Below are 72,089 nucleotides of genomic sequence, written 5' to 3'. Positions count from 1 at the left end.
ATGATTGCACTGTCACACACAGTCTTCTGATCTTTCAAAAAGCAAAAAAAAAAGATGTTTGCAAATGTTACCTTCATGTTGCACTGCTCTGTTGAAGTGTCCCTTAAGATGTTTTTGAACTTTGGACAACTTTGTGGGTTTGAAATATATGGGGGCACAGAATGGGCAGTGAAAATCACTGCAGCAATTATGACATTTCTGGATTTCTGGAAGTGAATTCCCTCTTTGAATTGTTATATCCATCTTTAAAAAAAAGAGAGAGTCAAACTCAAATTCAGATTTTAAGACAGTGCCCATAACAGTCACATTTCAGTCAATACAAATTAAAACAAGGAACCCAAACAAAAGGCCAAATGACACATTCTAGCTCACATGTTAATACCATAGACTGGTTAATACATAGAGAAGGCATAGTACATTTGATTATTAGGCAATTGTATGAGTTGTAAATTGCTGGCAACAACTTCATATCACAGTTAAATTAATTTTGATTCATTTTAATACTTACGTTTTATAAGAACTAATTTAAGTAGTCATAAATTATATAAAGTAAAATAATTACTCCGGCATTAATTAATTCCATTTATAGTTTTAGGAGAAAAGGTCCGGTAATTAAAAAAAGGTCAAATGGTAAATCTGATTAAATAATTAATGATGACATTCTTTGATATTAACACATTTAATGTATTTAATTGGTCTAGTTTAATGTCAACCAATTTTAATCAAATTTTTACAATGGCTTGTCTACAAAAAGTCTAAGGTTAAAGGCTAACGTTAGCTATCAAAATATTTTCGGGGAAAAAAGGCGAAAAAACATACATTAACGGCTCAAATTTTGTTACAAACTATCTTTACAAATATTAAATGGACTATTCATATGTTGGTGTATCAATGAGCTATAAAGTAGTTTGATTATTGGTATGATTCGCTAAATAAAATTGACGATACTCACGTTTTGGCTTAAGTTCTTCACGTTTATCCGATCCAATTTGATAGGAGGCGCTGTCTCGAAAAACAAGGGGTCTGAGAATGCGGGACTCTGGGTGCGGGACTGTAGCTGCAGGCTTCATACTACTCGCTATATAAATAAAGATGACTGTCTTGACTTTTAAAACGAAGCAAATGTGGCTGTGATGACTTGATGACTTCTTTCCAGTCTTCAGTCTCTCATGTTCTTGCTCAGACGTGGACAGGCTCTGAGTTTCTGTCAGGTTGGTGTTGGACTTCAGGCTTCGGGTCAAGTCTCGAGCTCAGAGCTCTCAGCAAGTCTGTTATTTCCTATCCAATACAAAGATGATATGAACAAGTCAACTCATGAATGATTTCTTAGAGCTAGAACAGAACTGAATTCTGCTTGGTTCACTGATTCTGTTATTTTCCTGTTTACTACAGTGAAGCTGCTTTAAAACAATCTGTAAAGTATCAAGCGCTATATAAATGAAGGTCACTTGACTATAACAAACATTACAATGAACACAAATTTATAAATCTCACTACAAATAATCCAGAATTTAAGACGACAGATAATAATCCTACTCTGCCTGTTACACTTCCTCACACCTGAAACTGATCGAGTGAATCTCCTGAACTTCTCCAATCTACTGTAGACCCTTAATAATCCATGGATCTTGTAACATCTGCTCTAACGTCGGGCGTTTAGTTGGATCCCGGGCTAGACACTGGCTAATCAGATCCCTGCATTCTGTACACAGTTTAATAAGGAGAGAGCTGGTTAGGCATGACCATGTGACCTGGCATTTTTGAAAACAGCATCTAAAACATGATTAATATACAGTAAAATGTTCCTTATCTTTAGTTTAAAAGTGAAGTATGTCGTTTCTGCGACACTAGTGGCAGCGAGTGGAATAAATTACAAAATAAAGCATATTTTCAAAAAAGCTTGCAAAGGCCCTTTCTTCCCTTCATCGCGTCTCCCCGACTCAAACATCACAAGCGCAGCTCTTTCTGGTTCATGTGAAGGCATGTTTCAGGTCCAACATATTAGTAATAATTTCAGCTGTGTTGCGTTTGTCTTTATGCAATGCTCTGTTCACTTTGACGTGTTCATGAGCTGTTTAATCTTTGAAGGTATACAGTAAATGCAGTGAATTTTGGCTTTCACTTCTGTAACTAAAGCTGCATTTCTTTTCCCATGGCTCTCGCGCCAAACTCTCGGTATACACTGAGCTATATACTGTATAAAACATCTTACATACTTCACCTTTAACTCTTTCTGTACAAAACATTTGCTTTATGTGTGTGTTTATCAATGTTATCAATATTATTCACTCACTTTTGGATAAGCTGATGTTCTGAAATGTAACTTTGGCTTGTGTGATTTCCGTTCTATTGCGAAAAGGATGACATCCGTTCACCATCTTGTACAGCAACACTCCTAGAGACCAGACGTTTGCTGGGACGGCGTGGAATCGAGGTTCAGTCAAGACTTCAGGTGGGCAGTAATCCGCAACTCCTGGAAGAAAGACATTTGCACATTGTTGAGCTTTTTTATTTAAAGCATCAAGTAATTAGTAAGTCACTACACTCCCAGAATGCTCACCAATGTATATTTTGCTCTCGTAGCCATCGCTACTAAACAGCTGCCCGCAGCCGAAGTCGATCAGCTTGAGCTGTACCGGGGCTCTCTTCAACAGGAAGTTCTGCGGCTGAATGTCATTATGAAAAACACCACGATGGACGCAGTGTTGCACTGCCAGCACAGCCTGTCTCATGATGACCCGTGCTGTTGGTTCAAACACTTGATGATTACGATTGATGAAGTCCAGCAAGCTCTCGCAGGGTTCGGGATACTCCATAACCAGAGTGAAATCTCTAGGATCTTCAAACCACTCGTATAGTTGTATGACGAAGGGGCTTATGGGTTCCTGCCTCATCATCATCAGCAGCGCCACTTCTGTAACGAGAGGCTTGGGATTCCCAGGCTAGAGAGAAGTAGCAGACCGAAGGTTAGCTGGGTAAAAATCATCATTTTGAAATGTACTTTTCTTTGATCTTTTTGGATGCGTTTAAAAGAGCCTCAAAGTTATTTGGTGCCTCTAGGCTTTGTTGATCACATTTACACCTAACGCTTCCTACGGGTGTACTAACTACAGTAATCTGCACTTAAACGACTCAATACACATTCAGCTTTTGGACAACTTACAATATTAAGATAACGATCGTTGTGAATCTTGCGCATCTGCTTGATGGCAACCTGCAAAAAAAAACATCCCAGTTTCAATAACAGTAACAGTTTTCAAGCGCCTGTCCTTGCACTAAGGATTAAACATCTGTAAATTGTTTTAAATGTGTTTTGCAAGAGCAAAATGTTTGTACAATTAAGTAAGATCTACCATTTTGCCATCAAATCTGCGTGTTCCCAGGTACACCCGGCCAAATCCTCCGGCTCCAATCATCTTTTCCACGTAATAGAGAGACTCAAAGGACTCTGAAAAACAAACAGAAAAATATGAGACAATTATTATTAGCTTGCTAGATCCAGTGCTGGCTGAGAAAATAATATTATAATGGGGGAAATAATATTAATATTCTCTAAAAACAAGCCTTATTTTGAGTGGAAAACAAGATAATACTGTTGAAAATAATGTTGGAGAAATAATGATTGACCATTATTTGGCTTGACGCCGGAGTGATCTGGAGCGGCTGATGATGGGTCAGGATCTGCTGGAGGAACGAAAGCCTCCACAACATCCACAGCACTGCAGGAACAGCAGAACACACACTTCAACGCCTTCCAGAGCCGGAGGAGACAACCAGGTATCTTCCTCTTCCTGCGTTCTGGAGCTTTTTCTGAAATGAAGAAAAAACAATTGAAAACAACTATTAGCAACTTCTCTGACGTCAAATTAAGCAATGATATAATAACTTTTTACTGTTAAATTCTTATCTGTAATGTTACAAATCTAAATAATGGGATTTTTCACACTATCCCCCTGACTTCTGCTTAATGCCTGCAGAAATGTCCCAATATCATATTTCACAATATTAATAGTCTTTTTATTTCACAATAATCACAATTACGAGGGCGGAGCTGGTGATTCCCGAGTCAACGATAAAGTTAATTTTCTTATTTTATCTGATCTTTTATTAAAAAGAAAACATAGCCTACATTTCCAGGCTTCATTTGGCCAACTCTGGCACATGTGGCTCAGTTCTGGTAATGGCAAAGATCATATGGGCCATATCTTAAAATATATTTATATTATATTAAACATTGACTTTATTAAATGCATAGCAATGTCTTATTTATGACATATCCGACTCTGTAATGCTCGGCACGACAGCCATTTTGACAATTCAAGAGCAATAAGTGGCGAAATATAATTATTTTCTGGATCGTATGCTGTCTGAGAAGCGGCTTTCTGTGCGTGTGTTTCTGGTGTGTGTCAGACAGCGCAAGTGACATTGAGTTCATGCCTTATTGAGAACGCTTTGCTAACATTCCCATTAAATTAATGTTCAAAACGTCCAGTTTTTTCAACGTTTCAAAAATGTTCTATCTTGGTAAAAGGAACATTCTATTTTATAATTTTGCATTATGGGAACGTTACTTTTGAATGTTCTCGGAATTTTTTGAAAATGTTAGATGAATGTCCAATTAAAAAAAAAAAAAAAAAGATTTCCCTTAACTGTCAATGCTCTAATGAGAGTTAGTTGACATGTAGCTGCAAAGTTATAGTCGACAGAATGTTCAAAAGGGACCATCAAAATAAAGTGTTACCGTTTCTTTAGTTGGTTCAACTTTCTATTTTCAATAACAAATCAGCCATTGAAAATAGAAATAGAAACTAAGCCATCACTTCTTTATTAAAAGTGTTAGTTAAACTTTTAATAAAGTGTTACCAAAAAATAAAATACAATAAAAATCAGAAAGAAAATTTCAGCGAAATTCTGCTGAGCAACAGTAAATGTGACCAGACATTAACATATTAAAAATGAGTTATGCATGAAATAGCAAAATCTCTGTCTGTAGACTTTACACTGCCCAGCCTTATTCCAGTCTCACCTGTTGAGCTCTTGTTCACCGGAGAAGCCTCCACGGCCCCCTGAGCAGTTCGGCCATCTGAAGCCTCTGTTGGCTCGACAGGGACTTGACCGGGCAGCGGAGGACACAGAAACCCTTCGAGGCTGTCGGACCTGGACAAACCCTGTTGGTTTGGGCTCTCCAATCCATCGCCACTCCACTTCCACTCGACGCTGTACGAGCCTCGGCTGCTCAGACTCAACGACTCTCTACACCTCCTCTCTACATGGACCTTTTGGGGATATTTTGGGAATATTTAATTTAATTTTATAAATCAATAAATTTCACTAGAAACAAACCTTGTGGAATATTTTAATTTAATACTGTGAAGCTGCTTTGATACAATCTGTATTATGAAAAGCGCTATACAAATATAAATATACCTCAGAGAGGAACGAACGCGAGGAGGACGTGATGTCCGGAGAAGACTCTGTGGAGGCAGTTCTCCAGGATCTGGAGCGGCCTGAGGATGGAACATTTCAGACATCAAAAACTGTTTTTGTTTTATATATTTTTTATAATATTAAAGGAGAACTTGGTAACTTTTTTAACTTAATAAAACTGTCTAGAAATCATTTGGATGGTTAAACAACCTGTTCTGGTGATATTGGTGACTTTCCCCTTTCCCCCTTGTGTTCCCAGGCGGAAAACCAACCTTGCAACTTGGGGACTACAGATTGGAAGTCTCGTGAGAAACGAGAACGAGCGCGAAACACGAATTGCTTTATGGCAATTCGACATAAACACACACGCATGTATGATGTATTACCAGATTACCTCGGTAGACATAGCTCCACACTACAGTTGGCTTGCTCCGATCATAAGACACGCACATGAGCAGCGGTAGAGAGGGGGAGGAGGACGCCGCAAGTGAGGTTTTTACGACCGTGTTGTGAAATATACGCCCCCCACAGCTGTAGGGGGAGCTCGTGGGGAAAACATGCGACAACAAAAGGGAAAATCAGCGAAGAAGTGACTAGAGTTAGCTAGAGTTGCCGAGTTCTCCTTTAATAATCAATGTCAGTGGTCACATCAAATTGTTACTTTGGTTTCACTTTATTTTGGTCCCTTTAAGATATTCAGTTGTCTATAAGTAACATTGCACTTACATGTCTACTAACTCTCATTAGAGTATTAGTAGAGTACTAGTAGAGTATTAGTAGAGTATTGGTAGAGTATTGGTAGAATATTGGTAGAGTATTAGTAGAGTATTGGTAGAGTATTGGTAGAGTATTAGTAGAGTATTGGTAGAGTATTGGTAGAGTATTAGTAGAGTATTGGTAGAGTATTGGTAGAGTATTGGTAGAGTATTAGTAGAGTATTGGTAGAGTATTGGTAGAGTATTAGTAGAGTATTGGTAGAGTATTAGTAGAGTATTGGTAGAGTATTGGTAGAGTATTAGTAGAGTATTGGTAGAGTATTGGTAGACTGGTAGGCAGGGATGGGCAGTATTTCATATACATGTATTTAAAATACGTATTTGAAATACAAAATACTATTTTGTATTTTAAAGCCTTTGGAAAAAATCTAATGTAATTTGTATTTAAATACATTTAAGATGAGTATTTTTGTATTTTCAAAATACATAAAATACTTTTTGCCAGTCAACCTCTTTATCAGGTTATTGATTTTGTACATCAACTAGTTGAGACATTCACTAGCTCAGCATTGGATCAATTTATTTATTTATTTTTTGGAATAAGGTGAGAATGTCACGATCAATTCTACTTGTTGATTAAAGTTAAAATAGTGCATTATTCACTTTAGTTAACATGAAAGAATAAAAGAGCACAGACAAGTGGGATAACAGCGTTAGCCAATCAGTCTTGGCCGGTTGTTGATTTTTATCAACTAGCTTGTCAAATGTTTTTTAAAGCATCACTGCATGTTAGGGCTGGGTGATATGACACTACAAATCATAGCGATGATATAAAGTTTGAATTGATGGAACTTTTTCTAAATCGTTTACATAGACGGGCCTATTTGTGGGGTAAGCAAATTTATCCGTGCAGCTTTTAGTGGGCAGGAATTACTGGAACGTTGGAGTGGAAAAAGAAGCACTGATGAAAGATACTCCACAAACATCTTCAGCTTTTAGTTTTATTGTAAATAAAAAATAATAATTAAAAAGGGGTAAATGGTGTCAAATGAATCTAAATTAATTCTAATTTTAAATTTTAGATACACTTTCTAATTTTAATAAACTTTAAGAAACAAATAAACTTTACATAAAATAAAGATAAAATTACTTAAAAAGCATTGGACTACCAGCAAAAAAAAAAATTCAGTTTATGCCAAGGAATCAAAACTGATATTGAGAATTGTGAAACCATGATATTGTTACTGTGAAGTAAAATTGAGATTTTGGTCATATCGCCCATCCATATTCTTTGCTAGATAGCAGAAAAGGTTCCCACAGTTTTACATACAGTATGAATTTTTTTAATAGTGTTCGCCACAAGTAATAGACTACATTGTAACCTGAAATAAGTATATAAATGGCTGCTATTATGCATAAGTTTATTTTTAATTGCCAGAAAGAAAGAAAGAAAGAAAGAAAGAAAGAAAGAAAGAAAGAAAGAAAGAAAGAAAGAAAGAAAGAAAGAAAGAAATGAATGTAAAGTCAGTAGGCCTGTGTAGTTTCTTCATTCACTGTGACCTATCCCTGCACTGGATGGCCAATTTCACAAGTATTTTGTGTATTTTCAAAATACAAAATACTGTATTTGTATTTAAATACATTTTTCCACACAGTATTTTGTATTTGTATTTAAATACATTTTTCCACACAGTATTTTGTATTTGTATTTAAATACATTTTTCCACATTGTTGGAGGAGCATCACAATAAAGAGTTTGCAGATATTAAGCAGAGAGTCTACTAATACTCTAATGAGAGTTGGTTGACATGTAGTTGCAAAGTTACTGATAGTCGACAGAATGTTCAAAAGAGACCATCAAAATAAAGTGTTACCGTTACTTTAGTTGGTTCAACTTTCTATTTTCAATGACAAATCAGCCATTGAAAATAGAAGTAGAAACTAAGCCATCACTTCTTTATTAAAAGCCTATTCTGACCTCTGCGAGAGTGTTCAGACGAAGTGGACGGACGTCCATCATCTGGGTTCTGCTTCGCCCTCGTCCAAACCTCCTGACCAGCCGTCTGAGAGAAAGCAGCTCTCCTGGATCTGGAGTGGTCTGAGGAGGGAATATTTCACACATCACATAATTAGTAACGTTTTAATAATAATAATCAATGTCTGTGGTCAATTACTAATTTTTACTTCAGTTACTCAAATTCAAAAGTTTATTTCACATGCAAGGAATCAAATAAATGTGATCAAATGGGTTCTTCACATTAATGTAGTCAGTCATTGTACAACATCATACCATAAACCATAAATGAAAAATTAAAGCACTCACCTCCTCTTTCACCCATCATGCGAGCCGTCGACATCCTCCTGCAAACTGTAATAAAAACACTACAAAATACAATACAATACAAATCTCCTCAGAAATACTGCTCTAAAAATAAATAATAAAACAAAAAATTAAATAAACTCCTTCTAAAATAAGAAAAGAACAATCAAATAAAAGTATTCGGTAAAATGATCTGTATAAAATGATATGACGCTTTCAAAAAATATAACTCTATAAAAAGGATATATAGGTTAGGTTAGGTTATCCTCCGATGTCCTTCTAGAATAAAAGTCTTCTCTCAGGAATCCAGAAAACAGCTTCAAAGTCTCAAGATTTGCACAGAAAATTCTCTGCAAAAAGTCTGTCTATTCACCTCGTCTCTCAATCCACAGACTGCGATCGGTTCAAGTGTAAATATACATGCAGATTGCAGAAATTCATAACACGCGTCGCTATAGCAACTACAATTCAAATCACTCATATACTCGCACAGATAGCGATCGGTTCAAGTGTAAATATCGGCAGAATTCATAACGCGTCGCTATAGCAACTACATGTATACGCGTGCACGCGCACATCGAATCTGATTTATTAAATAGTTACACATTTAATGTTGACGTTTTCTTTAATATGAGATTATTTTTTTCAGACCAGTTTTATTATTAAAATCCGTAGAAAATGCGCACAAAAGACAAGAGAGAATAAATCGGACATCATCAATTAAATTTGCCCGTTTCCGCATATATAACCACCAAGGCCAATCAGCTTTCAGCATCACTAATGCGTCATCAAACCAGTTAGTAGTAGTGGTGAAGAAATCCAAATTATTGTTGAATTCTCTATTAAAATTGTTCACAATTGCTAGTACCCAGTTAACTATGAACTTGCTAAATTTGCTCTGTAAGTGAAGCTCGTCTTGTGCCATGATCTCACAGAGCCACAAAACCACTTCCGCGGACCTTCACCTGGCCTGATCCTGCTGGAGGAACGATCTAACTCAGTCAGAGCTGAGAGGCCGAGGCCATTCTCAACAAACGGCTGAAGACACATCTTCTCCAGCAACACTTGATCCATTAATTCTATATCTATTTATATAAAATAAATAAAAAAAGTAGCTACATGTACTGCGTTAGATTAAACCGGCAAGGGTCACAGCACATCAGTGGCGATTTCTTTAAGACTGCAAGGGAAGCTCGGCTTCCCTTATAATGTCAAAAAATGAATGGTCAAATATGTACTATTGTATTAACATATTATTGACTAAAATGCGTTAGAAAACGTTCGTCTCAAAGACGAGTTCGTTCAGAATCAGTTACAGGTCGGCTGACTCGATTTCCTTCTCATACATTCCCGTAGCGTCACAGTGCATTTCCCTGTTGAAGCCCAGCTTCCATTGACTTCTATGGGGCTGCTTCGAACAGTTTTTTTCAGCGCTTCGAAACTAGACGGTCATTGGATAAATGCTGCGATTATGTCCCGCCCATGGAAGCTCAGCTTCTCTGGGGGTGAACGGGGAGTGGGCTGGCCTGGACTCCGGGCTTCCTTCCATCATGATGATTGGAGGGTCTGTCGAAAGGCTGCGTCTCCTTTTGATTGACAGCGATTTCATACAATAAAAAGTCGCTGATGTTGAAGCTGTTCGAGCTCAGTCCCATCGCGGATTTTTCAAAGATAAACTGCTCAAATCTATTTCTTGGTATTTGCTTGTCGAAATTGCTAGCCAATTTTTATAATACATTTCACACAATTATACATTTACACCTTTATTATATTATTACTTATTATATTTTTTATATTATTATTATTAGTAATAATTCAAAAATAATTATTTAAATAATAAAAAATATATATTATTATTAGTAACATTATTATTATACTTTATTATATTATTATTTATACCTTTATTATATGATTACATTCATTTTTCACAGAGCATTTTCTTGAAAAGGAACATAGAATTTACGTATAAATAAATTAATAATTTTTATGATGTAGGCCGAAAATGAGCTTCCCCTCTTTGAAAGACCAGCAGCCGCCACTGCAGCACATGCATATTGTTGTCCTATTGTTAGTTTCACTGCTTCTGTTGTTCTTTGGATAAAAGCGTCTGCTAAATGAATAAATGTAAGAGACAATGTTTGAAGAGACAATCATGTGTTTTGGGACTGTGTGAATTGCAAAGTATTTTGGGTTGACTTTTCAAACTTTGTTAAAAGGTATCTATCTTCAAACTTCTGTATAAGTAAATATTTGTAATTAATTTACTATTTTTTGCCAAATTTTATATTCACAAATGTACATTTTCTGAGAAAAATCCTTCTTTTTTTATGTTTAAGAAAGAGTTTGAGGACATCTAAAACGACTGTAAGACTGTCATGTGTAAAACATTTAAGCTGATTTAATATTCTTTGTGGTTTTGTCTTGTAACCCTCATTATTGTCTATTATTGTTTGTTACTGTTTTGTCTTGTTTTTGTATTTGTTATTGTTGCATAATAATAAATCCATATTAATAATACAAAAAATAAATCCAAATTAATAAAGGATCCCAAAACAAGACCAAACAAAAAAGCCCATTTACTATTTTTTAAACGTTTATTAAAAATATACATGCACCATTTTGAAATGTTTCACATATAATGCTCTAAAGAATTCCATAGCATCATTAATAACATTTTTAACATCAGGTATTGTTTATGATGAACGTGAGGATAACATTCATATCAAATATATTAAAGAAAAATAACTTTTATTTAGCAAGGACGCATTACATTGATCAAACGATTCTATTTCAAATAAATGCTGTTCTTCTGATATTTCTATTCATCAAAGGATCCTGGCAAAAAATGTATCAGGGTTTCATAAAAAAAAAAAAAATTAAGCATGCATGCAAAAAATGGTTTTCAACATTGATAAAAATAAGAACCATAATTGAGCACCAATAATGATTGATAACAGAACACAAAATCAGCATGTTGTATGATTTCTGAAGGATCATGTGTACATTTTAAATAATATTAAAACAGAAAACAGCTATTTTTAAGTGTAAGAATATTTCACAATAAAAAAAGCCAACTTACTGAAAGTTCTCCAAATAAACATAAAACAGTCAAATGAACTGAGATATTTTTATTGGAAGTGTTCATGCATCATACTAAGTTGGTTATTAATTACAAATTAACAACAAATTAATTACTTAAATGATGAAAACGTACAATGTTTTGTTCAAACTAAATCGTTTTAGTTTTCATTGAAGTTCGCGTATTTTGTAAGCGCGTGCGCGGTTTGAGACTTCAGCTCCTCGGCGGTCACGTGTCTGTCTGCTGCTGGGGAGATGTCGGTAACGTTAGCGGATTCAGCGTTTCTGCAGAATCACTGGTGTGTATATTAATCATTTTTATAATCGACTGTATGTTATTTGTCATATATGATGTATATTGTGCTCTTCCCAAACTGATGGCTTGATCTAATTCACCAGTGCTGCCGATTTCGCACACTTTTGGGTGCTTTTGCCAATGCTGATGTTAACTAGCGGTGTCCTGCCAATTCAATCCAGCGTTTCTAAAGAGTCACTGGTGTGTATTAACGACACACTGACGGGAATATTGTTCTTTGTGTTGTTCACTGTATGTATCCCAGGGGTTTGTTCCCGCCGGCGCTCTCTGGAAGACTACATTACCCATCACCGCCTAGAACTACAGCAAACTACGGCAACTCAAATAGCTCATAATACACAGCACGTTTAGTTTTTTAGTTTTTCCCGTGGTCACTCTCCCTGCATTCCAAATGGCATAATGTTATGTATTTTAAAAATAATATTTTTTTTTATTGTGAATACATTTTTTATTTTAAATTCATTCATTAATGATTTAAATTTTAAGTAATAACTTATGTGCTATATTAGACATTTTTGAAGTTGAAATCCGTTTCGAAAGTTCAAAACACTTAATTACAATAACTAGGTTAGCTGAAAGAAATATTGTTTAAAAAAAAAGGTACAAAGACTTGACTTGGACTTTAGGGACTTGTGAACAGGTCTGGTATTTATAATTTTTATAATCAACTGTATGTTTTGTCATATCAAATGAGATGTTTGCTCATGATGTATTTATTCTAGTTGAGGAGTTCAGAGAGAGATGGCCTGCCACCTGCAAGGATGAGGTAAACCATTTAATAGCAACTGTCAATATTAATAATTAGTCTAATTATTATTTCTAAACATTTAGAACATTTTAGTAATACTTATAGTAGTAAAACTTTGTGGTGATTCCTGACTTTTCTCCACAGATCTCCATGGAGTTTTAGTGTATCTGTAACGTCGACCTCCTGTGGAAGTTCAACATATCTCTTGAAAAGTACACAATACCTCTCCTAAAACTCTACAGGAAGAACGAATGCATTTAGAGAAGAAATTAGGACTCTTTTGGACAAGCTGGATGAACAGAGACTCTTCTAAGATCCTTTGATATATTCAAAACACTGCAGTATTAACAGCTTTCTGAAGAAAACCATGAATGCAAGTTTGCATATTTTTTCTATATAATTATATTTGTTGTAAATTTAATGTTATTGTGTTGCAAGATTAATCACATTGAAAATATCACTTTAAGAAAACTCATTACTCTTCTGTCATTTCTGACCGAAAAATTTTCTGTTTTGAATTTCTAAAAATTGGTGACTTTTCTGGCATTAGGTATGTGAAGTTGTGAACGCACACAAAAATTGAGGTCATGATCCGAGCCTGCTAAGCATCTGGGGAAAATGGGTGGAGAGACTGCCTCTGATGTTCAATCCTGATGTCAATGTAACTGTGCCATCGTCTCATACTGTTGAACTGTCACTTGATGACAGCAGATATACTAAATTTGTGTGTGTGTGTGCGTGTGTGTGTGCGTGTGTGTGTGTGTGTGTGTGTGTGTGTGTGTGTGTGTGTGTGTGTGTGTGTGTGTGTGTGTGTGTGTGTGTGTGCGTTTGTGTGTGTGCAATATTACAGAATGTTGCAACATATTCATGTAGTAGAAAGACGACTCGCTGGCCGATGGCTCTTTTTCAACATGCTGGATGTGTCTGCCTACAATGCATTCGTTCTTTGGAAGAAGCAGTGGAGAGCAGTGGTGTCCCCCTATGCAAAATCAAGGCAGTAGGCCTATGGCCCACGCACACACAGCTCTCTGCTTCTCTTCCGAAAACTAAAGGAAGAGGATGAAGCAGCTGTTCCCTCCACGGCAGACCCCTCCACTGCTCGTCCCATCACTGCTCGTCCCATCACTGCCGACCTCAACACGGCCGACCCCACCACTGTTGACCCCACCACTGCCGACCTCAACACGGCCGACCCCACCACTGTTGACCCCACCACTGTTGACCCCACCACTGTTGACCCCACCACTGCCAAGAGGAAAAGATGCCTAAACTGCGTCCCGAGGGATGTCAAAACAACTTGTGTTTGCAAGAAATGCAAAAATCCAATTTGCAAAAGACACTGTGTTCAAATCTGTCACCTCTGCTTCAATACATAGGGTAGTTTTCTTGAATTAGTACAGTATTTAGTATATAGTTATTATATAAGTTATTATATATAGCATAGTATAAATATAAATATTGTATATAGTTAGTATAGTAGTTTCTCTTTTTTCATCTTCTGTAGCTTGTTCATTATTGCTGTTTCCTTTTTTACTGTTCGGTTACGGTTCAGTGGCTTACACAAATAGACATGTTCATTAAATATTATTTTACATGAAGTGTTATAATTGAATGAATTGCATTTATTTTCATTTTATTTTTATTTTTTACAAATTCTGAATCAAAACATGGGTATAAAATTTGCTTCCTAGCTTTCTCTTTCTAACACAATGTTTAGGTTTGACTGTGATCATAATGCTAAAGGAAGGAAGCAAAAAAAGCTTCAACAAAAACTAACACTTTAAATCACTATTTCAAAAAAAAAAAAAAAAAAACTAAAACTTGATAAGAAATAGTCTTTGAGATTTTTTAAATATATAAATCCACCTAAAATAAATAAATAAATAAGCAAATGTGTCCATAAACAGCTGGGGGATTCACATGCCTCTCCTTAGAGAGCTGTACATTCCATCTAGTGGTTACACCATAGTACTATGTGTTCACTCCATACTCTCACCAGATGGCGCTAATCTGCCTTCAAAAAATAATTTTTTAAGGCCTAGTCTATTTTAACCTAAAATACTGCATTAATAAAAAAAAATAATAAATATATATATATATATACATACATATATAAAAATGTCAATGGCAAAAATGGACCATAAATATTGCATAAATATTAATAAGTAACATCAAATTAAAAAAAAAATATTATTGAACAAAAATAATTTGCATTGGTTTTACTGGGATGGAGAAAGTTTCATTTTTAGGTGTCCAGTCACTTTTGACCGGGAAGAAACGAAGAGCACCTGAGCATTAACCCTGAAATGATGTGTATAATATGGGGTGGGGGTGACTTGCCACTGACCATCGGGGTAGTGGTTGTTGGTTGGACATCCCCAGTTCCTCCATATTAAGCACATCCAGGCTAGAGAACATTTAACGGGCACCATGAGAGAAAGGCTTGTCCCAAAATCTGTGGTTCTCTGCAATGCATGCTGGGATGGCTGGAATCAGGTGCTTGGTTGGGGAAGTGTGTGACGGCAGACTCGTCCCATCATATAAATCCCACTCTGTGCCCTGGCCCTTCTGTTGTGATGGCCAGTCGATAGAGAGTTTAGCAGCTGCTTTCCTACACATTTCAATAAGGTCCAAGTCTCCCTGTATGGGGGAGGGAGACTCACCTGTCGCACTGTCAGGCCTGGTGTTTCCTCTGACAGTCCTGTCTTTGTTCAATGTGTCTTTGTTTGTGTTGGCCATGTGCTCTTCTTTTCCTGCCTCTTTGTTTCCAATTACCACTCTCTCTTGTGTAGTCTTTGAGTCCTCATTAGTCTGAATGTGCTCACCTGTTCCACATGTTCTCAGCTCGCTTTATAATGTGTTCTCTTTCCCTCTTGTTTTCCCAGTCTGTTGTGTGTGTGTTTACTTGTGCCACCGTGTACTTCTGTCTGCTACCTTGTGCATCCCCTTTCATTGTGCAGTTCAAAATAGTGCCTGGAGACCTTGTCTTGTGTCTGTCGTGTCTCCTGTTTGTTCCAGCTCTGAAAGCTGAGATTCTCTAGTTGTTTCCTCTCTCTACCAATCAGCAACACCGGTGACTGATCGAACCCCGCGAGTCCATCTCTGGTGCTGTATGACCCTGTCTGGCTCACGCTGCATCCACTGGCCTTGTGCTGCACATCAACCACACCAGTCACACCATGCCTGTCATTGCGCTTCGTTCCCTGCCGACTGTGTGGACTGTTGTCACCTCCTCACCCACCATCTCTCGTCTTGTCAATAAAACCCGTTAAGGGGATAGTTCACCCACAAATGAAAATTAGCCCATGATTTACTCACCCTGAAGTCATCCTAGGAGTATAAGACATTCTTCTTTCAGACAAATACAATCGGAGTTATATTAAAAAAAATTCCTGGCTCTTCCAAGCTTTATAATGGCAGTGAATGGCTGGATGACTTTGTAAGTCAATTAAAGTGCATCTATTCATGATTAAAGTGCTCGACACGGCTCTCTTGGGGTTAATAAAGGCCTTCTGAAGTGAAGCGATGCGTTTGTGTAAGAAAAATATCCATATTTAAAACTTTATCGACTAAATAATTAGCTTCTAAAATAACATTGACTTACGCCAAAAGAGTAACACTTGAACTTTACGCACAACGTAATTGTGTGTCAAGTTCAAGTGTTACTCTTTTGGCGTAAGTCGATGCGTACGGCCGTCTGTGTTCAGAGACGTACCTAAAAACACCGGTTTGTCAAGTGAACTTTTTAGCAGCCACTTCCTGCGAAGAATTGCTGAGGATAACTTCCCAATAAGGATCTTGATGGGGAAGAGAACGAGAATGAAGTGGGGATCTTACAGCGATATTTATGAGGGAGGCGGGACTCCCGCATCACTGTCGTGATTGGTCTGTCAACTGACAAACGTGGTGTAATTTGTGCCTCCAACATCAGTCACGCCTGAGGTGCTCCAATTGACGACGTTCAGGTCACTTTCATCGGAGGAAGACAGCAGTGTACCATCTCTTAATTAACTGCAAGGTTTTTATGCTTCTATAAAATAAAGAACAAAGAATGTGCATCAGGTGCGTTTTGCTTTTTTATGTTTTTAAATAATTTAGGAAGCCACTGTAAATTGTATCGTATTGTTATATTACAATGCTATCATATTTTGTGCAGTTAAAGGAGAAGTTCACTTTTAAAATGAAAATTCTGTCATCATACACTCACCCTCATGTTGTTTCAAACCTGTATGAATTTCTTTCTTCTGCTGAACAGGAAGGAAGATATTTAGAAGAATGTCAGTAACCAGACAGTTTCTGGTCCCATTGACTTCCATAGAAGGAAAAAATATACTATGGAAGTCAATGGGACCAGAAACTGTCTGGTTAATGATAATCTTCTAAATATCTTCCTTTCTGTTCGGCAGAAGAAAGAAATTCATACAGGTTTGAAACAACATGAGGGTGAGTATATGATGACAGAATTTTCATTTTAAAAGTGAACTACTCCTTTAATTAGCTTATTTTGTTAAAATCCTAACAATGTCACTGCTCAATACCAATGAATTTTGTGGTATTCTGCCACGTTTCTCACTGACAATCCCCAAACTCGGATCATATCAGGGCTTAAAGAAGATCTTCCCAATGGTATTTATGACTTCATGATGCCGTTCATGTGTGTTTAACTCATAAATATGATCTTATGATCATTTGCTTGCTCCTTCGTAGTCCAGCCCGTGACATAGACTCTGATCATCATGAAGAATCATTCTCTAAATGCACTGCGAGGAGGAACGAGAGGAAGCTGAGAGAAAACACAGCAGGATCCTATGCTGAAGATGATGAACTCAAGTCTTCACTCTCTCTTCACATCCACAGTTCTAAGTCATGATTTACCCTGTAAGACCCAAATATTGAAAAAAAAGAAAAAATTCCAGCTGTCAGATATTTTTGTAGGAGGCCTCTGATGCAAACCATGAAGGATTTTTTTTTTTAAACTGATGTTTTAGTAAGTTTTTAAGGAAATGTTGTAATATTGCAACGTTGGGCCTATTTGGGAGCAGAATTTCAGCATTTGCACTCACATTGTCAGAACAAATATATAGAACAACTAAGGGCTCATTTGAAGTGTGGATTGCTTACATAGCACCATAACAGTAAATATCATTAACAATAATAATAATCATATTTTTATGAATTAGAACGTATTAAAAATAAACATAAAATATAAATATTAAATACAAAACAGATTGAAAACTGTCAAAGAAACAGTGTCCAGTGTTCACTTGCAATGGTAGTCCCAAAAGCAGTTCCTTTCCTCTGAAAAGCAGAGACGGAGATTGCACTTCCTGCAGAGCGTATTCGAATATACTTTTTTTGCAGTGTCTGCAGCGTCCTCTCATTGTCTTCTCTGGGAAATGTGCGACCATGTCCCTGCGCCCATCCATTGGTGGTTCACATGACCTCTTGGCTTGGTGGACCCTCATTACCTAAGGACGGTCCTCTCTGAGCGGTCACAGGTTTCTGAGGTGTTATGGGCGTCAAGGGGCTCCTACTGGCTGAAGATGGCCGCCCTCTCCTTGGTGTGGTAATGGCTGTGTTTGTCTGAATTAGATTAGAAAAGAATCAATTGCGATGTCAAACATACATTAAAAACTGTATAATTAATAAAATATTAAATGTGGTGAAGAGCAGAAATGGATTCTTACCAGGATGAGAGCGGATGCTAGTTGCCCCTGAAACTGCCTCCTGTTCAGCCTCTTTTTCTTGGGAATATTGAGAGCTTTGCAGTCCCGTTTGTAGAGGAGCCAGGCGTTGATCCCAGCAAGGATAATGGTGTGCCAGAAGATGTAAATGTACCAGTGGCGCAACTTGTATTTGGCTGCAAATGAGTCCAACAAACCCACACCGCCCATGTATTTGTTGTATGCACCCACAATGTAAGGTCTCTTGTAGGATTTGGTGGCTTTGTTCCAGCATTGAATCTTTTGCACAGGTTCTGTGGCAGCAAAGGATGACACAAGTGTGACTGCCCTGTTGTCATACCATTTGACAGCACAGATGTTGTGGTTTGCCTCTACTCTGATGTCAAAGCTTCCTCTCCCCTTTTTCTTCAAGATCTTCTCATCTGCAAGGTTACAGTTGAGTAAGCGCACTTGCCTGACCGTTCCTACATAAATAATTCCACGATCAAGGAGCCGAACTACTAATGGGACACAGGTGAAGTAGTTGTCGGCGTAGACCTTGTAGTTCTGACCTTCTGGAAGTGTGGAGGCAAGGTTCATCACAACGCCACCTGACGTTCCAAGGTCAGATTCGGCTCTTTTTCCATTAACACTGCCTTAGAGCATGCCAGAGATTCCAGTTCTTACCCACAATTTGAAGCCTCATGGGGGAGGTTTGCCTCGCATATCTACTGCATAAAGGATTAGTTCACCTCAAAATGAACATTTCCTGATAATTTACTCACCCCAATGCCATCCAAGATGTTCATGTCTTTCTTTCTTCAGTGGAAAAGAAATTAAGTTTTTTGAGGAAAACATTTCAGGATTTTTCTCTAAACAATGGAGTTCAATGGCAACCAGAATGTTGAAGTTCAAATCAATGCAGTTTCAAAGGGCTCTGCACGATCCCAGCTGAGGAATGGGGTCTTATCTGGTGAAACGATTTACTATTCAATGGCATTGCAAGGCTTAACAATAGGACCCATTGGCTATGTAAATGTGGTCTTTCAAAAAAAAAAAAAAAAAAAATTTGCAGATATGTTTTTGGAAGAGCTAAAATTGATGTTGTAACCCTGTAAAATGTCTTTCTTTATTTTCAAGGATAACCCCTTGAGATGCCCCATCTTATTTTCGAGGGGGTCCTTATCTTACAGGGTCTTGGCAAAATAATTTTTTCAGTGTATCATACTGTATCTACATATAATCATGTCCACAAACATTTTGTATTTACAATGTCTAAATGTTTATTTCTTCATTCAACAGAGTTATCATGGGTATTAAATAGCAAAATGATCAAAACAAACAAGTAAATGAGCTATCGACGGATGTACTGTAATGAGAACAGCTGCACAGGAAACCCAACCAATCCCAGCTTTCTGTCGAGACATCCTTCATGGTAGACATGAGAAACGCAGGGATTTTCATCTGTGTCACTCACGATAAACTCAATATTTCATGCTCTCATAGTTTGTGAGCAGCACAAAGCCATTCTGCCCAATCAGGACAAGTGTTCAATGAAAATCACCCTTCTTTGGTTTTTAGGCCTACTGGTTTATGTGTCATGATCACTTAATTGACATTTTTGGCATTAATATTTAAACAGAAATTTAAACTCACATTTTCCTTACAAAAATCAATTAATCGTTACTTACAAAAATCAATTAATCTTTACTTACAAAAATCAAACTAGAGATGCATCGAAATTATTTTTTACCGAAACACTGAAATTGAAATTGAAGTTGAAGTTTTGAAACCAAAATTCAAATTTGTCTATTAGTCAATTAATCAAATTTGACTAAAAAATCAATCAAATTTGTTGGACAATTAACTCTCACATATAAACTGAGTTGTATATAAACATTTAAATTGCAGTTTGTCATGACAGTTTTATATAAACTTTATTATTAATATAATTAATGTTTATAGCCAACTCCGTTGTTAAAATATAAACATTTAAATGGTGGCTGTAATGAAAATATATCAGATTAAGTACAAATATACAGAATATAAAATATAAAGAAGAGAATATTTAATATAGTGAATATATCTAGAATTATTTTAATTGATTTATTCTTTATTTTTTACTAAGTAACTATCGATTTGATGGTCATTGAATGGCTTTTCTGAGGTAAATGTGACGTTCCGTGACATAATGTTTACAAGCTGTTTTATAGTTGTCTTTCTACGGTTGCAACACTAATTGAGTGATTACATGAGACATGATTAAAGTTGGACTGTATCTTTCAACACTCCTTTATTCATATTTATTTGGTGCTGTAACTAGTAGTAAAGAGGAAGAGATGATCGGTTCAACTGAGGCGCTACAGCGATCGGTCACGCCACATTTAAGAGCACCAAAACCACATTTATTGTTTGAATTTCATGATAAATTTGAAAGAGTTTGAACGATCAGACTTTGTTTCATATCACAAGTAACATAGCACAGAGCTTACTGTGATTATTTGATGGGAGACAGGCAACAAATAATGTTTGGTGAAATTTTGTTGAAGGATCAACAGAAAACAGCACAGTGTTCTCACAGCTGACATGTTTAAAACTAATTTTCATCTAAATATTTTAGGTTGCCTAAATTTCGGTGCATCTCTACAATCTACACATTTAAAGGACATGAAAGAAGTTGTATGTTATCAGTTTTCTTGTATATTCTAATCCACTATATAACTCCAGAGACTGATATCTCTGTGTTTACAGTGTTAATAATCCTGAACATTCATTTATTCTTAAAAAAAAAAAAAAAAAAAAAACAGTTACACAATAAAATGGACACATGGATACTGTATATTACAAAGATAAATAAACTCTGATCTGAATGAGGCTGGAATACTGAATATATCAGTTTGACTTAGTGAAGTTCAGTCTGACACTAGCTGCAGATCTGAGGTCAGTGTTGATCTGAGCCGGTGATGCTGATGTTAAATCATGAGGTGAGCCAATGAGGCTGCTGGATTCATTGCACATGACCTATCTGATTTGCCTAGGTCTGTCTTTGTCCCTGGCGTATGTGGCACAGCTGGAGCAGCAGAAACTGGAGTAATACTGGCTGGAGCACAGTCGCGCGTACACTATCAGCTTACAGTTCGCCAACTCAGGCTGATCCACACAGTCCGCTGGCAAGCTCTGACTCCCGTCCAAGTCTACAGAGAGAGTGAGACACAAAATCTAACAAATTAAAATGCATTCACAGGTATAGGTGATCATAAGACGAGGATGTCCTCCTCAACTGTTTATTATGGCTACTCTGCAAATGTGGAAAACTTGCAGATCAGCTTTTCTTTCACCGCGTTTCCATTACCCTTCAAATTGCGACATTGAAATTACATATTGAAAATACACCCAATGGAAACACGTCAGTAACACAAAAACTCACATTTATCGCAAAAAAGTTTTTACGCTCACAGGGTGGTTTTTCAGGCAATTCGAGAAAGGAATATTTTCGTAACACTGCAATGGAAACAGTTTTTGGGCATTTACAGGTCACCTGACCTACGTAACAGTCGATCATTCTTTAAAGATGACGCGGTGTGTTTGGACAGAAGACGAGACAGAGTTCTTTATTAAACTCATAAAAGACAAAAGTATTACTGGAATACTGGATTCTAAACCTCAAAGAAATGCCACAATTTATCAAGAGCTTGAAGCAGAAATGAGGGAGAAACACCTCATATGTGCCGCTCACAAGTATAAGGGTATTTCCTTGCCATTAAAGCTTGGATACACACCTACGTCTCTTTCCATTAATAATGGCTAGTGCGGCGGCTGAGATATACATAAACCTACCAACATCCGTCGCCATAATTTTTGTAATGACTTGTCGCGAGAGAAAAAAAATACGTTTCATTGCATAAAATCGGTTAATGGAAATGCCGTCATTTCGCAATAGTTTTTTATCGACATTTAGAAAATATAGCAAAAGTATTGCGCAAATCTGTAATGGAAGCACGGCTTTTGTCATCTCTCGTTCTCCTCACTTCACAGACCTTGTTGAGGGGATTTGGCCAGTCGTACTTCAGCCGCTGCACTGACGGAGTTCGTCCCAGTGTAAGCATTGCAGGTGTACGTCCCCTCATCCATTGACTGGACATTATTTAGTATGAGCGTCCCGTCTGCCGACACATGCACACGAAGTCCGTCGGGTCGCACTGGCACACCATTCCTGTCCAGAGAGATGAGGCGCTGTCATGTTAGATGTACAATGTAGGCTTTATTCACACTTAATTACAAACCGTGTTCTCTGAACTGACCTTGACCAGCCAACCTTCACATTTTCTCCTGTTACTACACAGGGCAGTTGAGCAGTGCTGCCCTGCGGCACATCGGTGTCTGTGGGGGCTTTAGTGATCCTGAGGTCCCCTAAAGAAACAGGAAAACATTGTAAGCAGACTGCAGAGACCAGAAACTGAGAGTATGTTGAAGGGCTGCGTCATTGATCAAAATAGTACCAAACTCTTATTAGTGCGTTTATTAAATCGAAGAGGTTGCGATCTAACTGAATAAATATGCGCTGCGTGTTTCAGAGTGAAGCGCAGCACTTCATTTACACACAAGCAGCTCATGATCCGCCAATGTTTTCAGCGTCTCGTTTCACAGTAAATGGTTTTGAGTCACAGTCAATTTAATGTGCATTTGTGAACAAAACATGCACCAAACATTACATACTTGTAATGAGAAGTGCTTATCAACAAAAGAGAAGCTTTAAGGGCTCCTGTGGTTTTCCCTCAAAATAAAAGTTTAATGGTTTAATGTTTGAAAACAAAGACATTAAGACTTGTAATTTTACATTTGTAATGTAAAATACAATTATTTTGACTAGTTTTCTTAAATACTAAAAGTAATGATAATAATAACATAAATAATAACAATATTAACATAATATAATAATAACAAAAATATGTTTTTAATGATAATAATTATTATTATTTTATAGCCAAGTTGACATAAAACCATACAATTTTGGCCCAGCAAACAATCACAACAAACCTTTTTTTTTTAAATCATATTTTAAATCAAAATTGCAATTAGATTTTCCTCCAAATCATGCAGCCCTAATATGGTGCTTATTATTCAAATACACAAAAATAGAGAATATAAAACACACCAAAAACCCTGAGCTGGATTTGACGTTCTTCAAACTTCTGGGTGTCCGTGACTGTGCAGGTATAAACCCCTGAATCATCTGACGTCAGCTGGTTAATCAATAACGTGCCATCAGAGTGTTGAGAATGCCTGTATTAGGAGACAACACTCAACGACTCATTAGATGTCACAGAGAAATAAGTGACCACAGAGAATGCATTGCAGTGAAAAAAGTTGATAATGCATTTCCTTGAATACCACAAATTGTCAGGGTTATTATCTTTAACTAAAACTAAACCCATAAAAAATGTTTTTATTAACATTAACCGAAATAAAATCCAAAATAAAAAAAGTAAACTTACTTTATTTTAGCTAGATGCTAAGGCAACATTTCTCATTGATAGTTGATATCAAGTTGATAATTAAATAATTAAAACTAAGTTAACTAAAACTAAATCAAAACTATAGTTTGAATAAAAAAATTATAAAAATGACAAAACACAACAAAATTACTAAAAATGTTACTTAAATTGAAAAGAAAACAAAATATAAATTCAATTCATTAATTCAATAAATTCAATTATCAATTAACTAATTAATGGTATTAAAGGTTGTATCAGTGATTTCAGGCCCAAAAATAAATTATCACATTCATCTAATCTTTCCTAACGATCCGCTAGCTGCCCGCCCCATAAGCATGCCGTCAAAAAATGCGGCAGCCTAGGCTCTGAGATCTGCACACAAAAACAATCTGGTTGGTGAACCACTCAAAACCAAAACAAATAGTGTTCCAACCAATCACCGACGGGTGGGTGTTGTGAGGTTTTCGCGTGCAGCCGTCATAGGCAGCAGTGCACGAGTGCGAAACCTCACAACACCCACCCCTGTCGGTGATTGGTTGGAACACTATTTGTTTTGGTTTTGAGTGATGGTGAAAGCAACTGTTTTTGTGTGCAGATCTCAGAGCCTAGGCTGCCTACAGAGACACTTTTTTTTGACGGCATGCTTATGGGGCGGGCAGCTAGCGGATCGTTAGGAAAGATTAGATGAATGTGATAATTTATTTTTGGGCCTGAAATCACTGATACAACCTTTAACAAAAACTCTAACAGTATTTTAATGGCACTAATTGAAATGCAAATTATTGCAGTGTTGTTGCTTTTTTTATTTTTTTATTGGGTGTTCTTTGTAGTTTTAAGCTAATTAATATAATAACAGCGGAATCTATTAGAGTCGATTATGAACAGAGTCTCTTGTGCACTTTGCTATTTGTATGACACAGAGAGCAGCTTCATAATTTTAGCGTTCCAAGTCATTCACTTATAAGGTTCCATAAGGAGGGTAGGATGCTGCTTTAGAAGGCTTTGAACAGAAATGAAGATGAAGATACCTGAGTGAGTTGAGTGGCTGTCCAGCTCTGCTCCAGTGAATGGTGACCGCATGCATGGCAGAGACCGGCAGCACTGCGCACTGCAGTTTGGCTGTCTGACCTGCTCGAGCCTCAACCAATGACGAATGGTCAATGTTGAATCTGAAAAAAAAAAAACAAGGGCCATGATGAGTAATGCAAGTATGATTGAGAATATGTGATGCATAATTGCACCAACAGTGTGTAATTTAAAGGGGTGGTATAATGCCCTTTTCTCAAGATGTAAAATAAGTCTCTGATGTCCCTAGATGTGAAGTTTTAACTCAAAATACCCCACAGATATTTTTATTTAGCATGTTAAAATAGTCACTTTTTGGGGGTGAGCAAAAACGCTCTGTTTTTGTGTCTGTCCCTTTAAATGCAAATGAGCTGCTGCTCCCGGCACAGTGGGCAGAGCTTCAACAGCTCGTGTCCTTTTACCTCACACAGACAAACACTGAACATTTCAAAAACTTTTAGCCTTTAATTTTCTTGATGGAGAGACTCAAGAAGAAGTGACAACATGTAGACAACATTTCTGAATGGTTAGTTGATGAATTTATGTAGCTTATGTGTAGTTATCTTCTAGTCATTGATTAGCATATTCTGTCTTGATAATCTATAAATCGCGTTCCCGGGGGTGGGTTTATGTAAATTTTAGGGTTAGTGATGTCACTAACCCGAGAGGAATGTCATGTAGTTCCTACCAGCCGTTTGTTGTAGTCCTTAAAAAACTATTTCTTTAAAAGCAAATATCTCCCTTTGCTTTGAACTTTGAGCGTTGTAACTTTGCAGATGTTGTTTATGCTCAAACAGCAACATTACACACTAACTAAAGTTAAAAAAGTGAAATCATATTCAACCACCCCTTTAAAGATTGATGTCTTGTACCTGGAAGATGAATGTGAAGTGAATGATTGTGAAGAATCCACCTCTGATATTCCTGCACCATTCTGGGATGTTCCTGTATTTGGCAGTGAAAGAAAATATTCCTTGTGTAAGGTGTTGTTGTATTGTGGGTGGTTGCTAGGTGGGTCTCACTGGCCCAAGTCAAAAGATGTTATTATCTATTATATTATCAGACACCAGGTAAAATGTTATCCAGTAAGAAAAAAGCTAAGAAAAAGTAATAGCACTCTCACCATTGTTTAATAGTTCAAGGGTTTGTTTAAATCATTAACCCTGCGATTAATAGTTATAGTGACGGTTGCAAGCATCAAATGAAGTATAAATGATTAGTAAGTAAATAAACAGATAGGATAGAGCTAACCTGAGACAGACAGGTAAATGTAGCGGTGATCTCTCTCACGGTCTTTTGTGGCCACACACAGAAACCATCCAGAGTCCTGCAATGTGATGGGACCCACCAACAGAGAGCCATCTGACTGCTGCTGATGCCTAAATTATCAATGCACAGTTTTAAAGCTACTACGTTAAGTGTGTAGTTGAGCTACAGTCTTCAATCCGAATGTATCCAATCTGATTGCAGATTCTGAAAGTTTTGTTTATGTAAACATTATAATCCTACTCTCATATTCGATCATATGTGCATTACATGTTCCCTTTAAAGGGAACTCACGCTGTGTCTGAATTTCCGAAACTATGAACGCCTCTATATGACTGCGTCTTGGAGCATGTGTCTAATGGCATGAAGGGACATCATAGACCAGGACATTCGTCTGGGCCTGATGTTTTTTCTCGACCTCCACACAGACGTGTCGAGATCATGAAGGAAACCATACTCATCCTATGTCTTCGGCCCCCAGGTTTCAAACTTTTCTTATATCCTGGGGTTGAAAGAACACAGGTAAGGTGAAGCAGAAGCTTACGAGCTATCTCTCCCCTGATACGGCACCGTCCCTTAAGGCCCTGAGCCTTCCATCCAAGCAGGTCAGAATAACTTCAGATTTGGTAGGGAAGGCTTACACGGTATCCCAGTGTCTGTCCGGAAACGTAGTGGCACTGGGAGACTCACAACCTCTGAGGAGGTTCAATTTGGCTCTCGTTCACTCCATTTCAATGTGGTCCTGCCCACTATGGAGGGCCCTGAGCAGGCTCTGGTTATGGGACAAGAGGTGAAGACTCTCTTGGGCTAGGATGCCATAGAACTTATTTCTCTACCTGAGAAAGAATCTGGGTTTTAAAGCTGGTACTTCATCGTTCCAAAGAAGGAAAGGGGGTTGTGTCCGATTCTAGATCTGTGCCATCTGAGTCAACTCTGAGGACTGAGTCAAAAAGCTCAAGTTCAAGAATGTTGACTTTGAAGCAAATCGTGACTCAAATCAGGTCTGAGGACTGGTTTGTCACGATAGATCTCAAGGATGCATACTTCCATGTATCCATCCTTCCACAACACAGGAAGTTCCTCAGGTTTGCTTTCGGGGGCAAAGCATACCAGTTTTGGGTTATTCCTTTTGACCAAGCATGGTCACCCCATACTTTCACGAAATGTGGGGATGCTGCACTGGCTTATCTGCGACTCCGGGGCTTTTGTGTACAAAACTATATTGACGATTGGTTGATATTAGCTCACTCAGAGCACATGGTGGCTCTGCGTCGTTCTCGCCTACATGAAAGAGTTGGGGTTAAGGCTGAACGGCAAGAAGAGTGTTCTATCTCCAGCACAGAGAACCACCTTCCTAACTACTATGATGCTAATGTACTATGGGATTCGCTGACGATGCAGGCACATCTGTGTCCTGCTCGTATCGATTCAATCCTGGGAGCCATGACCGAGTTAAAGCTAGGCCAGTCACGCACTGTCAAGTAGTTCCAAAGATTGTTTGGTTAGAAGGCAGCAGTGTCCGACGTGATACCTTTTGGCCTGCTGTACATGAGACCCTTACAGTGGTGGCTCAAGATGGGGGGTCTTCCCAGAGGGGCAACCTGTTCTGCACAATTACCTTGATAACATTGATTATATGGAAGAAGCTCTGGTTCTTGTCCCAGGGTCCTGTGCTGGGAGCACCTTGTCGTCACAAAATGCTTACGACAGATGCTTTTCTCACATGCTCGATTCTAGGTCTGTGGAGGGGTCATCATCTCTCCTGGCACATAAACTGCCTGGAGATGATGACTGTTTTTCTGGCACTGAAAAACGTCCTTTCATATCTCTCTTGTCCAGACAGACAATACATCGGTGGTCGCCAGCATAAATCATCAGGGGGCTGCGGTCCTTTCCACTTTCCACAAACTGGCACACCAGATCCTCCTGTGAGAGGATCTCCCAGAGAGAAGCACATATCCCTGGGCACCGAAATCAGGGAGCAGACATCCTGTTGAGGCAGGGGCTGAGGCCCAAGGAGTGGAGACTCCACCCCAAAGTGATGGATCTCATATGGAAAAGATTTGTGGATGGAAGGAAGTGGATGTATTCGCATTGCCAGAAACAACACACTGTCCGCTATGGTTCTCTCTCTGATGCATGCAGCTTTGCTGGGGCTGGATGCCATGGTGCAGATGTGGCCAAGGCTGCATCTGTATGCATTTCCCCTGATTGCGCTGCTCCTGGGAGTTCTAGAGAGTGTTTGCCAGGACTGGGCCCGTCTCTTGCTAATAGGCCCATTTTGGCCGACCCGAGTGTGGTTCCTCTGGATCTTCTGTCTCAGGCAAGAGGCTCAATCCTTCACCTTCGCTCAGAGTTATGGAAGCTGTGGGTGTGGCCTCTGAGGGGGCCCAACTCATATTTGTTAACCAAGATAGTTGAGATCATTCTTCATGGATTGCACAATACTTTCATGTTTATCAGGTTATTTAAATTTTTTATAGTGATAAAGTGTTTACAAGCTGCTTAAATATCAAATGATGCAGGTACTCACCTGGCGAGGTCAACTAGGACACCGTCGCGTCTCCATTCGACAACCACAGTGGAGGAGGGCCGTGGGGTCACCCTGCAGGGCAATACTACCTGCTGACCAACCAGCCCCTCCACCGTGGAGGGATCCGTCTTGTCTATACTCACACCTACAGCTGTCCAACTGAAGTAAATGAGTACAGAGAGCAAGAGGAAATAGACAAAGGGAAAAAGACACAGAGAATGGAGGGAACAGAGACAGAAGGGATGGGGTAGAGACAGATAGACATGCAGAAAGAAAGAAAGAAAGAAAGAAAGAAAGAAACAAACAAACAAACAAACAAACAAACAAAGAGAAGAGAACATATGACTTTATGCTGTACTATTGGGAACAGCAAAGCATTTGTTGCAGTCACCACAGCAAGCATAAAGATCAGCCTTGACCGGGCTACAGCTGGAATACAGGATCCCAAAAGAACAACACCAACCAAACATGCTGACAATTCAATCAAACGAGACCACAGGAAGAGGCTGGAGAACCTATACAGACGGAAAGGATCAAAACCTAAAAGTTAACCATTCACCCCGTTCACACAGATCTGTGAAAACGATTAAAAACGCTGTATTCTGCTGCCAGGCCAGTAGTTGTCACTTTGTAAAGAAACACTAAACGTCTATAGACTGAACACATAATACATATATGCATGAAGTCACTGTTTTCAATAATTCTTGTTTTTGTAGTTTACATGGAGACGATAATGGTATAATTTTCAAAAACTTGCCCTTTGAAACCCGTTTCAAAAGTTTGCGTTTTCAGGCCCCCAAAATACCATTGTTATGTAAATGAACGGGCAAAATTCATTAAAAAAAAAACAGTTTTTAGTTGAAAACAGTGTCGTGTAAATGGCCCCTAAATCTTGCGGAATTCCTTGCGGAAGTGCTCTTTAGAGACGTAAACATGATGACTAGAATTACTTGTAACATGGAAGAAATTTACTTTATTACTTGATGCTTTATTATATTTAGGACTTGGTGTTAGCATTAGGATGGGGAAATAGATAAAATGCAGTCAACAGTTCAACATGTATTGTTGGCCCTGGAAATTATTTGCTTGATGAGCAGGTTGATCAGGCCCCAATGTCACCCCTAAATCTGATTGGTTGATTGGAATTTTGTTCCAGGACCAACAAGGATGTTGATCCATGAACACTTGGCGAAATCACAGCAAGCATAAAGGCCCCGATATACTTGCAACTTGTATGACGTCATTTTGAACAAAATCAGGCCAAAATAAGTTCGTTTTGAGTTTGTTTCAGGAGTTCAGAACAGCTTGCCAATGGGAACTCTCTGGAAAAGTTCGCCCTGGCTGGTAAACACATAATAGGTGGGTGTGGCTCTGAGACTCCGCCTTCTTTGAGGTATAAATCTTCTCCAGTTAATTTCTTCTGTTCAGTTCGTCAAGGTCAGATGCAAGTAAAAACACGAGCACACTGGAGAGCTGTTTAATAGTAGAAACGTAAGTGGTAATACTAATTTAAAACAACACTGATTTTTCATGTTTAATACTGTAAAGCTGCTGCTTTAAAACAGTCTATTATATAAAGTGCCCTGTAATAAACATGATGTGACTTTACTGGAGATCTGTATTGCAGAGCTGGCAGAGGTGGGAAATCCAGGGGCCAAAGAGTAGAAGTCCTGCCATATGTTTATTCCACCCATGAACTCAGTCAGCTGATTTCACTAATTTGTTCTCTCTCCTGTCTGAAATAGCAAATCCAGGTGATTGGAACAAAATACTGAGGAGGACTTTTACTTTCTGAACCTGGACTTTCTGACCTCATCGCTATGATCAGATGCTTTCTTAACTGCTGTTTTCTCACCAATGTCATTTTTGCTTATATTTATTTTGTTATTTTGAGAGGAAAGTGTGCAGTAGGTATTTCAAGCTTCTTTTTACCCCTAAGCAAAGAACCAAAAATAACTCCATTGTGAGTATATCAGGGCCTTAAAGGTGAGGTGTTCTACTCTACAACATTCTGTTTCACACATTTACAGTCTACTTGTATCAACATACAGCTAATTTGTAAGGGCAGGATTTGGGAGAGACACAGAGAGATAGTCAAGGATGACTGGGACCTCACAGCAGATTTTATTAATCACACTAATGAAATCATGTACCACACACAGACCTGGGGATGGGAAGGGGAGGTAAACTAAACAAAACTAAAAGCATCAGAGAAAGGAGGTTTGAGTCTGAGTCTGGGCAAATAAAGCAGTCCCGAAAGCACAGCATTGTCCAACACATCACAGTGACGGCTGTCAACTTCTATAGGGAGAGTGCATGTTGATGCAGTAGATTAGTATGATTAAGAAGCGTGAGGCAAGTCATAATACATCAAATGGCATTACACTGCATTAGAATTGCCAGACAAATGTGTTTTAGATAATGTTATGAGTGTGTACATAGGGTCCAAAATTAACTCTGGTAACAAAAACTTTCTAGTTGGCCAGTAACTTTTTAGGAACTTAACATCACACCTGGTTAAAGTCAAACTTTATGAATGATAGTATAATGCTCGCTGATTGCGAGTGATTCCAATCAAAGACATACAAATATTTAAGTTTAATTGTATCTAGGATGCTTCAAGTTTTTCTTTATCTCCACTACTCCAAATGATGCCACTTATATGGAATATTCCTCACATTAGCCACCAAATAAAAAAAATATGCCTTTTTACTGATAGACCAATCTAGCCTGTATATGATGGTGCGTGTGATACAATTGAGGACAAAAGTCAGCTTCATGACCATCAAGAATATTTACGACATTCTCACTCACCACTGGCAGATTGAAGTTAATTTTGGATCCTGTGTGTACATATGCTGAACTGCTGTTAGTGAAGCAATGCTCACTAAAAAGCATATGCATTTATCACGCCTATGTAAGTCTCTGTGCATGTCCTGCGGGCTCCTCTCTTGGCTCTTCAGCAGGGCGTGAAGGGCAGACAGCAAAAGAGAACTTGCAGGGGCTTGGGATTGGGCCTGGGAGAGGAGTAGAGTGATCCAGGGCAAGTTGGATAATCTTACCTGGCAGCGGGGCTGCTCTGCTGCATGGCACTGTGGGCCAGTCGGTGAGCCCGGTGCCCATGGGTCGCGCCGCTAGAACTGAGATTGATACGTGCAGGGAAGCGACGTCCACTGTGCTGCAAGACATGCGCCTGGTCCCGCTGGCTTAGCTCCGATCTCAGGCACATCTTCTGGCATTCCTCCTCCGAGGCGAAGTTGTTGCTGTTGCCATGGCAGCCACCATACCAGAAGTGCATGCATTGTGAGGCAGAGCGGTCATAGTAGTAACGGGACGTCCACTGATCGCATGGCCCAACCATATGAGGTAGGTCACAATGCTGTGCTGAGGGGCAGATGGGTAAAAGACATATGCAATATGACAATAATCTGTTCTAAAAAGTTTGATAGGTCAGTAACTTTCCTCAAACACCAGTGTTGAGGTCCAACCAGGTCATTCAAGTCCAAGTCAAGACCAAGACCAAGACCAGAAGAGTTCCTTGGCTTTGAGTATTTCAATGTCTTGGTCTTGGCTCATATTTTCATTGTGTTGGTCTTGGACTTTCCCTTCTTCTGGTCTTGATCTTGCCTCAGACTCAACTGAGCTAGTCTTGACTTCAACCATTGGCGTAACTTTGTTTTAAAAAGTAAAAAATTGAAAGAGAGGTGATCACTTTGTCTATATTGTGACTTACCATTGGTGGGGGTGTTCAAGCACCCCTCCCCATGAGTACCACCAGCTGCCGTCACACCATCATAGCAGCAACCGTAGGTGGATGTATGGCAGTCTGTGGTTGCAGACGGTATGGTATCTGACTTTGTAGATAAAATACAAGAAACAAAAGAAACAGACAGACAAAGACAGGGCAAGACATTAGGGAATATATTTCAGAGGGTATGTGTCCAAATTCAAATGTAAACAGCATATCAAAGACTGAATAATAAATGTAACCCGGTAACAAAAGTAACTCACAGTTCCACAAAAATGGTTTCCAAGCAATAGATCCATAAAGTAGTGCCAATTAACTTCCCCAAAATAATCTTTAATAAAGAAAGAAAGCTCTTAGATCTTAGAAACTCTACACTCCACAATCTAAGAGCAAGACTGTCAAGTCAACATGACCTATATGTACCAACAAAAATAATTACAGTCAGGGAGGGCAAGACCTCGAGGAACATAAGTAGGAGGTGAAAAGTCAGATGAAAAACTAAGCTCACTCACAGACTGCTGGACATTGAAAATCAGTAGGCCAATCTTTTCATGAACTTGAAGGGTCAAAAATAATGTGGTGAGAACGTATTTGAGACCATCTTAAGGGGTAGGTTTTTTGGTTTGGTGCTGATCTGTTTGGCATACAGTCAAGCTGCTTGCTTTCTTTAAAGCCACTGTCTGCCAGCCAACTTCTCCTCCGAAGACTTATGTCATCACCCTGCTCATGGGCCATGTCCATCTGGGAGGTAATTTTCCCTTGCTGCACTGCCTCCAAAGTGTTCTCTGGGGGTTTGATCTAAGTAGTTTGATCGTCAGCTCCAGTTTGTATCCAGCCTCTCATGGAAACTACAGATTCTCCAACACCCGTGCAGAGACGACTCGACGCTGGCGATATTTAACGGATCTTCTATCGCCCTACAATCCATCGCGCTCTTTAAGATCACTAAATTCGAGGCTTCTGGTCATTCCTAGGATATCTAAGTCCACCAAAGGAGGGAGGGCGTTTTCACATTTAGCTCCTAAACTCTGGAATGGCCTTCCTGATATTGTTCGAGGCTCAGACTCGCTCTCCCAGTTTAAAACTAGATTAAAGACGCATCTCTTTAGCCAAGCATTCACATAATACTTACCTTTTATACTACAGTTGAATCAGATTGAATGCATTAATATTGCGAATAGCAGCTACGCTAATTATTTCCCATATGCTTTTCTGTTGTTATCTCGGGACGCTAGTCCCAAGGTAAATACAGATCGTCAGCTCCAGTTTGTATCCAGCCTCTCATGGAAACTACAGATTCTCCAACACCCGTGCAGAGACGACTCGTCACCTGTGAAGAGACGACTCGACGCTGGCGATATGTTTATGCCCTAAATCAATACGTGATTAACTAACTGTATTTCTCTATGTACATTTCTGAAATGCACTTTCTGTAAAGCTGCTTTGAAACAATATGTATTGTGAAAAGCGCTATACAAATAAATTTGAATTGAATTGAATTGAATAGTTCGGTGGCATATTATTTAGATTCACTCCAAATGGGAGAGTGTACAGTTTTGCATTACTCCACTGAATTTACAACTTGATGGTTTCCTGATGGCAGCTCATTGGGACCACGTCCTGTATGAGCCTGCAGGCGATATTCCGGAAAAGGTTTACCCATGGCCTTTCCATGCAATATGATGATCTGGAGCAGGGGTTTCCAATCCTGCTTCTGGAAGGCCACCTTCCTGCAGAATTTACTTCCAACACAACTGCCTTGAAGTGTGTAGTGACTCTGATTCACTGGGCCCCTATTGTCAAGGTCCTCAGTCCATTGCTCAGGCTTCAACTCTCCCTCCATGGAGTCCAACCCATGAGTCTTGTTTTGAATGTGTCTCTCAATGGGAGAGAGATGTTGGGAAACATAGGCATGGATGCACCTTACTATTGTCTGGAGAATGCTGTTTATTACAATGTCATAAAAAATGTGTATATCAGAAACAGGATTGTGTGTCATTTAGTTTGTATATTTTACAGCATTTGTTATTTTAAATTAGTTTTTTTATAAACCTCTAAAGTCTGTTTATTCACCAGACCTGCTCTGTTTTACTGTTCCTTGAGTTTGTCTGATATGCAATGGTGATTGTGCTTTTTCTGTTGTAGCTCCTAGACTGTGAAACGGGTTGCCATTAAAGATTGTGTAATGCTGGTACTGAGCTGTCTGGACTCGGAGAGAAAACAAAGGACTTTTCTGGAAATTAACATTTTATAACATATCACACCTCAGTATTGTCTTATCTGCATTTCTTTCCCTTCAATCTCTCTTCCCCTCTTTCTTTTCTCCACATACTGAGATCACCCTGATCAACTGAAACTCACCCAAAAATCTATATGGTTTAATGTGAACAATTACCATAAAGCACTATACATGTATCATCTGTGTCTCAGTGTCTCAGTGCAACTGGTACAATGGTCTTATCCCCATATTGGTAACCCAAATGGTACTCAAGGTTTTAAAAGATTAGAGCTACTTTGCTTACGGTGAAGGATGAGCCCTTTTCCCAGGTCTATCATGTTAATTACCTTCTGTATCCACTAAGGTGTAATCTACCCTAGTCTGGGACCTTGATAAATGTTAATTAGTTAATTTCCCCATTTGGAGGACGTTTTGTTTTGTCTTTGTCTGAGTATTTAAAGAAATGTTGCAAAAGGCTCAGCGCGATTCGGTAGTGACTTATTGTGACTTACTCTGAAATTATTAACTTTAGTAGATTACGTTATGTCAAGAATTAAATAGAATAATCAAATGTCTAAATAAATGGTTATATACAGTAAGTAAGCGATAATGTACATCCAGCCGGTTGTTATCTCAGAATAAACCCCGGCAGGGTGATCAGGACTGTCTTGTCTGGGAATAACATACCGCTAGATGGCGCGATTAACCAACCAGAATCAAATATTCCACAGAACCGTGTAATAAATGGTCAAAAATCAATTGGCGTTCCAACCTAAATTTGAGGGTGTGATCAGATCAAAGTTTAATGGGAATAAAATTACTTTGAAATTTCTTTCAAATGACAGAATGCACAGGCAACTTTCAGCCACACCATTGGAGACCATCGTTGGGCCAACTGGGTGGACCTTACAATTGAATCTGCTGACTCAATTGATGTTCTTAAAAGCAGTCTTAAGACATTTATTTTCATTAACATTTAAAGTTTATATTGGGTATGCTGATTTGGCTGGTTGTTTTTAGTTTGGTCTTTTATGTAATGTTTTGTGTAATTGTTTCCTTTGCTATAAACAGCACTTTGGTTTACCTTGTGGTTTTGAAAGTGCTTTATAAATAAAGTTTGAGTTTGAGTTGATTTCACAAAGAGCAGGCAAGTGAGGTAGGACTGCACTCTTTGAGAGCCGAGCCGAATATGTTACCTCTACCATCATCCACCACTGACTATTGAGGACACATAATGCTTACTGTCATGAAAACTGAAGGAGCTTCTTAATACACTGGAAACAAAATGGAACAGGCAAAAACTGGACAGGAACAGGAACAACAGCAGCTGGAACACTGTTCTGGATGATTCCAGCCAAATTTGATATCAGCAAATGGAATACTCACTGCTGGAGACCAGTGTGGCAAGGAATCTGGACAGCCCTCCTTGTTGGGGCCTTGGGCAATGGTCACACCATCATGACAACAACCGTACCTGAAAGAAGTGTTGATATGCATTTGCATTACATTTCTGGTAAAACACATAGTTGTAAGATACTAAAGTCAAATTATTCCATGTAGGACAATAAGCATTGTGCCACAAATATTGTATTGTATAGGATTGGGATTATATTGAGAAACCAGCAGATTGTTTTGTTTCAGAAATATAAATGTTTCTCAATTAGTGTCTGTAATAAACTCATCCACATCCATGTGTACCTGCTCCATGTGCAGGATGCTAGGCCTTGGTCCTGGGGACAGCCTTGGCGCTGAGGTCCACTGGCTGGGGTACTTCCATCAGGACAGCAGCCATATTGAGTCTGGCTACAGTGAACGGTGAGAGTTGTGCCGTGAGGACTTTGGACTGGATTGTTTTGATGAGTTTCTGTTGTGTTAGATAATAAAAAATAACAAGGACCTTATTAAATGTTTCCTGCAGACATAGAGCTTCTTCATAAAAACAGAAAGTGTCTGATAAAATGTATGGGTCACTTGAATGTCATCTTTTAAACACCTTATTACAGGATCCTAAACAAATTTGATCAGATTTGTCAAGTGGACAGAAGAAAAGTTTATATTTTGTAGTAATTGTGACGGTGGGAAAACCTATTGAGATTATTAACATTTAATTTTTTTTTTTTTTTTTGCATGTTCATAATTTCTTTGTATGACATCCTAGCCAAAAATGATGTCTGCACAATCTGATAACAAAATCTTTAACATTTTTATAAAATAATTTAAAAAGTGTGAACATCAATTTTCCCAGGCTGGTCAACACTTTTGACCTCTACTGTATGGCAGTTCATTGACTTTCCAACTGATCTTCAAACCGTGAAGCAAAGGCAAGCCGCTTTAATGAGGATTGCAAGCTTCCCTGGAGTTGTTCCCAGGAGTCTAAGACCTAAGAGTCAGTCTTAGACTTTGGTGAAAGTTGCTTTTAGCTTCTTTATAAATAGCTCCTACTCTTAAACAAGTCCTACTTTTAACTAAGAATTTTTTTACACTTAGGTCAAAGCTTAAAGGGATAGTTCACTTTGAAATTAAAATTTGGTATGTTTTAGCTTGCCTCAAGGGCATCCAAGATGTAGGTGTCTTTGTTTCCGCAGTAGTTTCAATTTTGATATTTTTAAGTCAAACCGTTCTTGTCTGTCAGTCATATAATGCAGGTCTATGGTCACCACCTCAAAGAGCATGCACAGAGAGGTCCAAATTAAACAATTCCCCATCGTAAGTACACATTGATGGCCTAAGACACAAAACGAGCGGTTAGTGTGAGAAAACGAACAGTATTTATATCGTTTTTACCTCTTGTACACAGCCACATCCAAGTGATCTGGCTTAGTCTGCGCAAGCACCGGAAAGTGTACAAGAGATAAAAACGATATAAATACTGTTCGGTTTCTTTAATTTCAAAGTGAACTATCCCTTTAAGCCTATTCTCAAGAGCATTTTTGAGAAGATTTATACGGCCCCAGATTAAGATCAGCCATACAATGAGAAAAAAGCATGTCATGTATTAATGGAAAGATGACAACTATTACAGAAACAAACCTAGAGAGGGATCCTCAAGGACATACGGCAGGAAGCCTTGAATGGTGTTATCATAACCTGTTGGGTCCTGCATGCTGGGCACCTCTGTTCATACCAATATATGAGAGGGAGAGAGAGAGAGAGAGAGAGAGAGAGAGAGAGAGAGAGAGAGAGAGAGAGAGAGAGAGAGAGAGAGAGAGAGAGAGAGAGAGAGAGAGAGAGAGAGAGAGAGAGAGAGAGAGAGAGAGAGAGAGAGAGAGAGAGAGAGAGAGAGAGAGAGAGAGAGAGAGAGAGAGAGAGAGAGAGAGAGAGAGAGAGAGAGAGAGAGAGAGAGAGAGAGAGAGAGAGAGAGAGAGACTTAAGTACATCTCTACACTAGTTGTCAAAAGTTAGGAATGAATACCATTTTTTTATGATTTTGAAAGAAGTCTCTTTTGCTGCATTTATTTGATCAAAAATATAGTAAAAACAGTAATATTGTGAAATGATATTACAATTTAAAATAACTGCTATATATTTTAATATATTTTAAAATGTAATTTACTCCTGTGATGCAAAACTAAATTTTCAGCACCATTAACTCCAGTGTCAGTGTCACATGATCTTTCAGAAATAATTCTGTCAGAAACATAAAACTCTAAATAAGTCAATAAACATTTTTTGAGGTGATCATGCACCATGTGTTAGATGGTTATTCAGTAATTTACCTACTTATGTACCCAGAAGTGAGTTAAACCTGACAAAATCTTCAAAAACATTCTTTTGGGGATGTCCTCATTTGTAAAAACAGGTTTGTTTGTTTGTTTGTTTTCTTTTCTTAAATTGTAAAAATTGGCTGGGGTTAGGTTATAGTTTTTATAACTACCTGTAGGCCTATATATAAAACAATAGAAGTCTATGCAATGTCCCCATTTAGATAGCTAAGTAAATATGTGTCTGTTACCATGAGTGGAGATCTTGGGAGCATATAAAAGGCCTAAAATGAATGTGCTGAGGCGCATATGGCGTGTTGTAGGGGTGTTGCATAGAGGTGTTGTGTACCCTGAGGCCTGTAACAAGGCTGAGCGTTGCAGCTTTCAACGGTGGGAGGTTTGGGTTTGGCCTGGCACTCCTCTACCCTGTACAGGTTTCTCTGTCTGTCTGAACAGATCACCTGCCGTTCCCGCAGCCCCGAGCCACAGCTCTTAGAGCACTTGAGAGAGAGAGAGAGAGAGAGCGGGTAAGGTTATGTCATATATAATTAAGAGGGAGGATGCATGCATTTCCAAAGGTTTGTCTGTACTTAAAGGCACAGAGAGAAATAATATTCATGGATGAGATTGTTAAAGGGGGGGTGAAATGCTATTTCACGCATACTGAGTTTTTTACACTGGTAAAGAGATGGATTCCCATGCTAAACATGGACAAAGTTTCAAAAACTAAGTTGTACGTTTGAAGGAGTATTTTTGTTCCAAAAATACTCCTTCCGGTTTGTCACAAGCTTCGGAAAGTTTTTTTCGAGTATGGCTCTGTCTTACCTAAGATAGAGCGGAATTTCCTTATATGGGTCCTAAGGGCACTTCTCTGGTAAGATCGCGGGCGCGCGCACACTCGTAGACCAGAGCAAGAGAGTGAAAGCAGTTCGCCATCAAAGCGCCCTGCCCGGCTTTTGGGAAGTCAATGTCACCAAAGAAGTGTGTTTTTGGTTGCCAGGGCAAGACAACCCTGCACAGATTCCCAAAGAACCCGGCGTTAAGGAACCCGTGGATGGAGTTTGTTTTCCTGAGCATAAACGGAGATGTATAAGACTGTTGTTCCCTGCATTTCGACGATGATTGTTTTATAAACAAAGCCCAGATCGTCTAATGCTTAAGGATCGAGCAGTCACAATGATAAAGGTTCGCGGTCGTGCGTTGGAACGGTGAGTAAAACTGTTGAACAATTGTCCCTGTGTGTTGTTAGCTCGGCGCGTTAACACAGCTTTAGCTCCGCCCACACGGCCCGCCCCCAGCCGCTCGTTTTTTTCCGGAAAGACTCGGTACAGCCTATCTTTCTTTTATAAATATAATAAAACTAAATACTTTTTGGAGATATGAAGGATGCAATATTACTCTATAGGTACTCAAGATTAACAGGAGATTGAGTGAAAATGAGCATTTCACCCCCCCTTTAACGTTACTGTGGTATGAAGCAGAGCAGGGCCGAGTGCTGTGGGAGTGGAACGAAGACGCAGGAGTGATTGCTAATGAGAGACGAGCGCGACACACGGCTCGAGAGCAGTGGAGCTTTTATTATGTCGCAGACAGTGTTGCCAACTATTTTCAAAGGAAAGTAGCTAACGCCTTCCCTAAAAGTTGCTAAATATCGCTAGATGACGTCATACGTCAATTAGCATATTCATGACGTCACCGCGTCGTACTTGCGCTCTGCCTGCTTAATGCGTTTTCTCTCTAAATGAATGCTCACATGCAGTATATAATATAATATAATATAATGTAATATAATATAATATAATATAATATAATATAATATAATATAATATAATATAATATAGCCGAATGTCAAATAAAGCTGTTCTCATTTCCTATATATATATATATATATATATATATATATATATATATATATATATATATATATATATATATATATATATTTTTTTTTTTTTTTTTTTTTTTTTTGTCAGACAATAGAACGAGTAGCTATGATAAAGTGAATGACTAAATTTTTTTATAGGCCTATGTGGAAAATTATCTGAATTGAGAGAGTTCGGGAACTGGATGAACTAAAGCTTTGTGATAGTGAGTATTACAAGTATAAGCACAAGAAAAGAAAGGAAATTAAAATGGTCAAGCTAAATTCTTAAATATAAAACAAAAGAAAAGCAGATAAATGTGCTGCTGCTCCTCTCAGCCATTCACTGAACAGGGTAGAGAGAGTGACGGCAGGGAGAAAGCAAGAGCTTGCGCTCGCAGGACAGTATTGGCAACATTTGGAGGTTACTGAGGTTTGTCCAAAAAGTCGCAAGATTTGTCACTAGTCGCATTTTTGAAAAAAAAATCGCTAAAGAGGTCTGAAAAGTCGCTAAAAATATCGACAAAGTGCTAAGTTGGCAACACTGGTCGCAGACGCCTCTTCAGATTCTTTCGGTCAAGCGTAAGTAGGGGTAACGCAGCGCTGTTTTATCATTTACATTTGTATGTTGAAAATGATGTTATAATGTTGCTCTGTGCGTTCGCTCAGATATATTAAAGTGTCTTTGTTTTTTCCATGGTTTCTGCAAAATATAACCGAATTTGAGGGTAACGCGGGTATAATGTCATTGATAGGCGACGCAATGACACGGCCCGTATACTGGTTGAAATTGCGTATTTCTCTGGATTTAAACATTATTGGAAACATCTGGGATAATGTAAGTACACAAGTCAACAAAATAAATAACAGTGTTCGTGTGGTTTTTGGATATTTGAATCCAACAATCGTACATATTGTGCCTTTAAGGAGTGGATTATTGCTCACCAGGCCCCAGTCTCCTATATGCCAGCCAATGGGGCTCCTGCAGACGGGCATCTCACAGTCCTGTGTCCCGGCTGGCTTTGGTTGAGTCCCGCATGCATAGTCTTCCAGAGAAGCTCCGTCTGAACCCACACACACTACATCTCGCATCTGTTTCCCAGAGCCGCATGTCACAGAACACTACAAAAACATCAACATCTTTGAATTTGAAGCAATGGCATACTAGTAATGTTAGAAATGTCATATGTCAATACTAGAGAATTAAACCTGCTTAAGAACCATTAAGATGTTTTCACATTGTGACATTCATTTTAATGACAACTAAGCACATTTTAGTTAATGCATTACCTAATATTAACTATTAATGAGTACTACATTTGTTACAGTATTTAATAATCTTTGTTAATGTCAGTTAATAAAAATACAACTGTTCATTTTTAGGTCATGTCAGCTAAGGTCCATTAAATAATATTAACAGATAAAACTTTTGATTTTAATATTGTATTAGTAAATGCTGAAATTAACATTACATGTAGTTTTGCATACCTGACTCCAGCCGGAGATGCTGTATTGAGCGCATTTCTGCGTGTTGCAGTTGTGTTGGCTGAGAGGTCTGGGAGCGTAAGCAGCACACTGAGAATCCTCAACCACTCGCGATCCTGCAGAGTCGTGAGACATACACTCCACTCTCCTCACCTGAAGACCCCCGCCACACGTCACCGGACACGGGCTCCACTCGCCAGTCGTCCAGCTGGCGCACGGACACACACATCACCAAACAGCAAGCACAATCAGAGTGAGTTAGCGTTTACTATGACAGAAGCTGCACACTTCAGCTTTGGGTCATTAACATGCATGGACTATTTGAATATTCTAGGTTGAATACAATTTAAGATCTATTAGCACACAAATATTTTTGACTCGTCTCTCGTTGGTAAATGCAATTTACAGTAATGCGCTTTCAATGGCAAGTGAGCCAAAGCATAATCCATCCTTTTGAGCTGGGAATGCTTTTCTAGCAGATTAACTTTTGATTATGTATTACAGAAGTAATTGCAGGATAGCTTGCTCCATGTAAACAGCACTTTAACATTCCTCCCATGTGCCATTCTGGTAAACACAGACACCGAGCGAAAGTAACAACCCAGTAATATGGGTTGTTATTGATTCTATCAAATTAGATTTTAATGCTAATACATGTAATATTCAAGTGTTAAGAAACTGTGTGATAGTGTGATATATATATTAAAAGCAATATACTCTCTAATATTCACAAGGTTGTTGGATACTGTTTTACATGCACAGATGTAAAAACACCCTGGAAATATTAATAACCCAATTGTTACCTTAAATATTCTCCAAATCTCCTTCAATTGAAGTTTGTGACAAAACCACTTAATTTAGATGTTATCATATTTAGTGTTTTTTTCAGTACATATTTTGGTAACACTTTACAATAAGTTCTCATTAGTTAATGTTACTTGTAACTTACGATGGACAATAAATGTTTTTATTAATTAACAGTATTTATTAATCTTTGTTGAAATTGGTAAATAAAAATACAGCTGTTCTTTGTTCATGCCAGCTCAGGTCCATTAAATATTAACAGATACAACTTTTGAATAACGCACAAGTAAATGTTGAGATTAACATAAATTGTTACCCATATTTAAGTTTTTTTACAACAAGACAGACAAGTCAAAATTATTTACTGTGGTAATCGATAGCATGCCACAAAAATTACATTTAACCTAGAATATTTGAGTTCAAGGACAAAAGCTGTTTTACTAGTTTACAAATAGGCCTTCACACCACGACACATACATTAAACAAACATATAAAGATTTGTGCGTTCTGGGAAATTAGAAGGAAAAGCAAGTGTTCTACAGAAACACTTTGCCTGTCAAAGTCAAGCAGGTGCTCCCAGAAACCTGAAGATGAGAGGAAAAATATGAAGACATGAGTCACGGGGGAAAAGCAGAAGCACATGTTCTCTGGCAGGTCGATCTGCTCAGGGACCACAACAGTTTCAGGTTTCTGTACAGAAACATCACAGGAAAATCCCAGAGGACGCCGCCATGACAAGTCAAAGGATCTTTTTGCCTTTAAAGACCAAATGCTGCTTTCTGCTTCACACGCACATATATTCAGATAAACAAGGCAAACTAAATCAAAAGAACACAGAAGACACCCAGATAGTGGACTCGTCAACAAAACATCTATATAATACATTCAGGCCATGATTTACTAGGGTTGCATAAAAAAAAGAAAAAAAAGTCTTAGATGATCTACTAAAGGGACTGTGTTTTTCATTCATAATCATTTTTATGTGGCTACTTTTATCTCGCAACAGAATGGAGAATACATAGACATTCATTCAATACATTTAAATTTATGTGACACATTTTTCTGTTGTTTTATGCACACAAAATCCTAATTGAATTTAATACGTTGCTTTCATATTACAACAAAATACAGGATAAACCAGAAGTGGTAAAGCATGAATACATTAACGTTTTCCATTTAGCACATATTTCTTTCCTGAAAATGTTATCTTTTCAACATTAACTGGTCATTTTACTTTTCAGTATAAATCTGTGGTGTGCAATGGCATGAACATGTAAATAATATCACAGTTTCTTTGTGAATTTTGAATTCATCTGATATCGATATCGTCAACAGATCAACAGCAGAGCGCGGGCTCTCACTAAATAAGATGATAATATAATTTTAAATAGACATGTAAGGCTACTATACTGTAAAGGACAGTTATGTAAATAAATAATATAATACATTTAAGTGCATTTAACATATACATTTAGAAATATTGTTAATATACACTACCATTCAAAATTTGGGGTAGATTTTTTAATGTTTTGAAAGAAGTCTCTTATGCTCACCAAGGCTGCATTTATTTGATCAAAATACAGTAAAAACAATAATTTTGTGAAATATTATGACAATTTAAAAATATTTATTTTCTATTTTAATATATTTTAAAATGTAATTTATTCCTATTGTCACGTTGTAGCAGGCAAAGAGCAGGCAAGCATCAGATTTATTTAATCCAAAAAAAGAAGATAATCCAAGAAGAAGAGAGTAAAATCCAATAACAAAGAAACAGAAAGCACATTGCCATAGACAAAGACCGACAACTAAAGACTAACTCAAGAGGACTTAAATACAAAAGGGTGATAAGATAATTGGCAACTAAATGAGACACAGGTGGATGTTAATTAGTAACTATGTAAGCAAACTAGTGACTGGAACAAAAGGAAACAGGAACTACTACAAAGGAAAACAGGAACACGCAAACTAAGTCTCAAACTTAACTCAGGCTGAACGTTCCATTAATCCCCTCTTCCGCTTTCTCTTTATTATTTATTAATTTCCCAAATAACCAAACTGTAACAACATAGGCGCAGAGCCTTTGAGCACAGCTGATGACGCTTTGAAGTGACGCTTGAGTGATCAAGAATATTCCAATATACAAATAAGCTTTTCTTCGATTCCTCCATACTCATTTTCTTTCCTTGCAGCCTTCCCTCCCACCCTACAGGGTGTGGGGCTGAGACGCGAGGAAAGGAAGCAAGGAAAGGAAACAAGGATGCACAAATAAGAAATGAGAAGCGCCCAGGGAGTGTCCCGAGGAGCCAATGGAAGGAGAAGCCAGGCAGTAGATGATGAAGGGAGGAACCGTGGAGTGACCCAGATCAGAGATATTAGGACAAAGACCCATGGCAGAACCGATGGAGGGAGAAGCCAGGGTGGAGCCAGGAGCCTGACTGACTGAGGTGGAGCTGGAAGAGGTTTAGACCCAGGTGGCGAAGAGAAGACAAAGCGGGACCAGTGGTCGACGGAGGAGACATGAGATTGGGTGGAACCAGTGTCGAGGATGGAGACTTGATGTTGGGGGGACCAGCGGCGGTGAAGGAGAACTGAGGCTGGGTTGGTTCAGTGGAGGAGGGAGGGCTTGGGATATGTCAGGGACTAGCGAGTCATCTAATCCTGATGGGACCAGCATCCGTCCATCGTTCGCACCAATCCAATAAATAGATTTTAGAGTAGAGTCATCAAAGGTAATTAGATTTGCCTTTGATGCCTAGATTAGGGTAGGTAGGATTTTTCTAAAAAAAAAACATTCCAAATTTGTTTAAACTGTCTTTATATACCAATACATAATTAAAATGTAAGTACTCTGAAAAAGAAAGTATAAAAATCGAGTGTCTGTAGACCTCTCACGACTGTTGTAAACACAGCTCATTATTTCCATTCACTCCACCCCCTCCCATCTGGGCTCCTTCCAAAGCCACGCCCCCAAAACACATGAACGCGCGACGCCAAACGCTCAGGCTCAGCTGAAGACGCATTTATTTACCTGAGACGAGTGGAGAGGAAGGAGCACAGTGCATGCAGTGACATCATGTCAGAATCACATGTAATAAAATACCTAACTTTATCACTATGAATATAAACAAATAAGATGGCTTTTAGTACTCACTATCAAGCTAGCATATCGATACTGGTAAAGTTTAAAATATATTTTGTTTGATTCGGTAACGAGCTATATTTAGGCTATAGGTAACGAGCTATATTTATAAGGCAAAGCTAGGTTGCATTGATACACGTTTTTCCATTACCATCAGCTAAACTGTGATGAAGGTGAATTTCGTGTAAGAGTCATAACATATACGGTGTTTTGCTTAATAATATAGAATTCATAGACAATTGGAAAAGTTTTTGGGGCAAACCTGACCTGTTGAAAAGAGATGGTATTCATCCCTCCTGGGATGGTGCTGCTCTTCTCTCTAGTAATATGGCTCATAGTCTTAGAGCTCAAACATGACAATCTGGGGCTCAGGTCAGGAAGCAGACAGACTGGCTAAACCGACCATCTGCTAGCGGCCTCACGTCACCAAGGTCAGATAAATCCCATCACATAGAGCCTCTTTCACCTAGCTATCATCATATAGAGACTGTGTCTGTTCCCCGAATTTGGAAATCCAAAAAACGTTTAAACCCAACTAAGGTTAAAAATTTAATTGATGTTCAACAAATAAAAAACAGCTATAATACAGATGAGCAAATGCTAAAGCTTGGGTTGCTGAATATTCGATCGCTTACTTCAAAAGCACTCATTGTTAATGATATGATTTCAGATAATAACCTAGATGTGCTGTGTTTGACAGAAACCTGGCTAAAACCAAACGATTACATTACTTTAAATGAGTCCACCCCGCAAGATTACTGTTATAAACATGAGCCTCGTCTGAAACGCAAAGGGGGTGGTGTTGCTGTAATCTATAGTAATAGTTTCAAAACCACTAAGAAATCAAGTTTTAAATATAATTCTTTTGAAGCATTGGTGCTTAATGTAAAAATATATAGTGTAAACGATAAATCACGTTTGAGATTCGTGCTGGCTACTGTATACAGGCCACCAGGGCACCATACAGACTTTATCAAAGAATTTGCGGACTTTCTATCAGAATTAATATTGACTGCAGATAAAGTACTAATTGTTGGTGATTTTAATATACACATCGATAATGAAAAAGGTGCATTGGGATTGGCATTTAAAGACATTGTAAATTCAATTGGAGTTAGACAACACGTGTCAGGACCTACTCATCGTCGTAATCATACTCTAGATCTAATATTATCACGCGGAATAGATGTGGATGCCGTTGAAATTTTGCAGCAGAGCGATGACATCTCAGATCATTATCTAGTCTCGTGTAATTTGCATTTAGCCAAGGCTGCAAAGCCGACTCCGTGTTTCAAATATGTGAGACCTATCACTTCTGCTACTAAAGATTGCTTTATTAATAATCTTCCTAATCAGTTTCATCATCTCAGCATCTCAGATAGCTTAGAAGAACTAGATATTACAACAGAAACGTTTAACTCTCTCTTTTCCAGCACTTTAGACACAGTTGCTCCGTTGCGCTTAAAGAAGATTAAAGAAAATAGTCCAACGCCGTGGTACAACAAGCACACTCGGGCCCTTAAGAGAGCAGCCAGAGAAATGGAGCTCAACTGGAAGAAAACAAAACTAGAGGTATTTCGCATTTCATGGAAAGAGAGCTCAATTACTTACAGAGAGGCCTTAAAAGCTGCTAGATCTGCTTATTTTTCAACCCTATTAGAAGAAAATAAACATAATCCTAGGTATTTATTTGAAACGGTGGCTAAACTAACGAAAAATAAAGCTTCAAGCACCGAAGTTTCCAAGCAACACAGCAGTAATGACTTTATGAACTTCTTCACTTATAAGATTGATAATATCAGGGACAAAATTATAACTATGCAACCGTCTACTACAGTATCGCATCAGGCAGTGCATTGTAGTCTCCCTGAGGAAAAATTTGATTCATTCGTTGCTATAGGAGAGGAAGAATTTACTAAACTCATTAAATCATCTAAATCTACAACATGTATGTTAGACCCTATACCGACTAAGCTACTGAAAGAAATACTTCCAGAGGTCATAGATCCTCTTCTTAATATCATTAATTCGTCTTTGTCTCTAGGATACGTACCAAAAAACTTTAAGCTGGCTTTGATTAAACCGCTTGTTAAAAAAACGCAACTTGATCCTTCAGAATTAGTCAATTACAGGCCGATCTCGAATCTACCTTTTCTGTCAAAGATATTAGAAAAGGCAGTATCCTCACAACTGTGTTCCTTTCTTGAAAGAAATGATATCTGCGAGGATTTCCAGTCCGGATTTAGACCGTACCATAGTACCGAAACAGCTCTCGTTAGAGTCACAAATGATTTGCTCTTATCATCCGATCGTGGTTGTATCTCTCTATTAGTGTTACTCGATCTTAGCGCTGCATTTGACACCATCGACCACAACGTTCTTTTAAATAGATTAGAACATTATGTTGGCATTACAGGAAATGCACTAGCATGGTTTAAATCATACTTATCTGACCGTTATCAGTTTGTAGCAGTAAATGATGAGATGTCTCATCGATCACAGGTTAAGTATGGCGTACCACAAGGCTCAGTATTAGGACCGCTGCTGTTCACTCTGTACATGCTACCATTAGGAGATATCATTAGGAAACATGGAATTAGCTTTCACTGTTATGCTGACGATACTCAGCTCTATATTTCTTCAAAACCTAACGAAACTTATCAATTCACAAAATTAACGGAATGCATAGCGGATATAAAAAATTGGATGACTTGTAATTTCCTACTTCTAAATTCTGAAAAAACAGAGTTTCTAATTATTGGACAAAAAACTTCCTCACGTAATAATCTAGAATACTGTCTAACACTTGATGGCTGCTCTGTTAAGTCTTCGTCGTTGGTTAGGAACCTGGGTGTGCTCTTTGATACCAATCTTTGATTTGAAAGTCACGTGTCTAGTATCTGTAAAACTGCGTTTTTCCATCTTAAAAATATATCTAAATTACGTCATATGCTCTCATTGACAAATGCGGAACAATTAGTTCATGCGTTCATGACCTCAAGGCTAGATTATTGTAATGCTCTACTGGGTGGTTGCCCTGCACGCTTAATAAACAAACTACAGCTGGTCCAAAACGCAGCAGCTCGAGTTCTTACCAGAACCAGGAAGTATGACCATATTAGCCCGGTTCTGTCAAAACTGCACTGGCTCCCTATTAAACATCGTACAAGATTTAAAATATTGCTGATTACTTACAAAGCACTGAATGGTTTAGCTCCGCAGTACTTGAGCGAGCTCTTAACGCATTATAGTCCTTCACGTCTATTGCGATCTCAAAATTCCGGCCAGTTGATAATATCTAGAATATCAAAATCCACTGCTGGCGGTAGATCCTTTTCCTATTTAGCACCAAAACTCTGGAACAGTCTTCCTACCATTGTCCGGGAAGCAGACACACTCTGTCAGTTCAAAGCCAGATTAAAGACACATCTCTTTGACCTAGCTTTCACATAATACATTATAGACTTCTATAATTTAATGTTATGCTGCATAGATTAGGTCAGCCGGAACCGGGAACACTTCCCAAAAATCCTGATGTACTCGTTACATCATGAGAAGAATGGCATCTACGCTAATTTTAGTGTCTGTGTTTATCCCAAGGTTTTTCCTGCAGCCTGCCGGATCCAGGCCGTATCCAGATCTGACGAAGGACCTTCACCTGGACCGATGACAACGCAGTGCTGAAGTGCCAACTAGTCTCTCCCTATGGAGGATCCCACTACCACTCTACAGATAAGGCGTTGTCGGGAAAATTCGTCTTGCGGTCCTACCCCAAAGCAACAAATAAAATAAAATTCCTTATCAAAATTTATAAGGAAAGACAAGTATTTTGTTTAGGCTTGGCTTGTAGGGAATTCCAAACCTGCGTATATTCAAACGCACATAACTATAGAACCCATTCTAAATGCGCATGTGACCGCCATCAGCGTTTCTCACAGGTTCGCGTTTAAAGTCTGTGTAGAGAGAATGGTGTCGTCTTAGCGGCCCCTAATTTAATAACAAATGATCATTGCGACGGAACCAAATCAATTAAAACTAACTTTAGATGGAAATAACTTAACTCTGCTGGAAAGCCGAAACAATCTCTGTTACCTTAAATTATACGCTTATCTCTGTAAAGCTGCTTTGAGACAATCTACATTGTTAAAAGCGCTATATAAATGAAGATGACTTGACTTGACTTAAAAGTTTCCATGATGAAAACATTGTTGACTCTGATGAGGACTAACGTTACACTCCGGTGACAAGTACCGTATCGTCGGTTCGAGGACAGGTCCACTCCGGGTCGAGGGCGAAGCAGAGGAGGTCGTTCAAGAGTGCGGGCAGGGTCCGAGGAAGTAGTTTAGCAAAGTAGCAAAGCTGGCATTCGTACTTTTTGCTGCATTTTCTCAGCCATTGTGCCGCAAACTCCTGCTTACTCGGTGTAGTGAGCTGAATATTTCCGGGAACGGTGACGTGATGAGTGCACGCAGTGGTGCTCGGGCACGAGACATGAAGGCATCTGATTGGTTCTTTACATTCGCACCGAATGGCAGTGATTGGTCAGAGTTTTTACTGTCCTACAGCTGCTACAGAGGTCAGATTTTTTTCATTCCTTTTTCTGAACACATAATGTATTGACTACTATCAGAATGGAAGGACCATTTCACCCAGTATAAAAAAAAATGTTTCTGAACAGGATTACCTACCCTACCTTTAAGTGTAGGTTTAAAATTCTACATGTAACACAAGTAATCATATTTATGTGAGCAGTAACAGTAATGGCACTATTGTTGGAATATGTTCAGACGAGTGAATGTTTGTGTTCTTCAAACCTCACAGAAACTACATTTTGTGCTTTTGTTGTTTATTATCATTTAAATTTAGTCGTTTTAATTTCTGCTTTAAAATAGTAAGACATCAGTTATTTTAAGATTGAGAATGTAATGTTTTAACCCTTTTTTTGCTAATAATGTAGGCCTACAGCATAACACACATTCACTATATTTGTTTTCATAGGCTTTTTATTACACGTTGTTTGGAGGACAGCATTGGGAAGGATGTGGAATAACATTGTTTAAAATATTAGATTAAAATAATTTTTTATGATCCTTCAGAAATAATTTCGATTTGCTGCTCAAGAAACGTTTATTATCAATGTTAAAAACAGTTGAAGCTTTATATTTTTGTGGAAACTGTGATTCATATTTATTTTTCAGGAAAATATTTTGTGACAATGTAAATGTCTGTCACTTTTGATCAATTTAATGCATCCTTGCTGAATAAAATAAATAAAATATATTTTTAAAATATAAATAATAATAATATATATATATAAAAAAAAGAAAAAGTATTGACCCAAATCTTTTGGATGTTATTGTAAGCCTAAAAATAAAAAAATATGGCATTTAGTGATAGTCGTGGCTGGTATTTGTTACACATAGCATCATTTTAACGGATTCATCCAACCTCTTTGCATGAATCGACATTTGTGCAATTATTCTTCAACTAAGTGCACTAATTATTACTCTCTGATCTTAGTAAATCAGGGCCATCATGTATATAAAATCTATATATAGAAAACAGATCTGCATTGCCCACAAAATCGACACTGAAACAGACAATACCCTATCTAGATCACAGACAGCAGCTCAGATCAGAGCTCCACAGTTCACGCGAACATCAGGAGTCAGTGGGATATTAACTGATGTGAAACTACCGCAGTGTCTATAAAAAACCTCCTCTGACATACGAGGGAGGATCAAAGAGACGTGAAGCTCTGAGCTGAACAGTTGCCCAAGGCCTTGGTTCATCTTCACATGTGAAGGAACAAAAGCTCACAAGACTAACAAATAAGAATCGCACTAAAAACAGGTGCAAACTGAACTCAAACACATATTAATGATGTGAACAATCTCTTAGATGTGTCAGCCAGGGTTATTATAGTTATCAAAAAAAAAATGTTTTATCAAAAGAATCCCCTAAAAGAACACTTTAGTTACTTGAAATAAAGTTAACGTTAATTGAAATAAAATACAATATAAAAGACATTTCTCATATTCATTTAGTTTAATTTGACGTACTAAAAGACTAATCGTTAAAAATGTATAAAAACGATATAAATATTTTTAAAAAGCATTAACTAATAAAAGTGACAAAAATTACTAAAACTTAAAAAAATAAATAAAATAAAATAAACTATAATGCAGTGTAAAAAGTGGTAACCTGCGATTGATACCTTAAAGAGTTGTGTTTTACTTGATTTAACCCTTAAAAAAATAATATTTTGCTGGTATAAATTAATGCATTTATGTTGATTCAGGAATATTAAATGTATTTCTTACTTGAATAAAAACAGTTAATTTAGATGTTATATTTTTTTTCATTGTAGTGTCTCAATGATACTAAAATAACAATCCGTTTTACTTTCCAGCTGTCATTTTCAAAAGCCTTAGAGGTCTTAAAAGACATACATCAGTGTTATACTGGGGATGGGGTTTTGATATACGTACAAGGAGAGGATGGGAAAACAGTTACACACTTAAAATTCTTTAGAAAATCTCATAATGTAGCCCAGAGTTTGTGACCCGGGCACATGAAACACTGAGATTCCTGAGAGATTGCATAGACTGGACACAAATGTGTGTTTGAGATCAAGCGCTGCAGTATATCAGCCTCTGAAGGCTGTTACCTGAACACTTGTACATAGACTCGTGGTGGTTCCATGGGCCTCCACAAGCGCGGCTCGTACACATACGCCATCCTTACAGAACAGGAACAGTACAGCCAAAGCTGTGAGACCCAATGGTTCTCCACAAGTCAGACAGCAACCGCACAATTTTGACACATTTGTGGGCAGGAATCAGTTTCTGATATTCAATAAAAACTGTACAGTGTGTTAAAGCACAAAACACATCTACATTACAGTTGGCTTTGAGCTGAATGTGACGTGTTGATGTACCTGCGGGTTTGCGGGCACTGCTGTTCATTGCATGTGCGGTTACTGAGCGGTCGAGGGAGGGAGGCACACAGGTAATCAGAGTAGGCTTCATTATCAATGGTACAGAAGACCAGACGGGACTGGTAACCTAAAATATATGGGAGAAAAATATGTCAAATTGCAGAAGTGTTGAAATCCTCTTTAATACAAATACACCAACCATGAATAAATGCATTACAAATATGCAAAGAACACTCAATCATAACAACTTCATGTGAGACATGATATTATTAACCCTTCTCAACAGGGGGCTTCAGCAAGACGGCTTAAAATTATTTAAAATAAGAAGGGGGGAAAAACAAGCATTAAAATAAGCTAAAACAGCTTAAAAAATATATTTTTATTTTTTATTTTTTTGTATTTATTTCCCCAAATAACAATTTTTTGTTCATGAACCAGGATTCATGGAAAAAGTCATGGAAAGTAATAAAATCGTAAAATGACATGGACATTTTTTTTGTATGATTTTTTTTTTCTAGTTATGTAAATCTCTAAAAGATTTTGTTGTGTAGAAATTGCTGATAAATTGTGAGTATAATTTATTTATTTATTTATTTAAATGTGCCTATTTATTGGTAATAGAAAGTGTAAGAACATTTGGTTATGGAATTATGGAATTTAAATTATTTATAATTATTTTAATATATTACCACTCCTAGTTTCTGTAAATAAAAAAAAAGTTTGAAAATGAGCAGCTTTGTCATTACAGCAGAAGTACAAGAAAATAGCAGTTTTGTCATTTGACACTTTAAATGTTCAAACTCTTTAAGTCGGATGGATTCTGATTTGGCAGTCAATGTTTTTAATAATAATCAGCTGGGAGAAAAATCATTCCGAAAGTGATTCGAATGTTATTACTCCTCTGTTTCGCTATCGTTATAGCTGTGGTGTGGACTTCCCTATCCTCACTGAATTAAAACAATTATTAAAACATTATAGTTATCATCCTTTATGTGAACACACCTTAAGGATAGGCTGCTCTATCTTAGGGCCCAGTCTTTTTCTGCTCTCCTTCTTACTAGATATTCATAAAGACTGTTATTATACATCATTGGATTATAATGTGCATCTTATTTGAAGCCACAAAGACTAGTCCTTCCAAGCTGTGATGATACGCTTCTCAACGGCAATTTCTCCTGATGCCCCTTAGTGAAAACAACCTCCACATTGCCTAGACACTCCTGACGCGGCTGGCCTTTCATCAGAGATATGCCGGATATTAAGCATCCCCTTCAAGCTCTTCAAACAGTGCCACGTTTGAGCTTAAATACCTCAGGAAGTAGCGCTTGGCTCTGCTGTAACTGTTTGCCTTGATACACACCCTACCTGTCCTGTTCAGTTCAGTCCAGTGTGTTGGTGATACAAATCTTCACTAATAAATGCATTTTTAACAGAAATCACAAAAAAAGCTAATGTCAAAAGCCTGGCTGTCTGTTTCTGGCCGTAATTCCAAATTCACAGAACTACAGTGACATACTCGTTAAGATAAGACACTATATGTGAATAGGGTAAAACTACTAATAATACATTTCCGGGCTGTTTTGGCCAGCTTCTGAATGGTGTGGTTCAGAACCTTCAGTTCTGCTTTTAATGATCGATGCCAGGTATTCTTGGGCCTTCCTCTCTTTCATTTACCCTCTGATGTCCAGAAGAGGGCAGTCCGAGCAATGTCATCTTGTTCCCTCCGGATGACGTGTCCAGTCCATCTCCATCACCTTCTCATGATGATGGTGTCCAAACTTTCTTGCTTGCACTGGGAAAGTTTGAGCCAAAGATTTTCAGGATTCTCTTGAGGTTGACAATTTGACAGCTTTACATTGTTGAACAATGTGTGGAGGTCCTCACAATATAGCACCCAAACTAAACTGAGACTGTACCTGCGTCCTTTAAACCCTACTTTATGGCTCTGAATGTTGGAGAAAAGACTAAAAAAAACACTGAAAGGAAACTAAACAAAGCAACACATGTGACTGAAAATCACAAACTAAAGGTCCATGAAAATGAAACCAAGATCAAAATAACTGAATGTGTTCCCCTCCCAAAAGGTGCGACCTCACGCTGTAACAAAAACAAACAAACAGTTGAGGGAGAGAGTGAGGGTGGGGCTTTGGTGACAAGAAGCAGGTGAAGGGCTGGCAAGAACAGGCAGACAGATAGGTGGTGATGACAGAAGGAGTGCAGACCCAGAGCACAGTTAGGACGACAGCCCAAGGCGGAGTCGATGGAAGGAGGAGCCAAGGTGTTGACATGCCCAACAACATCCGAGGGACGACCGACGGAGACAGAGCTGATGTTAGGGGATCCCAGGGTGCAGACGGAGAGCAGATGGACCTAAGCAACGCAGTCGGCACTGGAGACCAAGGCAGAGCTGTGGAGACGATCGTCCGAAGTGTAACTGGAGCATCCAAGGACTGAGGGGGAGCCGGTGCGTCAGAGGACCCAGGTGGAGCTGGAGCAAGGGCAGAACCCGCTGCATCGCCACAAATGGCTTGTAAGTCCACAGCACAGGTGTGGCAACGGCTGATCAAGGTGTAGCTGGAAGGACGAGAGAGCCTGGTGGAGCCGCAAGGCCAAGGATCTCAGGTGGAGCTGAGGATGTGAGGAGCCAAGCTAGCGCCAACAGGGCAAAGGGCTTAGACGGAGCGAAATAGATTAATGGAAGCGATCTCCAGATGCAGGGAACACGCGATGAAGATGAAGATTAGATATAACGTCTTTAAAAATCCACTCAGAAGATAATACAAAAGAAGATAATCAAAGGAAACCAACATCTTTGTGGTGCTGGGTGATGGTGGGCTATGGTGGGTCTGGCTGCGAGAGGTCTGCGAGGTTTGCCTGGACGAGGCTGCTGTCATCCTCCGCTTTGCCCACTGTGAATGGTGATCCATCTACATACAGTGCGAAAGCGATGTAAGTCTCTAGGGTCCGGTAGGGATTGCCACAGGGCAAGATGAAGAGGAGATCTTTGTCCAGTCCACACTGAAATCCCTCCATTAAGCAGATGTCCTCTCAAGCGGCTCGATGGCAGGTGCTCAAAAACTCCTCCACGTACACCTCAATAGCTTGCTGTTCTGGAAAATAAAAACAGTCCCTCCTTCAAGTTGTTTGTTTCCCCTCTATGGGGAAACATTAATGGAAGCAATCTCCAGTTGCAGGGAACACACAATGAAGATGAAGATTAGGTATAACGTCTTTAAAAATCCACTCAGAAGATAATACAAAAGAAGATACTCAAACGAAACCAACTGCTATGCGTAAACGTAACCGGACAAATGAACACTGAAAAGACTGCAACTTAAATACAAAGCAAATGAGGGAAATAATGACAAACACCTGTGATGATTAATGAATCTCCAAAGGAAATTAACATTTGAACTCCCTCTTGTGAAACTAACAACAATTGAGTTGACCAATTCACACCCATCCCCACCTAAATTCACCCAAGAATCTATATGGTTTAATGTGAATAATTATCATACAGTATTACACATGTTTGGTATCATTTGAAATGTCTCCGTGCGACTGATACAAAGGTCTCATTCCCAAAGAAGTAAAACAAAAGGTAATAAAGTTTTTAAGAGTTTAGAGATAACTGGCACACAAAGGAGGGTGGGTCTCCAGGCAAACGGCCTCCTGTTCTCAAAGGTGTAAACTCAATGTAAATACCCATTGTTAGCAAATGTTTCCATGTAAATCAACTTCTGCCTCCAGTAAGTCTGGGACGGTGATTAATGTAAATTGCCACTATGAACTCATGTTTGAATTTGAAAAGAGGTTTCTGCCTTGGTCTGTCTATATAAAGAAATGCAATGAGAAGGATCAGTGCGATTTTGTACCACAGATCAGCCCGTGAATGCTGAGAGTCGCCGAGATCATGTATTTCCTAATGCCGGGTTTGCATCTCTTCTTTTTATTCCAGAGCATTTGATGTTTTGTACTGATTATCTTTGAACTGATTATGTAATTGGCATGATACATTTACCTGACATAATAAATTGTAAACATTTGATTTTATTCTAACGGACTCTGACATTATTTGCAGTAAAGAGTTAAAAAAGAATAGTCAAACATTCACCCACATTTAATGATGCACAGATATCAAAACCTTTTCATTTATGGAGTCAGATGAAATAACGAGAAAATACATATGAAAAAATGTATTTAATTTAATCAAAAATACTTTGCCATGAGAAAAGACAGTAACGCGCAGAGACCTTCACCCACTGACCGGATGCCTCCATTGGGCCAATCGAGCTGGGCCTTACAGTAACTAATAAGTGGCGGGAAACTAAACAAAGGAACACATGTGACTGAAAATAACAAACTAAAAGTCCATGAAAATGAAACTAAGATCAATATAACAGAATGTTTGTGACATTAAAGTTAGTTAATGCATTAATTAACATAACTAATAGACCTAATTGTAAAGTATTACCCATTGAATTTGATCAAAAATGCTCTTAAAACAGTAATATTGTGAAATATTATTACAATTTAAAAGAACTGTTTTCTATTGTAATACACTGTAAAATGAAACTTATTCCTGTGATGCAAAGCTGAATTTTCAGCATCAAAATCTCAAAAAATGGATAAAAAAATAATAATGCCTGTAGTGTCTTGCATGAAATGAAACACAGACACACTTCCTGTGTGCTTCTACTTTGACACTGACCTGAGCCACACTCCTTGCTGCAGGCCGACCAGGAGCCATAGCTCCAGTAGTAGCCCTCAGTCAAGCGTCCGTTAGGCAGATAATACTCATACTCCACGCCCTCATTAGCCTCTTGAGTGATTAGCTGTAGATAAACAAAGGCATAGTCATAGACAAGGTCATAGTATTCAAAAAATGCCTAAAAAAGGAATAGGTGCATGCAGTATGTTTAAGTTCCTTTTGCTGTCTTTTCTTTATTTCAGTGGTCTTAGACTGACACAGTTGCTGATCCACATCACTCTGGATTAAAAATATTACAATACTAATATTAATGGCTGTCTTAATTTCTTCATTTTAATATGTCAGACCACTTTTTCTTAGAAGCTCATCTTCTGTTTAAGCGTTTCTCATTACAAGTTTGTGAAGATGGTTGGCGGATGTTTCATTCCTAAATGCACGTTAAAGCGACTCAAACTCAGAGCAGATGGAGTTCATGTTGAGCAGCATTTACTTTGAACCGAGACGGTCTGAGAAGCTGAAAACACCAGCGGATCATGAGCTGCTAATGTATGAATGAACACAGTGCATATACTGTATATTTAATTAAATCAGTCTTACTAAGCTGTATCGTGATTAATTGTACAGCCCTACAACACACAGAAACCAAATAAGGAAAGCTCTGGTGCTCTTTGGTCATCTTTGACCGAATATTTTTATGACTTTATGACATGATTCGAAAAAGTTAAACGGTCCTGAAGAAAATAGTCACACTTATGCTCCTCACGGTCAAAAATGAGCGCATTGGAAATGAATGGGAGACGAATTTTATCTAGTGAAAACTTTTGGTACTGAAGGCAAACTAAATCTTACTGAAAGCTCATTTTTTTAGATATCAAGCTCAAATTCGGAACACAACTTGTTTACATGTACGGCTTTAAATTTCTTGCAGTTTTAGAGTTAACTTTTTTTCACTTCGGCAATAATCTTTCAAGTGTCATCTTTGAAAAGGGATCAAACTTAAGTCTGTGCTCTAAAGCATTCAAGATTTAGGACAGTTTAAGTTGGAAATTAAATGTTCATGTCTATGCTCAAAAAGTGAATAAATGGACTATAAATATAGCGTAAATATAATTTAGTATTAAAAAAATTCCCCAAAAATACAAAATATTAAATAAAAAACATTATCAAACTAAAATATAGTACATTCATTTAATAAAAAAAAAAAAAAAAAAAAAAAACCACTTAATTTTGGACAGACACGCGAAGAGCACCAGAGGGTTAAACTGGCTCTCACCTCTATCACCAGAGGCTCAGTTGTCGGGCCACGGCCAGTGATTATCTCGGGGGTCTCCTCCCCTTCTGTTCCCCTCTGGTAATACAGTACGGTGCCAGCAATGGGTGCGGCTCGAGAGTAATCGATCGCCCAGTGTCCATTAAGGTAGTACTCACCACGTAGGTTCTTGATTGCTATTAGAGCCAAAATGTAATGATAAAAAGGTTGATGCTGATGATGAAAAGTTTAAGATTATGACCGTATTCACAAACACTCACCAAGGTAATTGCGTGTTGGTACAGTTTCCTTGATGCTGATAGTGGTCGCCCCAACAGGGATGATGAACATTTGATTGTAACCTGTAAGTAGGGGGTAAAACTACTTTTTTAGGCATATTTGTCCATATAGTTCCAAATGCATTGGGTCTTGGGTGAGTTTACCTTTGGGCAGGTTGCGCATTGAGAAACTGTTTTTGACTATATTGCATGACTGCCCATTCCCTCCACACTGTAAACAGGGGTCCTCCTCCTGGGGCGACTCCAGCATGTTATCACAGCCGAGACGCTGTGGGCAGACAAAGGACAAAGACAGAGCAATAGTTCTCAGAACACACCCTTCACAGTCCAGGCAAAATACAGGGACAGTGTTTTGAGGCTGCGCTTTTTAACAAAGATTCTATTGTTGAACTCCACGCCCATCTAGTTCACGAAGAAATCTCAAACAAGCAATTAAAGGCTCTTACGTTTTTTGAGGCAATAAAGAAAGTTCACGTTTTTACTGTTCCCTGTCTTCAGGGTTTAAAATTAATAAATAATTACAAATAAAATTAATACTATATGTCCATACAGAACAAATACAATCTCATTAACCACGCGCAAGAGCAGATCCATTTCCTCTCTGCAAATTCCGTCATGTAAATAGCGAATCTGCCATGGCGCGAGCACAACTGGCTTTTAAAGGGAATGGGAGATGAGACTCTGATTGGTTTATCACACGTTACGCCCAAAACACACCCATTACTCATTAAGAGAATAGTGACAACACTTTTAGACCTTGCACCGGGAGCGCCGACCATTTTTCCCGTCGTTAAACTAGCAAAAGGGGATTCAGACGCCCTAAGTGCACTTGCGCCGTGCGCTTTAGACCATGCGCTTAGATCGTTAAAATAGGGCCCTTTGTGTCACAAACTTGCGCTGTATCAATGCACGAAGACGATGGTTCAGAGTCTTAAACAGAGTTCAATAGTATCCACGATATATTCCAGGAGAATGGAGCAACACAGGTCAAACATAGACAACAACGGACAACTCCAAAGTAAAAAAAAAAACACTAGAACTTCTATACACTGGGTAGTGAAGTGAACACAGCTGAACCAAATGACAAAATCAGATGATTAACCATGACAAAAAAACTCCAACTCTAAACAAAGTCCAAACAGAACATAACTGTGACATTATGATAAACTAAAAACAAATTGACAAAAAAATAGATTTGGTTAGCACTCGGGTGAGTTGCCATTGTTATTACGCTTATTTTTGGCTCTTTGATGAATGGCTATTTTTCCTCTTGTGTAAGTCGCTTTTAATAAAAGTGTCTGTTAAATGCATGAATGTAAAAGTAAGCTGGTTGAAGTAAGTGTCCTGGAGGATTGCTGTGCTCACCTTGCAGAGCCCGTCCACACAGATGTGCTTTGCTCCAGGGCGGCAGGGTGTGCCGTCCACCACAGCCGACTTCTGGCGATAGAAGAAGTTCTCTCCTCTGGGAATGCAGTTCAACTCACAAGGATTCTCTCCTGATAGACGAAAGAAGATACAGCTTAACATCAGCACCGTCACCTGTACACAATACTTTCACAGAGCTAAAATGGTGACACTTTACAATAAGGTTCTTTAGTTAATGTATTTACTAACATGAACTAACAATGATCAATACATTTGTTACAGTATTTATTCATCTTTGTTAATGTTAGTTAATAAAAATCCAGCTGTTCATTGTTTGTTCATGTTAATTCACAGTGCATTAACTAATGTTAACAAACACAACCTTTGATTTTAATAATGTATTAGTAAATGTTGAAATTAATATTAACTAAGATTAATAAATGCAGAAGAAGTATTGTTCATTCTTAGTTCATGTTAACTAAAGAACCTTATTGTAAAGTGTTACCGCTAAAACATTACAAAGATAAAACACTATTTAGATCAATGTGTTCTTTAATAATGCAGACAAAATGCAACAAAAACTACGTCACATTCATTGTAAATGCTGTAGCATAAAAATCATGGAATATAGCACACATGTCATATGGGCTAGTTTTATATTAGTCATGCACTGAAATTTTGGCGGGCGAAAATGAATTTTCGGTTTCGGCTGAAATCACTGACCGAAATTATAATGTTTAATTAGTGCTTCTCTGATGGCGTGTTTTTCCTGTGTCAGTGTCTGTTTCGTGAACAACGTTGATGAGCTACAACAGCTAAACATGTCAGCTGTGTTAATGATATCGATTTCTCGCTTTTAAACGATCTTCATTTTGATGAACCGAGATCTAGTCAACGCTGTGTGAACAAAACTTCACACAAAAAAATTACATCCAATAATCAAAATAAGCTTTGTGCTTTGTTACTTTTTATAGAAAGGTTTTAGCTTTCTATGTCAATTCTGTCAATTTTATCACAAAATTCAACAATAAATGTAGTTTTGTGGCCCTTCAATGTGGTGAGAGATCGCTGTAGCGCCTCAGTTCAAGCGTTATGTGAACTTATCATCTACTCCTCTTTACTACTAGTTACAGCAGCAAATAAATATGAATGTACAACTTTACTGAAATGAATCATGTCTCATGTAATCGCTTAACAAGTGTTTCAACCACAGAACAACGTCAATAAAACAACTTGTAAACATTACGTCAAGCAATTACAGTTACATATTCATTATATTTTTACTTAAAGTTTCATAATTGAATGTATGCTGTGTAATTAAGTTTTAAAAAGTTTATATAAAACTGTCTTATGTGCAATTTAAATGTTTATATATGAAGAGTTCAGATGCAAAAGCCTCTAAGTGCCATCTGAAATTTTCTTCTAGAATGATCATTTTTTTCAAGCTCGTATATTTAAGTTCAGTAATTTCACTTAAATGACAATGAAAATAGGTTATATTTCAAAGTGCAAGTTTTTAAAAACGGTCTCTGTGAATCTCTGAAGATGATGACGTCATGCACATGCATATTACGTGTTCAATCTATAGTGTTTCATCGCCATCTAATGGCCTGGCAGCAGAATACAGCGTTTTTAGTCATTTTCGCTGATCCGTGTGAATGGCGATTTTTTAACAATAGTCGTCTGTACACGAAAACTCAAAGGAAAAACTTCTCAGTTTTAAGTATATCGTTGTCGTGTAAATGTACCCTAAACCTTATTTTCGGTTTTGGTTTTAGGATAAATGAAAATAAAATTTCGGTGCATCACTATTTTTTACGGTGCGTTTGCTGATTTACAGTGCCTGGTCACTGTATAATGTCATTATATGGAAAAAGCAAAAAGCAGGATGAACATCAAGTTGTACAATTTCCATAATTTAATTTTCATTTTCGTGAACTATCAGCCCTGACACACAAAATCACCTCCTGTCTGTACTTACCACCATAATATGGCAGCCATTTGTAGCGCTTTCCTTGAAAATCAGTGCCGTCGAACTGAGAGCACTGTTCTTCTCTGAAATCCCTGGAACCCTCGGGACAGTCCTGATAACTCAGATAATTCAGATCACATACACTACCATTCAAAGGTTTAGGGTCAGAAAGATTTTTCTTTAAAGAAATTAATACTTTTAATCAGCAAGCATGCATTATATTTATCAAAAATTAGAGTAAAGACATTTATAATTCTATTTCTATTTCAAATAAATGCATTTTTTTTTATCTTTCTAATTATCAAAGAATCCTTAAAAATAAAGAGTATCACAGTTTCCATAAAAAAAGAATGATAATTAAGCAGCACAACCGTTTTCAACATTGATAATAATCAGAAATATTTCTTGAACAGCAAATCATCATATTAGAGTGATTTCTGAAGGATCATGTGACACTGAAGACTTGAGTAATTTGATCACAGGAATAAATTACAGTTTACTAAATATTCACATAGAAAACAGTTATTTTAATTAGTAATAATATTTCACAATTTTACAGTTTTCTATGAAATAAATACAGCCTTGGTGAGCAGAATAGACTTTTTAAAAAAAATCTTACTGACCCCAAACTTTTGATCAATATAGTGTAAATATTAACGATGTCAAAAAACTAAACAAAAATCAATATACAATGCTAAATAAGATGCAATCCTCAAATATATCAATGCCATTAATTGATCGGGTATAAGCTTTAATTTCCTTCAGGCACAAGGGTCATTGAGCAGAAGAGCTTTCAGTGTGTACCTGGATATTACATGAGCGATAGGACTTATCTGGACCCACACAGCGGTGACCACCATCAGTCCTGTAGAGACAGATCCAATACAGATGACATGTTTTCACTCTTAGGGGGGAAACTGTATTGCAAGACAGTCTGATTAAACCTTCAAGTCTTCATAATATGCTTTAAATATGCTTATTCTCAATCTGGATAAATGCTGTCAGCTCATTTGTGTTGGTGTTTTACATTACTGTAGCTTAGCATGATAACTTTTTGATGGCCGATGCTGATTTCTTAGAGAGCAGGATGGTTACACTTTATTTCGATAGTCCACTTTAAACATTCTGCAAACTATAAGTAACTTTGCAACTACATGTCAACTTATTCTAGTAACCCTAACCCAACAGACTACGAACACTCTAATGAGAATTGTTTATTGTATATTAGTTGAAACAAAACCATGAAATATAAACAAAAAAGAACTGACGAGCACAAAATACATGGGTATAAATACACAAGGGCTATTAAGGAAACTAGAGACACCGGGGGATGATAACAGGCCGATTAACAGTGAACACTACAAAGGACTACAGAGATGGCACAGCATTGTCAAAATAAAAGTCCCGCTCACAACATTGTCGGCCAAGCAGAAAACATATCGGCTGATGCTGGTAATTAAAAATTTTAAAATATCAGTTGATAATATTGGCCTTGTCTATATATCACAACATGACAACAATACGGCCACAAAACGATGCACAATTTAAGTGAACTGCAGTCCTTCTGTAGTCAATAATTGAATCCCTTAAAATTAATCTTTGATCACCAAAATTAGATACTTAAATGTTTTTTTCCTTGAAAACAAAATTTGTCATGCCTTAAAATATCTTGAATGTAACTCGACACCCTTGCCTCATTTAGTATGCGCGGTTCTATGAATATGCAAATGAGCCCCGCCTCCACTCACTCAGTCAGCTCAGAGATCCACTGGTTGACGATCACACGTTGATCTGATTGGTTACAAGGTAGTTTGTGATGTCAGAAACACCAGCGATTTCACACCGTGTTTTTGAGACTGTCTTTGGTTCACTGCAGTTTTAAGGAGGAAATACTCAGCAATGGTGTCGACTTATGAATTTACACATGCTTTGTCTTATTAAAAACACCACATAGACACATAAACAACATTAAAAACTTGATTTTCACCACTTGAGTGAGCCAGACTCAAAATTCCTCATTTGGACTTTAAATGCCTTTAAAGTGTGAAAACACCCCACAATATCAAGTGTCTCATATTATAGACTTGTCTAAGGATGCATAAAAACACACACCCTCACTAAAGAAGCACACACCCACACAGACACACAAATGCACAGAGATCATAACAAGTGCTTATGGGTGTGTTGAGGGCTGATGCCTCAATCTCTTCCGAGACACAACAAGGTCGGCTTCACTACATCTCAAACTGTGTGTTTCAAAGAGGAGTCATCCTGTTCTTACGTACTCATACATAATAGCATTATTAATAAGTGGACACAGCTGCATGGAGTTTCCAGTATGTCTAGATGTTAAGTCAGCACATGACTGACAGTAATACTGCAAGAAAAAGGCAGGGTGTGGTGCCTGATTCATTCACCCGGCGAGACACTCGCACCAAGCTGGAAGAGAGATGTCTGAAAGTCCCAGAAAGATCGCCTGAGGGGGACGTTTTAGTCTTGAGCGAGAAGTGCATTTATGAGCTCAAATTTCTCGCGAGTTACTGAGTTCAATGTCAAAACTGTTTCTGGGAAATTCTGACTCTAGATTTCTCAATGCATCATGCATGCATAACAACTTCATTCAAACAAATCAGACAGAATAGATTCTGACTGGTAGGAACATGTTTGTATTGTTCAGTTTCTATAGGCATGGGCAATGTGCAAGGGTTTGTATTAGACCACAAAAGTATCATTTAACTAAATTTGGGCTGGGAAAATCATTTAAAGAGGAGTGGTAAGTTGATAGACAATCTGCCATGTTTTCATGAGCGCCATTCACAGAGTAAAATGCAAGTCAGAACAAGCAGACCAGATTCCAACACCCAGATTTATGGCCAAAGCTCTCAATGTCCTGTTGAAGACTTTCCCCAGCCAAGTCCCTATCGCTCAAACACATAATTATACAATGTAACACGTTCCACTTAAAGACGGTGCATACTTGACCTTGCATACTTGACTAAACCAGTGTGTGTGCCAAAGGAGACATAGCATGTTACTTTTGCAAGATGAACAGAGGATGAACTCTTCAAAATAAAGTGATTTTGCAGTGATTTCAAGCGTTTTGAGTTCCCTAAAGAATCTTTCAGTCAATTTTCCCTTAGTGTAAAGAATATTTTACTAATTTAAAGAAACTTTGTGCACTATAAAGAAACTTTTGTGGATTAGAAAGTTTCCATGAATGTTAAAGGTTCTTTATGGAAAGGTTAACTCTTTCCCTATCAGCGTATAATCTTTATTTACAACATTACTAAATGTATAACATACACATTTTTTATCAGTACCTGATTGTGCAAAAAACAAACAAACAAAAAAACATTTTGAACAAAAAAACTAAGAAAATCACATTTTTGTCCAAGACTTCATCCGGATTGGATTCAGAGCGATGATCAAAACATGAATTATCAGAGGTCGAGTACATCAACACATCAAAGCTTGCATAGTAATAAACCTCTTTGTGGGTTCAACATTTTTCTTAGTAAAGTTAGGCTATCTTGATTTATATGCTGTTGAATGTTTGCTGATCACATTAGCTTGAGTCTAAACAGCTCCTTCTGGTTTACGCAGATCTTATTCTTCGCTTGTTTTTGGATCCGGAGATGCTGAACTGTTTTAGGAGATCCACAACAGCGCCCCCTACCTTATAACACTGAACACACGGATTGCCAGAATAACTCACCAATGACAGTGAAGCGTTGTTTCGTAAAATGGTAAATGAAGACTCACCGCTGGGTTACACATGTCCTGGTCCTCGCGGTCACCCCCCCGCCACAGCTGCGACTGCATTCACCGTACGGACTCCACTCAGCCCAGTAGTCATCAGTGGGTTGCTATTAACAGTGGGGAAATCATATGTTTCTATCAAATAACATAAGACGGTAAAGTTGCAATGAAATAGAAGTACAGATACAGATACCGACACCGCAATCTTGAGCATCTGCTGATATTTATGCATATCTGATAGTATTTATACCACATTAACTTTATAGAATATTTATACCACATTAACTGCATACTACTTCATTATAAATGAAAAAAAAGTGTGTGTACCTACTTAACTATATTTTGGGGACAAATTTTTAACCAGAGGTGACCAAAACCTGACACAATCTCCAAAAACCTCCCTTTAGGGACATCCTCAAATCTGGTATAAAAATAATCTGGTAAATATACGTAAAATCTAAAAATAAAATGTCAATGTAAGTTTAGACATACTGCTACATCTGTTAAAACCATGATTTTAAAAACTGCAATTAAAAATTACTATTTGTGTCCAACGTACTTCAAAATGCATGAACATAATTGTATGCACTATAAAAAAACGTTTCTCTTTAAATGTATGGTACAGATTTTTGATAAGACAGCAGACATGATAGATTAAAAAATAAATAGGCTACATATTGATTATCTTTTATTTCGCAAAACTATCATTGTATGAAAGGTTTCAGTACAGAGCAGCACAAAAGTGTGTGTACATTTAAATGCAAATGAGCTGCTGATCCCCACCCCCTTTCCAGAAGAGGGCGGAGCCTTTACAGCTCATGCTTCGGATACACCGACAACAACAAAACTGGGGAATCTCACACAGCTAAAATGTAAAAAATGGTCAGTGTTCAGCCTTATATGTTCAAACCGGAGTCGGACACTGATAGACTGAGAGACTCCGGATGAAGTTACTGAATGGTTAGTTGATGAATTTCTGTAGTTGTTGCGGAGTTAACTTGTCGATTAGCATGTTCCATCATGATCATCTGTAAACCGTTGTACAGGGGCTCATGTGGGAACTTACCTAAATTCTTCGGCACATTCCCTTCATAAATAAAATGAATCCACAGTGTCTTCAGAGGCTCAGATGCTGGGAGTCTCTGGAGACTCTTATGTTCATTTGTACATCCAAAAACAGAACATTTGTAAAGTTCATGTGCGTAGACCTTATCAATAGGCGCTATAGCAAGGATACAAACATGGTGGCTATATGCGTCTCACTCACACGGCTACTACTGTGACGCCCGCCCCTAAATCTGGAACAGTGTATTTTCTTCTGATTTATGTGGATTGAAAAGGAGTGTGTTAATTTTTACCATTATAGGCTGGTTGTTTACACATGTAAAAGTGAATTTTGCATAATAAGTCCCCTTTAAAGTAGATAGGGTTTGTTCTCTTACACCATGTATGAGTTTTCCTTTACAATTTTCTGTTTCAGGGTTCATAGCTGTAATCTACTTTACAAGTCTGATTTATTGGCTGAATCACCATTGGTTATAGTGTACTGCAGTATTTCACTCACCGTAAAAGCAGAGACCAGTAACAGCTGCAGACACACCACGACCGACAGCATCCTGATCGCTCGATATCACTCCTCACTGAAGGGTACAGCACACAGCAGATCTGCTGAAAACACTCCGGTGACATGCAATATCAGGCCCACATGACAAGTGTAAAACATACCTGTTTTTTGCCAATTCAATGCTCACACACACAGACAACGTCCTGAAACAGACAATGGTGTGTGTTAGTTTTTTGTTGATTTAAAAAAAAAGCCCCTGAAGCTGTGCATGCTCAAACAGACAAGACACATCCCCTCGTCTGAAAACGTGAATTATGAAAAACGTTATTAGGAACGCCTGCCAAACAGCCCCTTTAAAGCGTTATTTGACATTTAACATTTGCACAAACACTAAACGACACACTGCCAAACTTTCAAGTCATTCCAAACACAACATTCACACAGAAACAAATAAAACATGTGCTGTAAAATTGGCTCAAAATATCAAACATGTTTCATATCCTCCAACTGGATTGATTCAATCTGAAGTAAAAAAAATCTGCCTATCATACACACATTTCTTGTGTAATTGGACAACTCCGATTTCCCAAAGTCTGTAGACTGGCTCTGAAATTTGGCAACTAGAGTTGACTTTAACAGACTGTACTCTCTTAAAAATAAAGGTTCTTTATTGCCATTGATGGTTCCATTGAGAACCTTTAATATCTTTCCATTGCACAAAAGGTTCTTTAAAGTGGAGAAAGGTTCTTCAGATTGTAAAAATGTTCTTCACACTAAGAAAAAAATGGTTCTTTTAAAAGCCCACTGGAATGCCTTGAAACGTGCAGCGTTTTTCAATGTGGTGATGTCATTTCCACTGAAACAGGAAGACAGGGCGAGACATATTGAGCAGCCCCTCCCCTTTTTAAAAATACCCAATCAAATTTTGCTGATATCACAGCGTTTGACAGCTTCATGGGGGTCTAACAATATATCATGTCACAATATATCGCAATACAAAAATGCAACAATATGTATCGTGGATAGTTCACCCAAAATAAAAATGAATGTGTGAGAAAAAAATTCAAGTTTAGTGTCAGTACTACATTAAACTACTATATATAATGTTGAATATAATGTATAATAATGCAATGGGGGAATATTTGTGGGTCCTGATGATGCCAAATGTCTGATGTTACCAGTAAAAAGTGTCCTACATTATTTTAAATATATCTAGTCAGTGACAGAGATCAAGCATATTCATCTACAATAATTGTGTTTTCAGCTTCAGAATCATGAATATTGTTATTCTGGTGTCTCTATTGTCCTGTGCTTTGGGTTTCAGCACCAAGTCAGAATATTCATTTACACACACAATGCAATACCAGATTTAGCATTTTAATCAACACCACATTTTTTGTTAACCTTTTATCATATGTCTTGGAGTATCGCAATAATATAGTGTCGTGAGTTCAGTATCGTGATATGTATCGAATCGTGACATGAGGGCATCGTTACACCCCTACAGCTTCATGACAGCCACAGTGTAATAGATTCCCCTTTTAGTTTAATATGAAGCTGTTACTAAAGCAAAACAGGGAACATAATCATGCCAAAGATGTGTAGTTTGAAAAGTGTGTAATTGATGTTGTTGACTCTTCAGTTAGCGTGACACTAACATGAAACCAGACTTTATTTGCACCAGTGGAAAGCATATTTACCCTGGCCAAATCGTTCCCTATGCCCTATATAGTGCACTAGGTGCCATTCACCATGTAGAAAATAGTAAATGTGTGAAAGTGACCGATTTCAGCTTCAGCGTCTATTTAGAATGTAGGGGGCGGAGCTTCAGATTCTAGAGAGCATTTGATTGGACAGAAAATCATTGATCCATATCGGCTGAAGTCAGAGACTGTAAGTTTTGACCGCTTATATCTTCTAAATGTGAATTTTGTCATTGTTTTGGAGCACACTGGCTTATATTTATAAACTCAAGGCTAACATATTCATACTAAAATACAAAAAACTTGGGGACTTTAAGAACTGCTCACAGAAAGGTTCTTTTGAGGAACCAAAAATGGTTCTTGTATTGGCTCTGATCGGCCACTGGCCAATGTTGGGCTATGGGAGAGCGCCTGTCGGGCTAGTTTTTTTTGCAATGGGTTCCACATGTCGGCTCTATTCGGGCTCCGGCGGTGACAGTTTGGCCGATTCAGCATGTTGAACCCACGTCCTGATTAACAGTTCAGAATGGCCAATGAGAATAAAGGAGAAAGGGATCAAAGCAAGCAAAGAGGTCAAGAGGGCACAGACAGGAGGCTGTTCTAATTTTATCTTTTCTTACCTGAACATTCCAATACACAAATATTTAACAACATAAGCCACCTGGAATTAATTTTGGTAATGGTGTTTTTGGAATTTGGAATTGCGCCTGGAATTATGTTGCAATACGGCATTGCTGTGAAATCCCCTTTTCGGTAACGTTTATTTTTAAGAGTGTAAATTCGCATAAGTGTATTCCAGTCATCAGAATTACTGTAAAAAATCCTATTCAAACACTGATTAGAACTGAAGCAGCAAACAGAATGCAGTTTTGATGGGTGTATTGATTATTTTAATGGTATTGAGCACATTGCGTATCAGATTATATGATGCACATGGTAACCAAGCCTTAGGCACCAACAACCTTGTTATTGAAATTGTAATTGAAGCGCTTGCATGACTGTCATGCAAAATGTATGACACTACCAGACTTTCAGAGGCTAAGATTTATTGTGATCGCAATTAATCAGTGAACATAACACCAAGTGCAAAGACTCAAATCTGTCTCAGATGGCTAATCATCGTTTCAGCTCAACTTTAGTTTATTTTACAAAAATATGTCCAATCAGTTGAGAAAAAACATATACTCTACATATCAAAAACAGATTCGATTCAATTCAATTCAGTGCCTAAATTCCTCTCCCAATCAATCAAATTCAAATTCATCATCTTGTGTTTACTTGGATGTCACCCAAATGTCAATTCTTAATTTCTGGATTTGTGTGATGTTGCAGTGATTGAGTTCACCGAGGTTTGTTTGCAGGATCAGTGCTGAATGTGTGGCACTTTTGTTTGGAGAAAATGACAGCAACTGTCAGCAAAAAGTAAAAGCTTTTTAATATCCACCAACTCAGCAATGCCAATATACGTTCAACTTCTGAGTAATCAAGAAAGCCTCGCATAAAGCATGTTCTAACAGCCTGAAACAAGCTACAAATGTTCTTTAATATGAGAAAGCTGCCAGAGCATGCTGCCACCTGCCAACACCGCTTCAACATGGGATTTCTGAACTGAAGAAGCCAAAGGTGGTTGTAATATGTCCCATTAACACACCATAGTCATTATGTAGGCTACTGTCAAAACTCCATAGACTACAGCCAAAATATACCACAAAAAAAAAAATACAAAAAAATTGACTGACATGACAGGACGATATACTACACTGCATCTAAAACTAAACAGCATGTTGTTAATTAAATCATTTAAATAAAATAAACATCACATGACTACTTAAGGTAACAAAGGGTGGTTAAAATAATGCGAAGTAACAAAAACATTAATAAAATATATAAAACGTATTTCTGATTTATCTGAACTTGCTTAGTTTCGTTTAATATGTCATCAGTTACTATTCACTTTCATTACAGTGTCTGTACGTTTGTTATTTTTCTGTAAAAATGACCTCCAAATGACCGAATCCATACAGATAAAGAGAACTGATAAGACTCGTTTTAATCAATAATCCAGCCACAGTTAAACAGGATCCCACACTAATCACTTGATAAACTGTTTCAGCGAGAACGTCAAGAACTTTTTGTCTCACACAGAAAACGCATTGAAAGAAATGAATAGTAGGCTAAGTCATATAACTCACTTTTTCCAGCTGTCGAAAGAAAACAGAGTTGATGTTCGCATCTCACGTTAATGAATCTGCTCTCTCTCTCTCTCTCTCTCTCTCTCTCTCTCTCTCTCTCTCTCTCTCTCTCTCTCTCTCTCTCTCTTCTCTCTTTCTCTCTCTGAAGCGCGTGAGAAGACTGGTGTTAAATGTCCTCAGTGAGTCACACACACACACACACACACACACACACACACACACACTCTCTCTCTCTCTCTCTCTCTCTCTCTCTCTCTCTCTCTCTCTCTCACACACACACACACACACACAGAAAACAAAAATACTATGATAACTAAATGCCATATAGACCTATTTTATGGTTTGAGAAGACACCATACTGTTATTCTATTTAAACGTATTGTAATGATTATGATTCGATGGATGGTGCGTGACGTCATTGTTACGGACAAACACGGAAGGATTTATGGTTTCTGGAACACCTGTGGACGATGAACGATAATTGGGGACTTTTAAAATGGGGGTTGTCGGACACTGAAGAGGGAAAGAGACTGATAAACTGTGTTTTTAACCTGCTGGGTTCACAAAGGGGATCTGTGGCGTTCGTGGTTGGCTAGCACCACCGGCGTGAAGAAAACCGGGGTCCCACTTATTGGCCTGGAGGTAGACAGTTGGGGGGAAAAAGAGAAAGATAGGGAAGTAAGTGTAGGTGGACCTGGCTGGTTTGAAGAGACCTTCCTACCATTAATGTGGCGAGGAAGGTTGAGTCC

At 38.1% G+C, this 72,089-nt stretch overlaps 1 protein-coding gene across 3 annotated transcripts; it reads right to left on the bottom strand.

Moving 5' to 3' along the window:
- Window positions 1-20,390: 20,390 nt before the first annotated feature.
- paplna (papilin a, proteoglycan-like sulfated glycoprotein) lies at window positions 20,391-71,438 on the bottom strand. 3 transcript variants are annotated; one of them, XM_081394525.1, is made up of 29 exons: window positions 71,341-71,438; window positions 67,607-67,648; window positions 67,446-67,521; window positions 65,885-65,988; window positions 62,927-62,987; window positions 62,132-62,234; window positions 60,151-60,281; window positions 58,930-59,053; window positions 58,768-58,848; window positions 58,511-58,683; window positions 57,238-57,361; window positions 52,527-52,653; window positions 52,257-52,328; window positions 41,644-41,848; window positions 41,101-41,277; window positions 38,644-38,794; window positions 37,624-37,707; window positions 36,292-36,457; window positions 35,980-36,067; window positions 32,361-32,481; window positions 31,690-32,011; window positions 28,628-28,786; window positions 26,080-26,207; window positions 25,701-25,773; window positions 24,792-24,932; window positions 23,424-23,551; window positions 22,570-22,678; window positions 22,306-22,481; window positions 20,391-21,462 (listed from the first exon to the last, which is right to left on the bottom strand). In XM_081394525.1, exons 3-29 carry the CDS (start codon window positions 67,494-67,496, stop codon window positions 21,290-21,292), a joined length of 3,552 nt encoding a protein of 1,183 aa, XP_081250651.1. In that variant the 5' UTR covers window positions 67,497-67,521; window positions 67,607-67,648; window positions 71,341-71,438; the 3' UTR covers window positions 20,391-21,289. The 3 variants fall into 3 exon arrangements, with proteins under 3 accessions (XP_081250651.1, XP_081250653.1, XP_081250652.1); XM_081394527.1 differs by lacking the exon at window positions 37,624-37,707; XM_081394526.1 differs by lacking the exon at window positions 52,257-52,328.
- Between the last annotated feature and the right edge of the window lie 651 nt (window positions 71,439-72,089).

This window comes from Scardinius erythrophthalmus (assembly GCF_964197995.2).
Source record: "Scardinius erythrophthalmus genome assembly, chromosome: 19".
In the NCBI taxonomy this organism is placed as follows: Eukaryota; Metazoa; Chordata; class Actinopteri; order Cypriniformes; family Leuciscidae; genus Scardinius; species Scardinius erythrophthalmus.
This window is presented reverse-complemented; position numbering and strand designations above follow the sequence as displayed.

Excerpts from the sequence above, each read along its gene's own strand:
- paplna (XM_081394525.1), bottom strand. The coding sequence starts at position 67,496 with ATGCTGTCGGTCGTGGTGTGTCTGCAGCTGTTACTGGTCTCTGCTTTT. Across the intron at positions 37,708-38,643 it reads GCCTTGTTACAGGCCTCAGG|AGGTGCCCAGCATGCAGGAC; the intron begins GTACACAACACC and ends TGGTATGAACAG. Across the intron at positions 32,012-32,360 it reads CTTGAACACCCCCACCAATG|CACAGCATTGTGACCTACCT; the intron begins GTAAGTCACAAT and ends TCTGCCCCTCAG.